This window comes from Procambarus clarkii, chromosome 90 (genome assembly GCF_040958095.1).
Source record: "Procambarus clarkii isolate CNS0578487 chromosome 90, FALCON_Pclarkii_2.0, whole genome shotgun sequence".
In the NCBI taxonomy this organism is placed as follows: Eukaryota; Metazoa; Arthropoda; class Malacostraca; order Decapoda; family Cambaridae; genus Procambarus; species Procambarus clarkii.
Window position 1 is genome coordinate 6131909 of NC_091239.1, and position 72089 is coordinate 6203997.

The 72089-nt window shown below is 40.9% G+C and overlaps 6 protein-coding genes across 6 annotated transcripts in view; 5 read left to right on the forward strand and 1 right to left on the reverse strand.

Moving 5' to 3' along the window:
• Positions 1–13555: 13555 nt before the first annotated feature.
• LOC123748505 (integumentary mucin A.1-like) lies at positions 13556–15350 on the reverse strand. The gene is made up of 3 exons (XM_069318489.1): positions 15298–15350; positions 14508–14869; positions 13556–13905 (listed from the first exon to the last, which is right to left on the reverse strand). Exons 1-3 carry the CDS (start codon positions 15348–15350, stop codon positions 13556–13558), a joined length of 765 nt encoding a protein of 254 aa, XP_069174590.1.
• A 14622-nt stretch (positions 15351–29972) lies between these two features.
• On the forward strand, positions 29973–32914 carry LOC138359351 (integumentary mucin A.1-like). Its single transcript, XM_069318490.1, has 3 exons — positions 29973–30013; positions 31675–31970; positions 32565–32914. The coding sequence occupies exons 1-3, from the start codon at positions 29973–29975 to the stop codon at positions 32912–32914; spliced, it is 687 nt and encodes a 228-aa protein (XP_069174591.1).
• A 2571-nt stretch (positions 32915–35485) lies between these two features.
• LOC138359352 (uncharacterized) lies at positions 35486–55203 on the forward strand. Its single transcript, XM_069318491.1, has 3 exons — positions 35486–36079; positions 54310–54604; positions 55169–55203. The coding sequence occupies exons 1-3, from the start codon at positions 35486–35488 to the stop codon at positions 55201–55203; spliced, it is 924 nt and encodes a 307-aa protein (XP_069174592.1).
• Positions 55204–64444: 9241 nt separating this feature from the next.
• On the forward strand, positions 64445–65098 carry LOC138359373 (aspartate and serine-rich protein-like). Its single transcript, XM_069318500.1, has one exon. The coding sequence runs from the start codon at positions 64445–64447 to the stop codon at positions 65096–65098; it is 654 nt and encodes a 217-aa protein (XP_069174601.1).
• Positions 65099–65538: 440 nt separating this feature from the next.
• On the forward strand, positions 65539–66372 carry LOC138359374 (uncharacterized). Its single transcript, XM_069318501.1, has one exon. It carries the CDS (start codon positions 65539–65541, stop codon positions 66370–66372), a length of 834 nt encoding a protein of 277 aa, XP_069174602.1.
• Positions 66373–67102: 730 nt separating this feature from the next.
• The window catches only part of LOC138359375 (aspartate and serine-rich protein-like), an 8293-nt gene continuing 3306 nt past the window's right edge, over positions 67103–72089 (forward strand). The window contains exon 1 of the mRNA XM_069318502.1: positions 67103–67234. Within this exon, the coding sequence (XP_069174603.1) occupies positions 67103–67234 (132 nt within the window). The remainder of the gene's footprint in view (positions 67235–72089) is intronic.

The window sequence follows — 72089 nt, forward strand, 5'->3', positions numbered from 1 at the left end:
AGTATCGGTGTAATGAGGTCAGGTGCGTCAGGACGCAGAGCCTGGCTGTTGAGAGACGTGGTGTTATAATGAGGTCATCAGTGGTTGGGTTGACCAGAGGTGATGGTGTGTCGGAGTGGGTAAGTATTATGGATAAGATTATAATGTAGAATTTCAAAATTTCAGATGTTGGTGGTTGCAGTGAGCGAGCCAAGTAGATATACTAATTTCTCATTAAGTTGTTACAGGAATCTCGCTAGAAGCAAGCCAGTGGCAGTATGATGCTTTAGTGACATTAGTTGTGAAATTATTTTAATGAGGTATTTATTGTGATAATGTATGTGTATGTATATACTGTATATTACCTCATCGGCACCATTACTGAGTGTTAGGCTTGAGAAGGTCCCCGGGATCATGTCACAGAGCTTCAGGTAGAGTAGAAGGGAAGCTATGAGGCTACACTCAGTTATTCTAGAAAAAAAAGGGGGGTGGAAGTGAAGCCAACGTGACGTTATAGGCGAAATTCGCCCCCTGACATCAAAGCAGGGATAAGGGCCAGCTGCAATGGTTTTGCAGCTGCGCTCAGGGGGGCCAGGGGGCTCCGAGGGAATATTTTGCAGGTACAGCGGTCGGGAAGGTGTGAATACAGGTGGACACACTCTGGGCGGATGGGCCTAGACCAGAGAGCTGTGAGGGATCTACAGCGTTCTGGGATTGGTGCCCTGGAACGAGACGTCAGCACAGACCCAAGGGAACATGACCCTGGGGTAGGAATCTCCGTTGCTCAGGAGGCCAGGATCACGTTACCTCAGAGCAACGATGGGACATTGACAACATTCACCAGGCTGGACAGCCTGGGTTTTGTCTGGGTCATGGAGGATCTATGACCTAGCAACCATGGGACACGAAGACAAGAGAAGTGATGCTGCCAATTTTGGAGGAGGCCAGTGAAACATTGTGTGATCATTGTAAGCCCTTATGTTAACAGTACAGGGCAAGATGTTAAATTATTAACGTGTTACTAAGGATGAAGAACCTTAGATATATATGTGTTGTGTATATATTAATGACTAGTGTCATTTCTGTAAGTGCCAGCATTCTGGTCCATGTAATTTTATGGTTATGTTTGTATGTAATTATATGTCAGCAGTTTAGGTATATGTGCATTGTTGGAGATGGGAAAAATTATTACAGACTATTTTACCTGTGCTATGATGTGAATATAATGTATATGTTGGAGAAGTGTTGTGAGTCATGTCGGGGAAAATTTTAATTTATTTCATTGTGTGTATGATGAACTTATTGGATGATTTTTTAGTTGTACACATATGGTGGGTGCATCCTCCAGGTCCTTGCACTAATGGAACCATTGCAATGATGCATATGGGGACATATGCGTGTTTAAGGAGGGGAGTGGTGTTGTAATCCACAAGTTAGTAGGAATTATTAGCTAGAGGATCATTACTACAACACTTAACGAATGATGATTGAAAGTACATGTAAGTAGACAGACTATGGATCACATATCTAAGAAAGGTCAATGGATTAAGACCGAAGCTGTTTAGCCAAATTAATAATTCCTGGAAAGAGGAATTATTCTTCGTCAGGCTTCTAGGATCAAGGTTACCGCTCTAGGGATAAGGTTAATCGGATTATACCTTCCTCGAGAGGCGTGGTGAAATGATTGAGGCCATAGTTGGCTAGAGGCAGTCTTGTTGTGGAAGTTGAACTGGCAAGTACTCCGAGGTCTCCGTTTGTGGCAGCAGCGAAGTGTAGCAGACAGCTATGCGAGAGCCTGTTGTGATCTTAGTGACCAAGTTAAGTCTGCAGTATGTGAGCATTGAATGTAAGACTAACCGGGTGTGGAGCGTTGTAGTAATCATTCCGTATTAGGGACTTAGGCGGGAGTTACGAGTGTGTGTGGTGATCGCGGATGTCAAGTGGTCTATGGGTATTGGAAGTGTATTGACCTAATAGAGAGTTGGATATTTCCAACACCGAATACAACACTGTTGTATTCTCATCACTTATTACTAATTATACTAATTATTGTAGTAAGTAAAATTAACAACACGTAGAATTCTCATGTACTAATAATTTCATCTGTGCAGTAGGCTAGAATTCTCACGTCACCTGACGCAAGTATTGTGTCAGATTTCCTTACAGTAAACACATTATATCCAATGTATGTGAGAATTAAATTCGATTCTCTATACCTAAGGCATTCTGTATGATAACTAATTGCAGATGAATTGACTTCCAGCTAAAAGCCGAATAGAGCGTTGGAGTCATAGCGTCTATCTCGTAATAACGTTAACGTCACCAGTGAATGCCATGGGGAGACATTAATTCCTCTCCCTTATATATTTACTATTCTTAAATTGGTAAATAATAATAATTTCCTCCTCTAAATAATAAACCCGTCCAGTCTTCAACGTTTCAAGCGTAAATGCGAGAAATATTAATGTTCGTGACAGTAATTTGTTTTATGAACGCGGATGCGGCGTGGGTAGAGGAAGGCCAACTCAGTACACGTGGAGAGCCGCTTAGAGGCAGACCTGCGCATACCGTACTCATAAGGAGACGCCATTGTCCAGCCAATAGGGCAGACGTTATCCATCCTCAGATGAAAGTCGCCACTGTGAGGCGTGAATAACCTTGCAGATAATATCTTCAGCTAGTGCTGGTGTCAAATAAGGAACCTTTTAACCTGGTTCTTGACGACACGTGACCGGCCAGCGAAGTGCGTCACTATCCAGGATAGTTCTAACCGGAGCCTGGGACGCGAAGCACGGCTTATCCTAATACTTATACAGCCGAAGCACGGCTGTATCTCAATACTTATACAGTGCCCACAGCTAAGTATATTCCTTTATGTGATGCATCGGGTAAAAGTTTAATGGTAGCTGGGTGATTGTCCGTTATGACGCACGATAACATCTAATAACAGGTGATTAAATTTTGTCACCTGTAACTCTCAATTTCTTGAATATAGATTTAGTAGTTAAATTAGTTGCTACTGTAAATATTTGTCTTGCAGCACGAGAGGGGAACTCTCCATGCCGCCTTCTCCCATGTTAATCCGTCCCTTTCGTCAGCCGACTGAGTCCAGAGAATAAGAGGAACTTCCATGGCTTGTCTAAAGGAATCATCATTAAGCTAAGATTATATTTTCTTTATGATTCTATTGCAATTTCTTATGTGCAGAATCCCTCAGGATTAATATGTGGTTTACTGTAACTCTCATTACTATACTTATAATCCATGTTCCCATCTATGGTAATGATAGCAGTTTCAATATAATTTTTATAGGATTAGATTATTATTAATTGAATTAGTGAACGAACCACACTAATTCCTGGACGTACTTACCTCCAGTAATAACCCCCCAATGTAGGTGCTTGAGGGTTTGATTCATTTAATAATACAGCCCATTAATTATTTCTATGATCATATTTTCTAGTATTTTATCCATAGTTACTGGTTTCATCTAGGAATTATCTAATGATCAGAAATTCTCAGTTTCCCTCTTTACTATAAAAGTGGGTGGTCCTTCGTAATTTAATTTACTACATTAATATTTAAATAATCAGATTCAAGCCACAAATATCCCACATTATGGTCCTTATCGAACCGGATAGGCATTAAATTTATAATTAAAATATTAACCATTAATAACTAATCCTTGTGTGATAAAAGCTAGACTAACTATTTAATTAATTGTGTCAACTAACAGTGTAACACATCAGTTAGCCTAGATCACACTAACATATTGCTACTTTCACCTCATGTATAAGGTAGCTTTAGTGGGTCATAGCCAATTACCCACAACACTTAGACCTATACCTCACACCGAGGTGAGAATCTTTAGGTCACCAGGAGCAACAGCTCATAACTTTTACAATAACACCACCCTAACACCTGCGTTAGAGTGGCCTCACCATCTAACCATTATATACTTAGGTGGTAATGACATCCACCCCACTCGTCATCCAGCCGAGGTGATCAAACACCTCAAAGCCATAATTTCTTCTTTCAAGCTCATCAGTGATTCAGTAGTATTCACATTAGTGGAACCTCGCCAACCAAGTCAAGATAATCGTTGGGGAGTAACCCCAGAATACTACCTGAGAGCTGCTAAGTACATAAATTTCAGGCTGAAAAAAACGAGTGAGATTGGATGCCACATATATCCAATTTACAGCCAGACCTTACAGACAGAACCTGACCAGAGATGGTGTACATTTGTCAGGGGAATCTAGGTTGCATGTGGTTGACAAGTTAATTAACACCATCAACCATCACAAACGGCTGTGGCTAGCAAGCCAAACTTAACTGTACATAATTGTTCACCTGTGTGTGCAAGAGCACTCTTATAAAACAAAAACAAAAAAAAAATACAGCACAACTATATTCACCTTACTGCACCACAATAATCTTTACCCATGTTATTAGGTAGAATTTAGGCTGAGATTGTGCTGAATTTGGTACAAACCCAGACTAAATAATTTTATAGTTCTTAGTTAGGAATTATTACGACTAGATCTAAACTAGTCAGTGTTGTATGTATTATATTATTTGTGCTGACCCTATACAGGGTGGGATTAATTTTTGAGATAACTCTGATTGGAGTGTCTCCATAATATTTCTCTTGTATGCATTATTTTGTGTATCTATTTTGTGTATTGCTGGATTATCTCCATTAACTCTGATGGTGATATGGATGAGCTAACCGGACGAGAACTAATGGTGAAGTTCAGACAGTGCACAAAATATCTAGCTATTTGTTGTTAGGTAGGTAGGTACATTCAACCTCAAGTGAGGTAAACTATAAAGTAGTCACCTTAAATTAGGCTACAATTAATGTTACCTGTTCACTAATGAACAAGTATCCAAGCTTCATTAGTAATACATATACTAACACTGTGAAGTTTGAACCTAAGCCCAACATGGCTACTCCTGAACAATTGAGGAGAACCTACATTGGCCTTAAAGGTCATTTGACCAGATTAATTAATAAGGCTGAGGGCTTAACTAAAGATAATCCCATTGACTCTTATCATTTAGAGGCATCAGTTAGATTGGCTGATCTGAAATTTGATCAAGTCAGATCTGCAGGTCAATCTTACCTTGATCTGCTAAATACTGTAGAAACTGATCCTGAAGAAGCAAGTCAAACTGTAGACGACATCTCCCAATATGAAGATGAGACTCACGATAAAATTACAGGCTATCTAAATTAGCCAAACAATCTGGATCCAATACCAGTAACACTGGGTCTCACTTCAATAATCACTTACCCGAGGTTCGTTTACCAACTCTAGACTTGCCTACATTTTCAGGATTAGACACAGAAAATTGGGACAATTTTTGGACTTCCTTTGAAGTTCACATCCATAAGAAACAGTCTCTAGACAAGGTTTCTAAATTTTCATACCTACTTAGTCTTCTCACAGGAGAGGCTAAAAAGGTCATCCATAACCTTACTCTTAATGAGAGTAATTATGAGGAAGCTATAAAACTCCTGAAGTTGAACTATTGCAACAAAGAGTTAAGTATAGCTACCCTTTATTATCAGCTACTAGATCTGAATGCACCAAACAGTAGACCAGAGTCACTTCAAAGCTTCAGACTAGAAGTAGAGTCTCTAGTAAAGGCCTTAGGTACCAAGGTCAATATACCTAGTTCTGAATGGTCTATCAAGCTATTGTTACAGAGGAAATTACCTCGAAATGTCTTGACAGAGCTCTGCTCACATTATAATACTGAGTTTCTTACTCTCGATCAAATTTTCGAGGGGTTGAGGATCACAGTTAATAGGTTAAAGACTCATGACAAAATTAAACCTGAGTCTAAACCAATTAGTGCTGATATTTCAGTCAAACCTAAACAGACTCCAAGTAAGTCTAATAAATATAAATCCAAACCTACTCCATCCACTAGGAAAAGAAGTGGAAATGTAGGTACCTACTCAGTATCTCCTTCAGAGATAACCAATGACTTGTCTATTAAAGAGGCTAAGTCTATTAACCAGAGAAAGTGTCTGTTCTGCAATCAGGAACACACCACTTACCAATGCTCTGCTTATCCTACGTATAATGCTAGAGTTAAAAGGTTACAGGAATTGCACAAATGCACCAAATGCATGGGTTCTCATGATCCCAAGAAATGTGCAGTACCACTACGTAGCTGCAACCGTTGTAACCAAGGTGTACACCACTACGCCTTATGTAGGAAATCTCCTACACCAACCATGACCACTGGAGAGAATTTTACTAATTCTACTGCAGTGCAATATTGTAAAGTACATCACGAAGTAAATGTACTTGCTACTGAGTCAGGCAATAATACTACTTTGCCTACAGCTCAACTTAAATTAATAAATCGAAGATCTAGAATTAACACTAGGGGTCTTTTTGACCAAGGTTCACAGAAAACCTTCATTACACAACAGTTGGTAGATGAATTAAATTTAAAACCTGCCAAAAGTGTGAAGTTAAACATTTCTGGTTTCCTGTCAAATAGTGGACCTCGTGACTACAAGGTAGTTAAATTACTAGTTAGATTAGGATCCTCTACTAGCCCAATCCATGCGGTGGTGGTGGATAAGATTCCTACGGACCTGCAGGTCACAGGATTAGCTCGCACTGCGAGACACCTTAAGCGAAACCACATGAGGCTAGCGGATCATAAAATAAATTCCGATTGTCTCACAGATATTGGAATATTAATAGGCGCGGATCATTATTACAAGTTTATAACTGGATGCACTAGACAACATGGTATGAATTTGTTGTCGTCCGCAGGGGGCAAATTGCTCACAGGACCCGTGCTTTTCAGACAAGGTCCAGCGTCCACAAACCAACAAACCAATAATGTAATTGTGGCGTGACTAGGCTTAGAGCAGTCACCCCTACGCTTCAGGGAAATAGCCGAGGACATTGAGTCTGACCCACCAATACATCGTTTGTGGGATTTAGATACGTTAGGCATCATCCCTGAGCAACCCAGTCCTGATGATACGTGGACTTACCAGCAATATCTGGATACAGTTGTCTACTCAAATAAACAATACTGGGTAAGACTCCCATGGAAGTTGGATCATCCACAACTTCCAGTTAATTATTTTATGGCAGCCTCACAATTGCAGTCTCAATTAACACGACTGCAGAAGCAGCCAGACAAACTAACCATGTATCACCAACTTATCCAACAACAACTTAACAATAAGTTCATTGAAGTTGTTGAACACGATGACTGAAAAACAGGTCATTATTTACCTCACCATGCTGTGGTGAAAGACTCATTGACAACACCTATTCGTATTGTCTTTAACTGCAGTGCTAAAGTAAAGCCGAGCAGTGTGTCTTTAAATGAATGTCTCCAAACGGGACCTAGCCTAACACAAAGGCTACATGACGTGCTGTTACGATTTCGCACAGGCATTTTTGCCTATACAGCTGACATCAGCAAAGCCTTTCTCCGAGTAGGATTGCAGGAGGAAGATCGTGACTACACAAAATTCCTCTGGTACAAGGATCCACTGGATCCTAACAGTGAATTAATCACCTATCGGTTTGCCTCCGTATTATTTGGTGCTACGTCCTCACCGTTTCTCTTGCAAGCAACATTAGACACGCATTTGAGGAAATCAGACAGCCCTTATAAGGCAACCATTAGCAACAACTTGTATGTCGACAACTTCCAGGGGACAACTAATGATCAAGCTGATCTGGTAGAAATCTACCATGAGGCTAACCGAGAACTGTTAAGAGCCAATATGCCTCTACAGTCATGGGCCTCAAATAATAAACTGCTTAACCAGTTAATCGAGAAAGAATTTCCCGATTATCAGGTACCCAGTAAATTAAAGGTTCTAGGCGTGGAATGGAACATCAGCACTGACGAGATGAATGTCAAGTCAGTGCAAACTGATAATTCAACCCTTACCATGAGAACACTGCTCTCATTTGTCAGTCAACCATTTGACCCTTTAGGCCTACTTTGTCCTATATTAATAAGGGGCAAACTCCTAATGCAGGAGTGCTGGCAGAAACATATGGGATGGGATGATCCGTTATCAAGTGAGTTACAAGCCAAATGGCAAATACTCTCAACGGATTTTAATCAGTTAGGCGTTTTGAAATTTCCTCGTAATGCTTCAGGACCAAACTTACCCACCGATTTGCACGTTTTTTGCGATGCCTCTGGCAAAGCATATGGCGCAGTAGCCTATTTAGTTAACAGTGCTCAAGCAATTTTACTCACATCAAAAGCAAGAGTCGCTCCCATCAAGAAGAGATCCTTACCTCAGATGGAGTTGACTGCATTGCTAGTGGGAGTAAGATTGGCCCATTGCCTGGCAAAGACACTCAGTAATATCCATTTTGGTGAGATTGTAGTGTGGTCAGACAACGAGGCAGTCTTACAATGGGTAAGAAACAATAACAACAAAACTCCTTACGTCGGTAATCGCGTCAGGGAGATTCATGATTTATCCGCAGGATATAAGTTTAGACATGTCCCTACTAAGGACAATCCTGCAGATTATTTATCAAGAGGATTGACATTAAAACAACTTGTCAAGTCTTCGCTGTGGTTCAATGGACCTTCATGGCTTGTTGGTGGTCAGTGGCCCAAACAAAAGCCACAAGTCATAGTGACCAATATCACCACTCCCATGAAGGAACCAGAGCCTCAGCGAATATTAGCCATTGATCCTCATCATTATTCTAACTTAAGCAAATTGTTACGAGTGACTGCGCACGTGTTTGATTTCCTTACTAAAGTAGGAATTCGACATAAATTTCCCAATCCTGTCCACTATTGGATCAAGCGTGCACAGGAAGAGACTTACGGAAGCGAATTTGAGAATCTTCCGGATAAACTCACTAAGTCTCTGGGTATCTGGTACGATGCCAACACTCATAACATACTACGATGTGGAGGACGTTTGCTGCATGCAAAGATTGACTTAGACACTAAGAATCCCATTCTTTTACCTCGTCACCACATCATAACTAAACGTCTTGTCTTACATCACCATCAATATGGTACACTGCATGGTGGAGTTTTAGATACTCTCACCGACCTTAGACAAAAGTACTGGCTTCCTCAAGGTCGTCAGACTGTTAAGACCATTATTAAATCTTGTGTAATCTGTAAGAGATACGACGCTAGAGTCTGTCCTTACCCAGGACCTCCCCCACTCCCAGAAGAGCGAGTGGTTCATCTTCGTCCTTTCGAAACCACTGGAGTTGATTATACAGGAGCCCTACTCCTCACTGGTAACCCAGATAATATACCAGTGAAGGCGTACATTTGTCTCTTTACATGTGCTACAACCAGAGGCGTGCACTTAGAGGTCACCCCAGACATGAGTGCTGAAGCTTTCATTCAAGCTTTCCGCAGATTTGCTGCCCGCCGATCATGTCCTAGATGAATGATATCAGACCACCCTGAAGTACAGTCAGTCTTACAAAGAAGACAATGTCACTGGAAATTCATAGCACCGAGAGCCCCTTGGCAAGGTGGGTTCTATGAGCGAATGGTAGGCACAGTCAAGAAGTGTCTAAGGAAAACTTTACACCGACAAAAGGTCAGTTACTCAAAACTCCAAACTATAGTTGTGGAAATCGAGGCGCGAGTCAATAACCGCCCAATCACCTACCTGTCTGATGATTTCACCCAGAGAGAACCACTGAGCCCCTCTCACTTGATCCATGGAGGTCTACTGAGCCCTCTCATCCCTTTAGCCGAAGAGGACCCAGTAGACCCGTCCCATGTGACCCGAGGAGACTTGGTGGAAAGCTACCAGCATCTTTCTAGAGTTATTAACAGGTGGAATGAGGTGTGGACTCGAGAGTACCTCACAGCTCTACGAGAGTACCACTATGGAGCTTCGAGTCCTTACAATAAAGTGCAATTAAAGCCAGGAGACCTAGTGCTAGTCGACAGTGATGGACCAAGGTCCGAGTGGCCTATAGGTAAAATTGTCACCATTCATCCAGATCGACAAGGTGTCCTAAGAGTGGTTAAAGTCTTATGCAGAGGCAACACTACTCTGAAAACTTTATAGAAGCTGGTTCCCCTTGAACTGACTGAACAAGAATATCAGCCAGATCCAGTTTCCCCAGTAATTTCAGAGGACGATGAATTTGTTCCTCCAAGCAACCGCCCCACTAGAGCTGCAGCTCAACAATGTAGGCGGAATTTGCAAGCCTATTACAACTCTGAAGAAGAGTAATTTCCTTCACTTCCCACTGAGATAACTATGATGATGCTACGATGTGATATCACGTAACAAAACATTACATGTCACTATGACCCAGGATATCGCATCACCGTAGATTCTGTTAGTTTAAATTGGGAAAGTTGAATTCTATAAATATTGTGTAGGCTACAAGCAACATGTTTCATTTGACATGTAAATAGCAAGACTCAAGTTCTTGTAAGTCCTTGATAAATCCGGGACGTTCGTTATGTGTGTACTAACATATTAACATACTAATGTACTAATCTTAATATCACTTCGGGATAGGTCAGTACAACACAGTACACTACGACCCTAGAATCCTCCCCCCGGAGTTATGTTGGATATTTCCAACACCGAATACAACACTGTTGTATTCTCATCACTTATTACTAATTATACTAATTATTGTAGTAAGTAAAATTAACAACACGTAGAATTCTCATGTACTAATAATTTCATCTGTGCAGTAGGCTAGAATTCTCACGTCACCTGACGCCAGTATTGCGTCAGATTTCCTTACAGTAAACACATTATATCCAATGTATGTGAGAATTAAATTCGATTCTCTATACCTAAGGCATTCTGTATGATAACTAATTGCAGATGAATTGACTTCCAGCTAAAAGCCGAATAGAGCGTTGGAGTCATAGCGTCTATCTCGTAATAACGTTAACGTCACCAGTGAATGCCATGGGGAGACATTAATTCCTCTCCCTTATATATTTACTATTCTTAAATTGGTAAATAATAATAATTTCCTCCTCTAAATAATAAACCCATCCAGTCTTCAACGTTTCAAGCGTAAATGCGAGAAATATTAATGTTCGTGACAATAATTTGTTTTATGAACACGGATGCGGCGTGGGTAGAGGAAGGCCAACTCAGTACACGTGGAGAGCCGCTTAGAGGCAGACCTGCGCATACCGTACTCATAAGGAGACGCCATTGTCCAGCCAATAGGACAGACGTTATCCATCCTCAGATGAAAGTCGCCACTGTGAGGCGTGAATAACCTTGCAGATAATATCTTCAGCTAGTGCTGGTGTCAAATAAGGAACCTTTTAACCTGGTTCTTGACGACACGTGACCGGCCAGCGAAGCGCGTCACTATCCAGGATAGTTCTAACCAGAGCCTGGGACGCGAAGCACGGCAATCTTAATACTTATACAGTGCCCACAGCTAAGTATATTCCTTTATGTGATGCATCGGGTAAAAGTTTAATGGTAGCTGGGTGATTGTCCGTTATGACGCACGATAACATCTAATAACAGGTGATTAAATTTTGTCACCTGTAACTCTCAATTTCTTGAATATAGATTTAGTAGTTAAATTAGTTGCTACTGTAAATATTTGTCTTGCAGCACGAGAGAGGAACTCTCCATGCCGCCTTCTCCCATGTTAATCCGTCCCTTTCGTCAGCCGACTGAGTCCAGAGAATAAGAGGAACTTCCATGGCTTGTCTAAAGGAATCATCATTAAGCTAAGATTATATTTTCTTTATGATTCTATTGCAATTTCTTATGTGCAGAATCCCTCAGGATTAATATGTGGTTTACTGTAACTCTCATTACTATACTTATAATCTATGTTCCCATCTATGGTAATGATAGCAGTTTCAATATAATTTTTATAGGATTAGATTATTATTAATTGAATTAGTGAACGAACCACACTAATTCCTGGACGTACTTACCTCCAGTAATAACCCCCCAATGTAGGTGCTTGAGGGTTTGATTCATTTAATAATACAGCCCATTAATTATTTCTATGATCATATTTTCTAGTATTTTATCCATAGTTACTGGTTTCATCTAGGAATTATCTAATGATCAGAAATTCTCAGTTTCCCTCTTTACTATAAAAGCGGGTGGTCCTTCGTAATTTAATTTACTACATTAATATTTAAATAATCAGATTCAAGCCACAAATATCCCACATAGAGTATGTTAATATATTATTATTTGTCAGAGTCTATTCTTTGTAATTAAATGACAAAACACGACGGCCTTTAAATACCTTCCATATGTTCATTCATTGTGTTCCAGTACAAACCTAGTGGTACGCCTCAAGGGTCTGGTGTGTGTAGGAGTACACGGTGGTAGTAACGGTTGCTGAGGCAAGGTGTTATGTGTTGTGTAATCGCTGTGTTCGGAATGAACCGGGGTTCAGCGTCAAGACAGATGGGTTCATACTAGATACAGTGGAAGTTCTGGTTGTGATGGTAGGGGTAGTACCGGTGACAGTGGAAGCTCCGGTAGTGATGGTAAGGGTAGTACCGGTGACCGTGGTAGCTCCGGTAGTGATGGTAAGGGTAGTACCGGTGACCGTGGTAGCTCCGGTAGTGATGGTAAGAGTAGTACCGGTGACCGTGGTAGCTTGGTTGTAGTGACCCAAGTGGAGGTAATGGGGTGCTGGTAATAGCTCAATTGGAGGTGATTCGTTTCCTCAGATGATTTCGGGGCTTTTTTTTTAGTGTCCCCGCGGCCATGTCCTAGACCAGGCCTCTACCCCCAGGAAGCAGCCCGTGACAGCTGACTAACACCCAGGACCTATTTTACTGCTAGGTAACAGGGGCATAGGGTGAAAGAAACTCTGCCCATGTTTTTTCCCCGGCGCCTGGGATCGAACCCAGGACCACAGGATCACAAGTCCCGTGTGCTGTCCGCTCGGCCGACCGGCTCCCATGGGATACTGGTAGTGATGGGTGCTGGTAGTGATGGGTGCTGGTAGTGATGGGTGCTGGTAGTGATGGGTGCTGGTAGTGATGGGTGCTGGTAGTGGCCAAGAAGGTGATGATGGGTGCTAGTAGTGTCCCAAGTGTAGGTGAAGGGTGCTGGTAGTGTCCCAAGTGTAGGTGATGGGTGTTGGAAGTGGTCCAATTGGAGGTATTGGGTGACGGTAGAGACCCAAGTGGAGGTGATGGGGTGCAGATATTGGCTCAAGTGAAGGTGATGGGTGCTGATATTGGCCCAAGATGAGGTTATGGGTTCTAATAGTGGCCTAAGCGAAGGTAATGGGTTGAGGTAAAGACTCGAGTGTAGGTGATGGGTTGCAGGGAGTGGTCCACGTGAAGGTGATGGATGCTGATAGTGGCTCGGATGGAAGTGATGGGTGCAGATAGTGGCCCAAGTGGAGGTGATGGGTGAAGGTAGCAGTAACACTGACAGTAGTAGCTCAGGTAGCGATGGTTAGAGTGGTATCAATGCCAGCGTTAGCTCTGGTAGTCAGGATTGAGGTATTACCAGTGACAGCGGTAGGGATGGAAGGGGTTGTAACATTGTAAGTGGTAGTGAAAGTAGTGATGGTAAGAGTGGTAGCTCTTAATCAGTGCCAGTGGTAGCTGTGACAGTGATGTCTGGGGCAGTACCAGTGACAGTGGAAGTTCTGGTAGTTATGTTTGTCGTTGTACCAGTGACAGTAGGAGCTCTGGTAGTGATTTTTGGGGTATTATCAGTGCCAGTGGTAGCTCTGGTAGTGATGGTAAGGGTAGTACCAATGCCAGTGGAAGCTCTGGTAGTGATGGTTGGGGTAGTATCAATGCCAGTGGTAGCTCTAGTAGTGATATCAAGGGTAGTAACAGTGACAGTGGAAGTTCTAGTGGTGAGTGTAGGGGTAGTACCAGTGTCAATGGCAGTGATGGAAGGGGGTAGTACCAGTGGCAGTGGGAGCTCTGGTAGTGATTGTAGGGGTAGTACTATTGACAGTGGTATCTCTGGTAGTGATAGTTGTGGTAATACCAGTGAGAATGGTAGTGATTGTAGGGGTAGTAACAGTGACAGTGGTAGCTCTGGTAGTCATGGTTGTGGTAGTACCAATGACAGTTGTAGTGATGGAATGGTTAGTAACAGTGACAGTGGTAGTTCTGGTAGTGATAGTAGGGGTAGTACCATTGACAGTGGTATCGCTGGTAGTGATTGTTGCGAAAGTACCAATGGCAGTGTTAGCTCTGTTAGTGATGATAGGGGTATTACCAGTGACATAGATAGCTATGGTCGGTATAGGGGAGCCGGTCGGCTGAGCGGACAGCACGCTGGACTTGTGATCCTGTGGTCCTGGGTTCGATCCCAGGGGCCGGCGAGAAACAATGGGCAGAGTTTCTTTCACCCTATGCCCCTGTTACCTAGCAGTAAAATAGGTTCCTGGGTGTTAGTCAGTTGTCATGGGATGCTTCCTGGGGGTGGAGGCTTGGTCGAGGACCGGGCCGCGGGGACACTAAAGCCCAGAAATCATCTCAAGATAACCTCATGATGGTAGTGATGGTTGGGGTCGTACCAGAGACGGTGGTAGTTCTAGAACCGGTGACAGTGGAAGCTCCGGTAGTGATGGTAGGGATAGTACCGGTGCCAGTGGTAGCTCTGGTAGGGATAGTACCGGTGCCAGTGGTAGCTCTGGTAGGGATAGTACCGGTGCCAGTGGTAGCTCTGGTAGGGATAGTACCGGTGCCAGTGGTAGGTCTGGTAGTGATTGTAGAGGGTAGTAGCACTGAGAGTGGTAGCTCTGGTAATGTTGGTTGGGGTAGTAACAATGACTCTGGTAGCTCTTGTAGTGATATAGTGGTAATACCAGTGATAGTGGAAGCTCTGGTAGTGATGGTTGGGGTAGTACCAGTGACAGTGGATCGTCTGATAGTGATTCTAGTGATAATAAAAGTGTGTGAGTTGATGTGTGAATTGATTTAGAGGCACAACTGATCTCATGTATGATGGTGATGATTTTTTTTGTGAATGATTGCTGGCTGCCAGTAGCAGCAAGCTGTAGCTGTTGCACAACAGGTGGAAAGAAGTTACCATGCGAGGACAGAGTTCCAGTCTTGGTGCCGCATCCGAAGAGCAGTCCTGTGGTGACTTGCAGATGTGTGGTTGGTAGAGGAGCTTGTAGTTGATGTATACAATGATTTTGTCCTGGTTGGCAGTGGTATTGGTGTCAGATGTTGACTTGTTAGCTCATAGTTCGTGCCTGTTATATATATATTGGATCAGGAGGTTCCCATTCCTCATCACGTAAGAGGGTTACTAAGTATCCTGGGCCGTGGGTAATTCCTGTTGTGGATATACCGCCTGACGTTTTGTTGTAGTTATATCCTCCTTGTTCTGTGGGGCTGATCTCGTATCTCATAGTTGGTAGTGTTAAATGCCGTAAAGGGATCGTCACGACTCGGTAAGTGTTCTTCATTTTGTATAACTGCGTTACTGGGAGTTTGTGGAGGCGTCTATTCAACGGTTCTATCTTTAATTGAGTGAGGAGACTGTCATTCCTAATTTTGTCGGCAAGTGTCACTCATGCTACAAATCTGAGTGCTCTATTTTGAACTCTTTGAAGTTTCAACATATTTGACAGTTAGTAAGAGCAAGCGGGGTGTATGGGTATTCTAGGATTGATCGAATAAGCATTCTGTATAGGTGTAGCTTCACGTGTTCTGGAGCTTGCCTGAATCGGTACAGCCGAGCTAGTAGTGCTTTGGCTAAGGCCTCTTTTTTACTGATATGCTCGGTGGAATTCAAAAGTACCGATATTACATTGCCCAGAATTGTAGTGGAGTTCTTAACCTGTATTAACGTGCCACCGATTTTGATGACCTCGAGTGAACTAACCCAGCTGCCCACCGAGCACAATTCAATCTAGTTAGTGTTTGTCACGATTTTTCAGTCTTGTTCCCAACTTGCTGTGGCTCCTAGTTCCTCTTTCGTCTTCCTTATGATTGACTCGTGTTTAGTTCCTTGGCCAGCAGGCATCGACGACACTACATGAATGACATTGTCCGCGAACTGAGTGATAATAGTGTCGTTATAAATAGGGCGTGGCAATCGTTACAAAGAGATTGAGGAGCAATGGGCTGATGCACGATCCCTAAAGAACTCCAGCTGTCGGGGAAAAGGCTTCAGCTTCCTTGTTGCTAAACAGTGGAATTATTGATCTTAGAATTTTTTTTTACATGTCTTAAAAGGGTCCAGTTGTGGTGTGGTATGGATTGCAGCTTGAAGAGCAGACCATTATGCAATAAACTATCAAAGGCCTTGTTGACATCTCTGGTTGATATTAATGCTGTTTCCTGATACTGTCTGCTGCATCATAAATTATATTGATGGCATTTTGTGTTGATCTGCGGTTCCTAAAACCAAACTATTTTTCAGTATCCAGGTGGTGGTACTCCATGTAGTAGTTAATACGATTTGAGAGCATTTTCTCAAAGCAATTTCCTGTCGACTCCAACAGGGAGATAGGCCTATAGTTTCCAGGGACATGTCTGCTTTTGCCTGGCATCGGAATAAGGTTCATTTTGGCAGTTTTAAATACTTGTGGGTAGTGGCCTGAGACGAGGATGGCGTTGAAGACCTTGAGCATGGACTGCAAGTTAGTTGAGAGGCAGAAGCTTCAGTTAGTTGACTGTTATTCCTGATAAACCTGGCGCTTTGTTCCTCGTTTTCTTTAATACTTCTAGCAGTTCCCGTAGGGTGATGGGTCGGGTGATCGGGTGCTCTGGGTCAAGGAGTGCGGTGTCCACTAGAGGCCTGCTAGACAGGTTCTCCACATTTTCAGCAACCCATTGGTTGACTGTACGGAGGTTGTCATTGTTGATTTGGCTGTTGTTTTCTGTAAAGATTTCCGCCCAAACTAATCCCCTAAGATTAGCCTGCAGGTGTGCATCTTCCACTTTGGTGGTTATTACCTCGTTGTTGTCATCAGTATATGTATAGCTGAGATGCGAAAGCGGTGTCTTTGACGATCCTAGGAGTTGTCTGATCTTTCCCCAGACTCTGGCAGGTTCTCTCTTGTACTGGTTCACTTGGTTGACTAGAATACCCCAAATATGACGTTTGTGTAGGAGTGTGAGGCCTAAGACTTCACGTCTGAGGGACTGAATAATTTGGAAGGATGGCTGGCCTGTGCGTAGGCGCCTCACATATTCTTGCTGGTAATGCCTCATTTTATCCTTGATCTCTCTGGTCGGTTTGTATTGCTGAATTGTTCTGGTGTTAGTTAGGTCACAATTCATCATAGTTGCTTCAGTAATGAGAGAATGTATGAAGGCAATTACTGTGTAAATGTCCTGGACCGGTTGATTGTCAAGATCAGCTTTTTGATCCGTGCCAAGGAACTCCATTTATTGGCGAAATCGAAGCGTGTTTAGTTTGGGTCTGGTGCGTCCCAGAATTCTAAAGGGAGATGCTTGGAGGTGGAGAATAACAGGTATGTGATCTGAACCCACATCATTAGCTGGGAGAATTCAACTGTGAAAGATATTGCATTCAACATTCGTCAGTATAATATCAGGTTTTCCTTGCTGGTTACCTACAAATAATGACGACTTTATATAGACTGTTACAGTGTCACCTTTCTTCTACCAAAATAAAAACATCAGAACACGTTTTATGCTTACTGGGAAATAGTTAATTCTAATGAAAACACATTGATTTTTATAATTTTTAATGGAAACAACATTTCCATATGCATTTTAATATTATAACTAACATGAATCTCGCCTTTTCGTTTGATGTAAAAATCATCGAATTTGGTAATATATTGACGTTTTTTCACGTTTTTCCATGATGTGTGATTTTAGGCAAAAACAATCGAATTTATTAATATTTCCATACTATTTCATGTTTTCTCACAATATGGGATTTGACAACTTACCTCGCAATTTTTGCAATGTATTGAATATTTTAACTAGTGTTCTTGCATTTGATTAATTAAAAAAATCATCGAATTTAGAAATATATTTACTTTTTTCATATTTCTTTGCTCTATGTGTTTTAACCAACTATAGACAATTTGGGCAATATTTTGGTGTTTTCCCACATTTATATGAATTTTCAGATAATGTTAATAATTAAATAAACATATAATAAATATGATGCTAACCTAAAATTGATGTCAAATTTATCCTCAATATTTTATTTTCAATCAATCATTTGCACCTTCTTGAAATAGTGGGAGATATAGATTAAGAGAGATATGATGTTTTTATTGCATATTTGAATATTTCAGTATTATTTGTATTGGAAAAGACATTTTCATGTACATTTTAATGATCTAAATAACACGAAATCTCGCCCTATGATTTGAAGTAAAAATCAGCAAATTTTTTATTATATTGCCGTTTTTTCACGTTTTCCATGTTTGTGATTTCAAGTAAAAATAATTAAATTTACTAATTTTTCGATTCAATTTTACGTTTTCTCACGATATGTGATTTGACCTACAAGTCTCAGAATTTCGCAATATTTTGCATTTTTTACCTAATTTTGTTGGATTTTTTTTTGCTTTCAAATTTATCAAATTTAGCAATATTTTTCTGACATTTTCATCATTCCTTGCTTTATGTGATATAATCCAAATATCGACGATCTAGACCTTATTTTGTCGGTTTCCCACGTTTTTAAGAATTTTTTGTTAATGTTATTAATTAAATATATATATATATATATATATATATATATATATATATATATATATATATATATATATATATATATACATATATATATATATATATATGCCCAACTCTCCTAAACACGAGAGTGAAGTATACAACTTCAGAACACTTTCCCACCAGGAGACTCGAACCCTAGCCAGCACAGAAGCCTTCCAGCAACTGGCATAACAGGTACGCCTTAACCCACTCCACCACCTGCTCAGACCCTTAAAAGAGATGGTAATTTCGGAGTATTTATACACTCCAAAGATATACCACCTCCCAAGAGCACTAGAGCAAGTGAGGGGTCATTTTTACGTTTTTTTTCATCCAGAAACCCTATGTGCAGAAGGGAGGGGGTCTGCCCCCCCCCTCTACGTGGCCCGCCTGCCCCCCCCCCCCCCTACGTGGCCCGCCTGCCCCCCCTCTACGTGGCCCGACTGCCCCCCCCCTCTACGTGGCCCGCCTGCCCCCCTCTATGTGGCCCGCCTGCCCCCCTCCCTCTACATGGCCCGCCTGCCCCCCCCTTTACGTGGCCCGCCTGTCCCCCCCCCCTCTACGTGGCCCGCCACATCTATCCCCCTCCCTTCTATATATATTTCACCACATATTTCACCACATATTCTATATATTTCACCACATCTATCTTTGGAGTGTATAAATACTCCGAAATTACCATCTCTTTTAAGGGTCTGAGCAGGTGGTGGAGTGGGTTAAGGCGTACCTGTTATGCCAGTTGCTGGAAGGCTTCTGTGCTGGCTAGGGTTCGAGTCTCCTGGTGGGAAAGTGTTCTAAAGTTGTATACTTCACTCTCGTGTTTCGGAGAGTTGTGCCTTAAGCATAGACACAGTGTTCTCCCATATTAACAGGGACTGGATGAAAAAAACGTAAAAATGACCCCTCACTTGCTCTAGTGCTCTTGGGAGGTGGTATATCTTTGGAGTGTATAAATACTCCGAAATTACCATCTCTTTTAAGGGTCTGAGCAGGTGGTGGAGTGGGTTAAGGCGTACCTGTTATGCCAGTTGCTGGAAGGCTTCTGTGCTGGCTAGGGTTTGAGTCTCCTGGTGGGAAAGTGTTCTAAAGTTGTGTATATATATATATATATATATATATATATATATATATATATATATATATATATATATATATATATATATATATATATATATATTATTAAATATGACCGAAAAAGTAAGATTAATAATTCTAACATGAATTTTCTCAATCTTTCGTACATTTCGTTTCACTGTTGGAGGTAAATCAAAAATCAATTCTCCAAAATTCATTTTTATTTCTAGTCTGACGCGACACGAGCGCGTTTCGTAAAACTTATTACATTTTCAAAGACTTTAGTTCACAAATACACAACTGAATAGAACTTACGCATCTCCGATTTTATATCTACATTTGAGTGAGGTGGAAGGGGTGATGTGGCATTAACACAAGACAGAACAAGATGTGGTATTAATAGGGTATTAATTTCATCAACACAAGACAGAACAAGAGTATTAATAGGGTATTAATTTCATAGGGTATTAAGACGTTTTATAATGTGGTCAAGTAACTATATATTCTCGTGTTTTCCATCATGAGCCAACAGTCTAAGATGGACTTGGATATTACGAATTGCAGCCGTGGGCTGTGGCTGGTCAAGGTACCTAAATATTTGGGGGACAAGTGGGCAGACTGTGCTGGCCATGACGTTGGAAAGCTTAAGATTACCAAGGTGCCTGGTAAACCTCCGACAATAACCTTTAAATCTAGTGAACACACCTTGAAGGACGGGAAAATTCCTCGGGAGCACAAGGTAATTTCTCATAGTTTAAAATAAATGACACTCGGAGTTCTTTCTGAACCAGATTGTTGATGAAATTAATACCCTATTAATACTCTTGTTCTGTCTTGTGTTGATGAAATTAATACCCTATTAATACCACATCTTGTTCTGTCTTGTGTTAATGCCACATCACCCCTTCCACCTCACTCAAATGTAGATATAAAATCGGAGATGCGTAAGTTCTATTCAGTTGTGTATTTGTGAACTAAAGTCTTTGAAAATGTAATAAGTTTTACGAAACGCGCTCGTGTCGCGTCAGACTAGAAATAAAAATGAATTTTGGAGAATTGATTTTTGATTTACCTCCAACAGTGAAACGAAATGTACGAAAGATTCAGAAAATTCGTGTTAGAATTATTAATCTTACTTTTTCGGTCATATTTAATAATATATGTCTACAGGAAAGACTGCTACCAAAATATACTAATATATATATATATATATATATATATATATATATATATATATATATATATATATATATATATATATATATATATATATATATATATATATATATGAGCTCCGCCATCTCCGCCATCTGAGGCGCTGGAGGAGCTGTTCAACTTGTGACAAGCAGCTTTGTACCCTGCATGTAATCAATATTATAACTTTTTTTGTGTAATGACATTTTCAAATAAAGTTAGATAAATATACACACTTACCAAAAGAATAGGGGTTGGCAGGAGAAGAAAATATCAAAGTGTTCAGTGAGGATCCACCAGGTCTTCTCTGAGTACTCTCTATTTTCTTCTCCGAGGCTATGGGTCCCTACACTTGCACCAGAGGTGGTACACCTATATATATATATATATATATATATATATATATATATATATATATATATATATATATATAAGAAATACGATCCAAAGAAATTGAAGGCACATATCACCTTAAATACTTTTTAAATCAAGCATTTGCTCCTCAAATTTAACCCCAATATTCCATACTCAATATTTAATATCAGAAAAGTTACCATAGGAATAACTGGCATGTGGCAACCAAGCGTTCTTAGCGGCGTCGCATTTTGATCCTTTGAGGTCGGCTCTTCCTGTTATTGTAAAGCAGAATTTACCAAGCGTTGGATTTTTCACCCACCAATAAGGAACCTGAGCTGGGTTTAGACTGTCATGAGACAGGCTAGTTTTACTCAACTGTTAAACGGAGTCGTTGCGACAGCAGTCCTGCTCAGCACGAGAGGAACAGCAGGTCCGGACCAATAGTTCCGTTCTTGGTCGATCGGCAAGTGGAGCGAGGCTACGTCCATAAGATTATGCCTGAAAGCCTCTAAGGTAGAATCCCTGCTGGAGAAGCAACGATATCGTGTATAGCTGGCATTGAAATAGTAAGAAACCGGATTCTAAAGGAAAGACACCTGTGCCGTTCCGGATTTCACTATCTCTCTCGGGAGGAGGGAGGCGACGCGAGGGGCTGTGCGTGGAATGAACCCATGTAAGGGGAACCCAAGGAAGTCGTGCCAAGCAGTGCGTATGCCTCCATCCACATATGGAAATATCTAATGCTAACGTGATGCACCGAATCATTCGTAGATGATTTACGTACCAGTCAGGGTGTTGTAGGTGGCAGAGCAGCATCCTCACTGTGATCCGCTTAGAATTCTCCCTTGTAGGCTGGAGGTTTCGTCATGCCCCCTGATGGAGACAACCCTCTGATGAGAGCCTTGAGTGATGCAGCGACGGCATTTGCAAATTTAATCCTCAATATTATATTTCCAATCAATCATTTGCACCTCGTTAAAATAGCGAGAGATATTTATTAAGAAATAAATCTAGTTTTTATGCAAATTTTGACGTTTCACTTAGATTAGAGCTGGATTATGTCTATATCTTCTTGCGATAATATAAATGAAAAATCATGAACATTAGAGTGAATTCTTTAGAAAACACATTTATTTTTATCATTTGTAATGGAAAAAACATCGCCAAGTGCATTTTATGGATGTAAATAATACGAAATCTCACTTTATGCTTTGAAGTAATATCATCGAATTTGGTAATATATTGAAGTTTTTCACGTTTTGCTTGGTGTGTGATTTCGGGTAAAAACAATCAAATTTCTAATATTTTGACAATTTTCATGTTTTCTACCGATATGTGATTTGACCTACAAATCTCAAAATTTCGCAATTCATTGCGTTCTTTAGAGGGTTTTCTTGCATTATAATTTGTACTAAAAATCATCGAATTTAGCAATATACAATATACATTATACTATACAATCGATTTACTCAATATTTTGACGTTTTCCCCACGTTTAAAAGAATTTTCAATTTAATGTTAATAATTTATTAAATATACGATATATATGATTCAAACCCGTAATTAATGGCAAATTTATCCCTAATACTTCATTTTCAATCAACCATTTGCACCTCGTTCAAATAGTGAGTGATATATTGATTTATAAGGAAATTGAGTATTTATTGCATATTTCAACGCTTCAGATGGGTTAGAGCTGTTTTACGTGTACATCTTTTTTCGGTAATATAAACAGAGAATCAATAACATTATAGTGAATTCTAATGAAAACTCATTGATGTATATTATTTGTACTGGAAACATCTTTTTCATGTGCCGTTTAAACGTTTGAATAACACAAAATCTTACTTTATGATATGAAGTAAAAATCATTGAACTCGGTAATATATGGAAGTTTTTTTACGTTTTTTTGGTGTGTGATTTCTGGTAAAAATAATCGAATTACTAATATTTTGATACTTTTCATGTGTTCTACCGATACGTGATTTGATCTACTAATCTCAGAATTTCGCAGTTCATTGCGTAACTTAACAAGCGTTCTTGAATTTTGATTTGTTCTAAAAATTATCGAATTAAGCAATATTTTGAAGTTTTTCGTCCTACTTTCTTTTATGTGATTTAAACGAAATATAGACGATTAAGGCATTATTTTGCCATTTTTTACCCTTTTTAAGAATTTTGATAATACTGTTATAATTCATGATTATATAAGGTATATATGTGATGCAAACCCTAAATTGATAGCAATTTTATCTTAAATACGTTATTTTCAATCAACTATTTGCACGTCCTTGAAATAATGAAAGAGATATAGATAATGAGAAAAATCGTGTTATTATGGTAAATTTATGTTATTATGGTAAATTAAAAATAATTTTATTATGGTATAAGCCGGATTAGAGCTGTTTTATGTCAGCATTTTCTTACTGTAATATAAACGGAAAATTAAGAACATTACAGTGAATTCTAATGAAAACACATTGATTTAGATAATTTGTATTGGAATCAAAATTTTTATATGCACTTTAATGATCTAAATAAAACAAAATCTCTCCTAATGATCTGAAGCAAAAATAATTGAATTTGGTAATATATGGATATTTTTTGGCACGCTTTTCATGGAGTGTGATTTTAAGAAAAAAATGTTGAATTTACTTATATTTTTATACTATTTCATGTCTTCTCACAATATATGACTTGACCTTCATATCTAAGGACTTTGCAATACATTGCATTTTTCAGCGAGTCTTCTTGCATTCTAATTTGTTCTATGAATCATTGAATTTAGCAATATTTTGACGTTTTCATCCTTCTTTACTTTATTCGATTTCAACTAGATATAGACGAATTAGGCAATATTTTGCTGTTTTTCACCGTTTCTTAACAAAATACAATTTAAAATTACTACCTCATTACATATATATATATATATATATATATATATATGTCGTACCTAGTAGCCAGAACTCACTTCTCAGCCTACTATGCAGGGCCCGATTTGCCTAATAAGCCAAGTTTTCATGAATTAATTGTTTTTCGACTACCTAACCTACCTAACCTAACCTAACCTAACTTTTTCGGCTACCTAACCCAACCTAACCTATAAAGATAGGTTAGGTTAGGTTAGGTAGGGTTGGTTAGGTTCGGTCATATATCTACGTATATATATATATATATATATATATATATATATATATATATATATTATTAAATATGACCGAAAAAGTAAGATTAATAATTCTAACACGAATTGTCTCTATCTTTCTTACGTATCTTTTCACTATTGATGGTAATTCAAAGATCAATTCTCCAAAATTCATTTTTATTTCTAGTCTGACGCGACACTTGAGCGCGTTTCGTAAAACTTATTACATTTTCAAAGACTTTAGTTTACAAATACACAACTGAAATTGAATACAGCTTTGCACATCTTCGAGTTTATATCTACATTTGGGTGAGGTGGATGAGGTGAAAACGAACTTTGAACAATGGGTATTAAATGGGTATTTAATTCTAACACAAGACAGAACACGAAACAATGGGTATTGAATGGAAGTAATTGTAGAAAGCCTATTGGTCCATATTTCTTGATGCTTCTATATTGGAGCGGAGTCTTGAAGTGGGTAGAATATAGTTGTGCATTAATTGGCTGTTGATTGCTGGTGTTGACTTCTTGATGTGTAGTGCCTCGCAGACGTCAAGCCGCCTGCTATCGCTGTATCTATCGATGATTTCTGTGTTGTTTGCTAAGATTTCTCTGGTGATGGTTTGTTTGTGGGAAGAGAATATATGTTCCTCAATGGAGCCCTGTTGCTTATGCATCGTTAAACGCCTGGAAAGACATGTTGTTGTCTTGCCTATATACTGGGTTTTTTGAGGCTTACAGTCCCCAAGAGGGCATTTGAAGGCATAGATGACGTTGGTCTCTTTTAAAGCGTTCTGCTTTGTGTCTGGAGAGTTTCTCATGAGTAGGCTGGCCGTTTTTCTGGTTTTATAGTAAATTGTCAGTTGTATCTCCTGATTTTTGTCTGTAGGGATAACGTTTCTACTGACAATATCTTTCAGGACCCTTTCCTCCGTTTTATGGGCTGTGGAAAAGAAGTTCCTGTAAAATACTCTAATAGGGGGGTATAGGTGTTGTGTTAGTTGTTTCTTCAGAGGTTGCATGGCGTTTCACTTTCCTTCTTATGATGTCTTCCACGAAACCATTGGAGAAGCCGTTGTTGACTAGGACCTGCCTTACCCTACAGAGTTCTTCGTCGACTTGCTTCCATTCTGAGCTGTGGCTGAGGGCACGGTTGACATAAGCGTTAACAACACTCCTCTTGTACCTGTCCGGGCAGTCACTGTTGGCATTCAGGCACATTCCTATGTTTGTTTCCTTAGTGTAGCCTGCAGTGTGGAAAACTCCGCTCCTTTCCATGACTCTTACATCTAGAAAGGGCAACTTCCCATCCTTCTCCATCTCGTAAGTGAAACGCAACACAGAATTCTGCTCAAATGCCTCCTTCAGCTCCTGCAGATGTCTAACATCAGGTACCTGTGTAAAAATGTCGTCAACATACCTGCAGTATATGGCCGGTTTCAAGTTCATGTCGACTAAGACTTTTTGCTCGATGATACCCATGTAGAAGTTTGCAAACAGGACACCTAGGGGAGAACCCATGGCGACCCCATCTACTTGCTTATACATGTGTCCATCCGGGCTCAAGAAGGGTGCATCTTTAGTACAAGCTTGGAGTAGTTTCCTTAGACTGTTTTCTGGTATGTCAAGAGGAGTACATGCCGGATCACAGTACACTCTGTCGGCTATCATCCCGATTGTTTCATCCACAGTCTGTTTGCAAACTTCTACATGGGTACCATCGAGCAAAAAGTCTTAGTCGGAGAAATGAAGGATACTCCCAGAGAAACAAAGGATATTCTCAGACATGAAGGATACTCCAATATCCATGAAGGATAATCTCAGAGACATGAAAGATACTCTTCGAGACATGAAGGATACTCTCAGAGACATAAAGCATACTCTCAAAGATATGAAGGATACTCTCAAAACATTAAGCATACTCTCAGAGACATGAAAGATACTCTTAGACGTGAATGATACTCTCATATCCATTATGGATAATCCTCAGAGATATTAAGGATTCTCTCAGACATCAAGGATACTCTCAGGGACATGAAGGGTACTCTCAAAGACATGAAGGATACTATCTGAGACGTGATGCAAATGCCGTCGCTGCATCACTCAAGGCTCTCATCAGAGGGTTGTCTCCATCAGGGGGCATGACGAAACCTCCAGCCTACAAGGGAGAATTCTAAGCGGATCACAGTGATGATGCTGCTCTGCCACCTACAGCACCTTGACTGGTACGTAAATCATCTACGAATGATTCGGTGCATCACGTTAGCATTAGATATTTCCATATTTGGATGGAGGCATACGCACTGCTTGGCACGACTTCCTTGGGTTCCCCTTACATGGGTTCATTCCACGCACAGCCCCTCGCGTCGCCTCCCTCCTCCCGAGAGAGATAGTGAAATCCGGAACGGCACAGGTGTCTTTCCTTTAGAATCCGGTTTCTTACTATTTCAATGCCAGCTATACACGATATCGTTGCTTCTCCAGCAGGGATTCTACCTTAGAGGCTTTCAGGCATAATCTTATGGACGTAGCCTCGCTCCACTTGCCGATCGACTAAGAACGGAACTATTGGTCCGGACCTGCTGTTCCTCTCGTGCTGAGCAGGACTGCTGTCGCAACGACTCCGTTTAACAGTTGAGTAAAACTAGCCTGTCTCATGACAGTCTAAACCCAGCTCAGGTTCCTTATTGGTGGGTGAAAAATCCAACGCTTGGTAAATTCTGCTTTACAATAACAGGAAGAGCCGACCTCAAAGGATCAAAATGCGACGCCGCTAAGAACGCTTGGTTGCCACATGCCAGTTATTCCTATGGTAACTTTTCTGATATTAAATATTGAGTATGGAATATTGGGGTTAAATTTGAGGAGCAAATGCTTGATTTAAAAAGTATTTAAGGTGATATGTGCCTTCAATTTCTTTGGATCGTATTTCTTATATATATATATATATATATATATATATATATATATATATATATATATATATATATATATATATATATATATATATATATATATATATATATATATATATATAGGTGTACCACCTCTGGTGCAAGTGTAGGGACCCATAGCCTCGGAGAAGAAAATAAAGAGTACTCAGAGAAGACCTGGTGGATCCTCACTGAGCACTTTGATATTTTCTTCTCCTGCCACCCCTATTCTTTTGGTAAGTGTGTATATTTATCTAACTTTATTTGAAATCATTACACATCATTACACAAAAAAAGTTATAATATTGATTACATGCAGGGTACAAAGCTGCTTGTCACAAGTTGAACAGCTCCTTCAGCGCCTCAGATGGCGGAGATGGCGGAGCTCATATATATATATATATATATATATATATATATATATATATATATATATATATATATATATATATATATATATATATATATGTATATATATATATATATATATATATATATATATATATATATATATATATATATATATATATATATATATATATATATTTAATTAATAACATTAAAAAAAAATTCTTAAAAACGTGGGAACCGACAAAATAATGTCTAGATCGTCGATATTTGGATTATATCACATAAAGCAAGGAATGATGAAAATGTCAGAAAAATATTGCTAAATTTGATAAATTTGAAAGCAAAAAAAAATGCAACAAAACGAGGTAAAAAATGCAAAATATTGCGATGTTCTGAGACTTGTAGGTCAAATCACATATCGTGAGAAAACGTAAAATTAAATCGAAAAATTAGTAAATTTAATTATTTTTACTTGAAATCACAAACATGAAAAACGTGAAAAAACGGCAATATAATAAAAAATTTGCTGATTTTTACTTCAAATCATAGGGCGAGATTTCGTGTTATTTTGATCATTAAAATGTACATGAAAATGTCTTTTCCAATACAAATAATACTGAAATATTCAAATATGCAATAAAAACATCATATCTCTCTTAATCTATATCTCCCACTATTTTAAGGAGGTGCAAATGATTGATTGAAAATAAAATATTGAGGATAAATTTGACATCAATTTTAGGTTAGCATCATATTTATTATATGTTTATTTAATTATTAACATTATCTGAAAATTCATATAAATGTGGGAAAACACCAAAATATTGCCCAAATTGTCTATATTTGGTTAAAACACATAGAGCAAAGAAATATGAAAAAAGTAAATATATTTCTAAATTCGATGATTTTTTTAATTAATCAAATGCAAGAACACTAGTTAAAATATTCAATACATTGCAAAAATTGCGAGGTAAGTTGTCAAATCCCATATTGTGAGAAAACATGAAATAGTATGGAAATATTAATAAATTCGATTGTTTTTGCCTAAAATCACACATCATGGAAAAACGTGAAAAAACGTCAATATATTACCAAATTCGATGATTTTTACATCAAACGAAAAGGCGAGATTCATGTTAGTTATAATATTAAAATGCATATGGAAACGTTGTTTTCATTAAAAATTATAAAAATCAATGTGTTTTCATTAGAATTAACTATTTCCCAGTAAGCATAAAACGTGTTCTGATGTTTTTATTTTGGTAGCAGAAAGGTAACCCTGTAACAGTCTATATAAAGTCGTCATTATTTGTAGGTAACCAGCAAGGAAAACCTGATATTATACTGACGAATGTTGAATGCAATATCTTTCACAGTTGAATTCTCCCAGGTAATGATGTGGGTTCAGATCACATACCTGTTATTCTCCACCTCCAAGCATCTCCCTTTAGAATTCTGGGACGCACCAGACCCAAACTAAACACGCTTCGATTTCGCCAATAAATGGAGTTCCTTGGCACGGATCAAAAAGCTGATCTTGACAATCAACCGGTCCAGGACATTTACACAGTAATTGCCTTCATACATTCTCTCATTACTGAAGCAACTATGATGAATTGTGACCTAACTAACACCAGAACAATTCAGCAATACAAACCGACCAGAGAGATCAAGGATAAAATGAGGCATTACCAGCAAGAATGTGTGAGGCGCCTAAGCACAGGCCAGCCATCCTTCCAAATTATTCAGTCCCTCAGACGTGAAGTCTTAGGCCTCACACTCCTACACAAACGTCATATTTGGGGTATTCTAGTCAACCAAGTGAACCAGTACAAGAGAGAACCTGCCAGAGTCTGGGGAAAGATCAGACAACTCCTAGGATCGTCAAAGACACCGCTTTCGCATCTCAGCTATACATATACTGATGACAACAACGAGGTAATAACCACCAGAGTGGAAGATGTACACCTGCAGGCTAATCTTAGGGGATTAGTTTGGGCGGAAATCTTTACAGAAAACAACAGCCAAATCAACAATGACAACCTCCGTACAGTCAACCAATGGGTTGCTGAAAATGTGGAGAACCTGTCTAGCAGGCCTCTAGTGGACACCGCACTCCTTGACCCAGAGCACCCGATCACCCGACCCATCACCCTACGGGAACTGCTAGAAGTATTAAAGAAAACGAGGAACAAAGCGCCAGGTTTCTCAGGAATAACAGTCAACTAACTGAAGCTTCTGCCTCTTAACTAACTTGCAGTCCATGCTCAATGTCTTCAACGCCATCCCCGTCTCAGGCCACTACCCACAAGTATTTAAAACTGCCAAAATGATCCTTATTCCGATGCCAGGCAAAAGCAGACATGTCCCTGGAAACTATAGGCCTATCTCCCTGTTGGAGTCGACAGGAAATTGCTTTGAGAAAATGCTCTCAAATCGTATTAACTACTACATGGAGTACCACCACCTGGATACTGAAAAATAGTTTGGTTTTAGGAACCGCAGAACAACACAAAATGCCATCAATATAATTTATGATGCAGCAGACAGTATCAGGAAACAGCATTAATATCAACCAGAGATGTCAACAAGGCCTTTGATAGTTTATTGCATAATGGTCTGCTCTTCAAGCTGCAATCCATATCACACCACAACTGGACCCTTTTAAGACATGTAAAAAAAAATTCTAAGATCAATAATTCCACTGTTTAGCAACAAGGAAGCTGAAGCCTTTTCCCCGACAGCTGGAGTTCTTTAGGGATCGTGCATCAGCCCATTGCTCCTCAATCTCTTTGTAACGATTGCCACGCCCTATTTATAACGACACTATTATCACTCAGTTCGCGGACAATGTCATTCATGTAGTGTCGTCGATGCCTGCTGGCCAAGGAACTAAACACGAGTCAATCATAAGGAAGACGAAAGAGGAACTAGGAGCGACAGCAAGTTGGGAACAAGACTGAAAAATCGTGACAAACACTAACTAGATTGAATTGTGCTCGGTGGGCAGCTGGGTTAGTTCACTCGAGGTCATCAAAATCGGTGGCACGTTAATACAGGTTAAGAACTCCACTACAATTCTGGGCAATGTAATATCGATACTTTTGAATTCCACCAAGCATATCAGTAAAAAAGAGGCCTTAGCCAAAGCACTACTAGCTCGGCTGTACCGATTCAGGCAAGCTCCAGAACACGTGAAGCTACACCTATACAGAATGCTTATTCGATCAATCCTAGAATACCCATACACCCCGCTTGCTCTTACTAACTGTCAAATATGTTGAAACTTCAAAGAGTTCAAAATAGAGCACTCAGATTTGTAGCATGAGTGACACTTGCCGACAAAATTAGGAATGACTGTCTCCACACTCAATTAAAGATAGAACCGTTGAATAGACGCCTCCACAAACTCCCAGTAACGCAGTTATACAAAATGAAGAACACTTACCGAGTCGTGACGATCCCTTTACGGCATTTAACACTACCAACTATGAGATACGAGATCAGCCCCACAGAACAAGGAGGATATAACTACAACAAAACGTCAGGCGGTATATCCACAACAGGAATTACCCACGGCCCAGGATACTTAGTAACCCTCTTACGTGATGAGGAATGGGAACCTCCTGATCCAATATATATATAACAGGCACGAACTATGAGCTAACAAGTCAACATCTGACACCAATACCACTGCCAACCAGGACAAAATCATTGTATACATCAACTACAAGCTCCTCTACCAACCACACATCTGCAACTCACCACAGCACAGCTCTTCGTATGCGGCACCAAGACTGGAACTCTGTCCTCGCATGGAAACTTCTCTCCACCTGTTGTGCAACAGCTACAGCTTGCTGCTACTGGCAGCCAGCAATCATTCACAAAAAAAAATCCTCACCATCATATATGAGTGCAGTTGTGCCTCTCCATCAATTCACACATCAACTCACACACTTTTATTATCACTAGAATCACTATCAGACGATCCACTGTCAATGATACTACCCCAACCATCACTACCAGAGCTACCACTGTCACTGGTATTACCACTATATCACTACAAGAGCTACCAGAGTCACTGTTACTACCCCAACCAACATTACCAGAGCTACCACTCTCAGTGCTACTACCCTCTACAATCACTACCAGAGCTACCACTGGCACCGGTACTATCCCTACCAGAGCTACCACTGGCACCGGTACTATCCCTACCATCACTACCGGAGCTTCCACTGTCACCGGTTCTAGAACTACCACTGTCTCTGGTACGACCCCAACCATCACTACCATCATGAGGTTATCTTGAGATGATTTCGGGGCTTTAGTGTCCCCGCGGCCCGGTCCTCGACCAAGCCTCCACCCCCAGGAAGCATCCCATGACAGCTGACTAACACCCAGGTACCTATTTTACTGCTAGGTAACAGGGGCATAGGGTGAAAGAAACTCTGCCCATTGTTTTTCGCCGGCCCCTGGGATCGAACCCAGGATCACAATTCCAGCGTGCTGTCCGCTCGGCCGACCGGCTCCCCTATACCGACCATAGCTATCAATGTCACTGGTAATACCCCTATCATCACTAACAGAGCTAACACTGCCATTGGTACTTTCGCAACAATCACTACCAGCGATACCACTGTCAATGGTACTACCCCTACTATCACTACCAGAACTACCACTGTCACTGTTACTAACCATTCCATCACTACAACTGTCATTGGTACTACCACAACCATGACTACCAGAGCTACCACTGTCACTGTTACTACCCCTACAATCACTACCATTCTCACTGGTATTACCACAACTATCACTACCAGAGATACCACTGTCAATAGTACTACCCCTACAATCACTACCAGAGCTCCCACTGCCACTGGTACTACCCCATTCCATCACTACCATTGACACTGGTACTACCCCTACACTCACCACTAGAACTTCCACTGTCACTGTTACTACCCCTGATATCACTACTAGAGCTACCACTGGCATTGGTACTACCCCAACCATCACTACCAGAGCTTCCACTGGCATTGGTACTACCCTTACCATCACTACCAGAGCTACCACTGGCACTGATAATACCCCAAAAATCACTACCAGAGCTCCTACTGTCACTGGTACAACGACAAACATAACTACCAGAACTTCCACTGTCACTGGTACTGCCCCAGACATCACTGTCACAGCTACCACTGGCACTGATTAAGAGCTACCACTCTTACCATCACTACTTTCACTACCACTTACAATGTTACAACCCCTTCCATCCCTACCGCTGTCACTGGTAATACCTCAATCCTGACTACCAGAGCTAACGCTGGCATTGATACCACTCTAACCATCGCTACCTGAGCTACTACTGTCAGTGTTACTGCTACCTGCACCCATTACCTCCACTTGGGCCACTATCTGCACCCATCACTTCCATCCGAGCCACTATCAGCATCCATCACCTTCACGTGGACCACTCCCTGCAACCCATCACCTACACTCGAGTCTTTACCTCAACCCATTACCTTCGCTTAGGCCACTATTAGAACCCATAACCTCATCTTGGGCCAATATCAACACCCATCACCTTCACTTGAGCCAATATCTGCACCCCATCGCCTCCACTTGGGTCTCTACCGTCACCCAATACCTCCAATTGGACCACTTCCAACTCCCATCACCAACACTTGGGACATTACCAGCACCCATTACCTACACTTGGGACACTACAAGCACCCATCATCACCTTCTTGGCCACTACCAGCACCCATCACTACCAGCACCTATCACTACCAGCATCCCATGGGAGCCGGTCGGCCGAGCGGACAGCACGCGGGACTTGTGATCCTGTGGTCCTGGGTTCGATCCCAGGCGCCGGGGAAAAATAATGGGCAGAGTTTCTTTCACCCTATGCCCCTGTTACCTAGCAGTAAAATAGGTCCTGGGTGTTAGTCAGCTGTCACGGGCTGCTTCCTGGGGGTAGAGGCCTGGACTAGGACATGGCCGCGGGGACACTAAAAAAAAGCCCCGAAATCATCTGAAGATAACGAATCACCTCCAATTGAGCTATTACCAGCACCCCATTACCTCCACTTGGGTCACTACAACCAAGCTACCACGGTCACCGGTACTACCCTTACCATCACTACCGGAGCTACCACGGTCACCGGTACTACCCTTACTATCACTTCCGGAGCTACCACGGTCTCCGGTACTACCCTTACCATCACTACCGGAGCTACCACGGTCACCGGTACTACCCTTACCATCACTACCGGAGCTACCACGGTCACCGGTACTACCCTTACCATCACTACCGGAGCTTCCACTGTCACCGGTACTACCCCTACCATCACAACCAGAACTTCCACTGTATCTAGTATGAACCCATCATCACTATCATAGCTATCAGTGTCACTGGTAATACCTCCATCATCACTAACACACCGCCCACTCTCACTGGTACTGTCACAACAATCTCTACCAGAGCTACCACTGTTAATGGTACTACCCTTGCTATCACTACCAAAGCTACCACTGTTACTGTTATTAACCCTTCCATCACTACAACTGTTAATGGTACTACCACAACCATGACTACCAGAGCTACCACTGGCACTGATAATACCCATACCATTAATACCAGAGGTACCATTGTCACTGGTACTACGACTAACATAACTACCAGAGCTTCCACTGTCACTGGTACTGCCCCAGTTACCACTGGCACTGATACTACTCCTACCATCGTTACTATCACTACCACTTTCAATGTTTCTACCCCTATCATCCCTACCGCTGTCACTGGTAATACCCCAATCATGACTACCAGAGCTAACGCTGTCATTGATACCACCCTAACCATCGCTACCACAGCTACTACTGTCAGTGTTACTGCTACCTGCACCTATTACCTCCAACTGACCCACTAACTGTACCCATCACCTCCATCTGAGCCACTATCAGCATCCATCACCTTCACGTGGACCACTACCTGCACCCATCACCTACACTCGAGCCTTTACCTCAACCCATTACCTTCTCTTAGGCCACTATTAGAACCCATCACCTCATCTTGGGCCAATATCAGCACCCATCACCTTCACTTGAGCCAATATCTGCACCTATCACCTCCAATTGAGCATCAACCCAATACCTCCAATTCAACATCTACCAGCACACATCACCTTCACTTAGGTAACTACCAGCTCCCATCACCTTCACTTGGGTCACTACCAGCACCTACCACCTCCAATTGGGTCACTTCCAACACCCATCACCATCACTTGAGTCACTACTAGCATCCATAACCACCTCTTTGGCCACTGCCAGCACCCATCACCTCCACGTAGGCCACTACCAGTTATAAAATAAATAGGTTTACATTATAAATCGTTTAACGTAATACATTATCAGTGGCAACTATTATATTTTACAGCGACTTAACAAATCTGTTAAGTGAATAAGTGTCTGGTAATTACATGACAATCCTCTCTTATTAACAATTCTGAAAAATCTTAGTTTGTTAAACTTTGTAAAAGGGTAAAAGTGTCTGGAAACTGAAAATATTAATCGTCATGCAAGTTGTAGTTTTTAACAGCATGCTTAAACAGTATTACTTAGCCGCGAAAACTTCCTGGATTTTTGTCCGCAGTCATTTGGAATATGAGAGATGAAGTAATGTCATTATCAGTTTATTAAAATTGATTTAAATATTTCTATTCAACAAAGTAGAAAATGAACTATCACTGGCACGATACCACCTATCACTAACATAGCTATCACTATGATTATCCCAACAATCACTACCAGAGCTACCACTGTCACTGGTACTACCCCTACCAGAGCCACCACTGACACTAGTACTACCTCAACCATCAATACCTCTGTTACTATTACAACCCCAACCATCACTACCAGAGCTATACAGTCACTAGTACTACTCCCTATTATCACTACTAGAGCTACAACTGGCACTGATACAACCCCAAACATCACTACCATAGCTATCAATGTCAATGGTAATTCCCCTATCATCGCTAACAGAGCTACCACTGTCATTGGTACTTTCGCAACAATAACTACCAGCGCTACCATTGTCAATTGCCATACTATCACTACTAGAGCTACCACTGTTACTGTTATTAACCCTTCCATCACTACAACTGTTATTAGTACTACCACAACCATGACTACCAGAGCTACCACTGTCACTGTTACTACCACAACTATCACTACCACAGCTACCACTGTCAATAGTACTACCCCTACAATCACTACCATAGCTCCCACTTTCACTGGTACTACCCCTTCCATCACTACCACTACCACTGTCACTATTACAACCCCTGATATCACTACTAGAGCTACCATGGCATTGGTACTACCCCAACCATCACTACCAGAGCTTCCGCTGGCATTGTTACTACCCTTTCCATCACTACCAAAGCTACCTCTGGCAATGATAATACCCCAGCCATTACTACTAGAGCTACCATTGTCACCGGTACGACCCCTGGCATCACTACCAGAGCTACCACTGGCACTGGTAATACGACTAACATAACTACAAGAGCTATCACTGTCACTTGGTACTGCCCCAGCCATCACTGCCACAGCTACCACTGGCACTGATGCTACTCAAACCATCACTACTATCACTACCACTATCAATATTACTACCCCTACCATACCTACCGCTGTCACTGGAAATACCCCAATCATGACTGCCAGAGCTATCGCTGGCATTGATACCACCCTAACCATCGCTACCAGAGCTACTACTGTCAGTGTTACAGTAGTAGCAGTTACCTGCACCTATCTGCTCCAACTGACCCACTAACTGTACCCATCACCTGCATCTGAGCCTCTATCTCAAGCCTTTATTTATTTTAGGCCACTATCAGAACCCATCACCTACACTTGGGCCACTACCAACACCCATCACTTACACTTGGGATACTACCAGCACCTACACTTGAGCCACTACCAACACCCATCACTTACACTTGGGACACTACCAACACCCATCACTTACACTTGGGACACTACCAGCACCCATCACCTACCCTTGAGCCACTACCAACACCCATCACTTACACTTGGGACACTACCAGCACCCATCACCTACACTTGGGCCACTACCAACACCCATCACCTACACTTGGGACACTACCAGCACCCATCACCTACACTTGGGCCACTACCAACACCCATCACTTACACTTGGGACACTACTAGCACCCATCACCTCCAATTGGGCTATTACCAGCACCCATTATCATCAATTGGGTCATAACTAGTTGTAAAATAAATATTTTTATATTAAAAATAGTTTTATGTAATACATTATTAGTGGCAATTATTATATATCACATCGACTTAACAAATCTGTTAAGTGAATAAGTGTCAGGTAATTACATGACAATCCTCTCTTATTAGTAATACAGATAAAAATCTTAGTTTGTTTAACTTTATAAAATGATAAAAGTGTCTGGAAATGGAAAATATTAATCGTCAGTCAAATTGTAGTTTTTAATAGTTTGCCAACACAGTATTACTTGGCGGCGAAGAAAATCTGGATTTGTCTCCACAGTCATTTCGAATATAAAACATTAGGTAATAATATAATTTCGTATCATATAAATAGGTAAAAATGTTTTTATTATACAATTTAGAAAATGAACTATCACTGGTACGACCCCAACTAACACTACCAGAGCTACCACTGTCACTGGTACTACCCCCCCGTCCCCCGCAACAATCACTACCACTGTCACTTTTACTTCCCTCAACCATCACTACCGGAGCTTCCACTGTCACCGGTACTACCCCTACCATCACAACCAGAACTACACTGTCTCTGGTATAACCCCAGCTATCATTAGCATAGCTATCAATGTTACTGGTCATACCCCCTATCATTACTAACAGAGCTACCACTGGCACTGATACTTTCGCAACAATCACTACCAGCGCTACTACTGTCAATGGTACTACCCCTACAATCACTGTTACTAACCCTTCCATAAGTAAAACTGTCATTGGTACTACCACAACCATGACTACCAGAGCTCCCACTGTCACTGTTGCCACCCCTACAATCACTACGACTCTCACTGGTACTACCACAATTATCACTACCACAGCTACCACTGTCAATAGTACTACCCCTACAATCACTACCAGAGCGCCCGTCGTCACTGAATTTCCCCCAAATTCACTACTAAAACTTCCATTGTCACTGTTACTACCCCTGATATCACTACTAGAGCTACCACTGGCACTGGTACAACCCCAACTATTACTGCCACAGCTACCACTGGCACTGATACTACCCCAACAATCACTACCACTTTCAATGTTACTACCCCTTCCATCCCTACCGCTGTCACTGGTAATACCCCAATCCTGACTTCCAGAGCTAACGCTGGCATTGATACCACCCTAACCATCGCTACCACAACTACTTCTGTCAGTGTTACTGCTACCTGCACCCATCTGCTCCAACTGACCCACTAACTGTACCCATCAGGAGAGCTGGTCGGCCGAGCAGACAGCACGCTGGACTTGTGATCCTGTGGTCCCGGGTTCGATCCCGGGCGCCGGAGAGAAACAATGGGCAGAGTTTCTTTTACCCAATGCCCCTGTTACCTAGTAGTAAAATAGGTACCTTGGTGTTAGTCAGCTGTCACGGGCTGCTTCCTGGGGGTGGAGGCCTGGTCGAGGACCGGGCCGCGGGGACACTAAAGCCCCGAAATCATTTCAAGATAACCTCAAGACATCACCTCCATCTGAGACACTATCAGCACCCATCACCTTCACGTGGTCCACTACCTGCAGCCATCATCTACACTTGAGCTTCTACCTTAACCCATTACTTTTTCTTAGGCCACTATCAGAACCAATCACCTCAACTTAGGCCAATACCACTACCCATCACCTCCACTTGGGCCACTATCTGTACCCATCACCTCCACTTGGGCCACTATCTGTACCCATCACCTACACTTGGGCCACTATCTGTACCCATCACCTCCACTTGGGCCACTATCTGTACACATCACCTTCACTTGGGCCACTACCAGCACCCATCACCTACACTTGGGACACTACCAGCACCCATCACTGCCACTTTGGTCAATACAACTACACATCACCTCCACTTGGGCTATTACCAGTACCCATTTCCTCCACTTGGGTCACTACTAGCACCCATCACCACCTCTTTGGCCACTACCAGAACCCATGACTTCCACTTGGACCACTACCAGCACCCATCACCATCAATTGGGCCACTACCAGTTATAAATTGGGCCACTACCAGTTATATTAAAAGTAGTTTTACGTAATACATTATCAGTGGCAATTATTATATTTCACAGCGACTTAACAAATCTGTTAAGTGAATAAGTGTCTGGTAATTACATGACAATCCTCTCTTATTAACAATTCAGAAAAAAATCTTAGTTTGTTAAACTATGTAAAAGGGTAAAAGTGTCTGGAAACTGAAAATATTAATCGTCATGCAATTTGTAGTTTTTAATAGTAAGCGAACACAGTATTACTTAGTGGCGAAGACGTTCTGGATTTTTGCCCGCAGTCATTTGGAATATGAGAAGTGAAGTATTGCTATTAATTGTTCATTAACATAAGTTTAAATATTTCTGTTCTACATTCTGGAAAATGAACTATCACTGGCACAACCCCAAATATCATTAACAGAGCAACCACTATTACTACCCCATTAATCACTACCACTGTCTCTGGTACTACCACCAACCTTCATTACCAGAGCTACCACTGGCACTGATACAACCCAAACATCACTACCAGAGCTTCCACTGTCACCGGTACTACCCCTACCATCACTACCGGAACTTTCACTGTCACCGGTACTACCCCTACCATCACTACCGGAACTTCCACTGTCACCGGTACTACCTCTAAATCACAACCAGAACAACCAATGTCTCTGGGACGACCCCAACCATCATTACCATAATTATCAATGTCACTGGTAATACCCCTATCATCACTAACAGAGCTACCACTGCCACTGGTACTTTCGCAACAATCACTACCATCGCAAACACTGTCAATTTTACTACCTTTACTATCACTACCAGAGCTACCACTGTTACTGTTATTAACTTACTTTCTCTCCTGTCATTACAGGTATTATCTTACCTTCTCAACTGTCATCACTGGTATTATCTTACCTACTCTACTGTCATCACTGGTATTATCTTACCTACTCTACTGTCATCATTGGTATTATCTTACGTTCTCTCGTTCATTACTGGTATTATCTTACCTTCTCTCCTGAAATCACTGCTATTATCTTACCTATTCTCCTGTCATTAGTGGTATTATCTTACCTACTCTTATGTCATCATTGGTTTTATCTTACCCACCCTCATGTCATCACTGGTATTATCTTACCTTCTCTTCTGTCATCACTGGTATTATCTTACCTTCTTTTCTGTCATCACTGGTATTATCTTACCTACTCAACTGTCATCACTGGTATTATCTTACTTTCTCTCCTGCCATCGCTGTTACTAACTTACCTTCTCTCCTGTCATAACTGGTATCATCCAACCTTCTCGCCTGTCATCACTGGTATTATATTACCAACTTTCCTGATTTCACTAGTATTATATTACCTTCTCTACTGTCATCACTGGTATTATTTTACCTACTTTTGGGCATCACTGGTATTATCTTACGTTCTTTCATGTCATCACTGGTATTATCTTACCTACTCTACTCTCATCACTGGTATTATGGTAGCTACTCTACTGTCATCACTAGTAATATCTTACCTTCTATCCTGTCATCACTGTTTTTTTTTTTTTTTTTTTTTGAGATATATATACAAGAGTTGTTACATTCTTGTACAGCCACTAGTACGCCTAGCGTTTCGGGCAAGTCCTTAATCCTATGGTCCCTGGAATACGATCCCCTGCCGCGAAGAATCGTTTTTTCATCCAAGTACACATTTTACTGTTGCGTTAAACAGAGGCTACAGTTAAGGATTTGCGCCCAGTAAATCCTCCCCGGCCAGGATACGAACGCATGACATAGCGCTCGCGGAACGCCAGGCGAGTGTCTTACCACTACACCACGGAGACTGCTACCACTACACCACGGAGACTGTTATTATCTTAATTACTCTACTGTCTTCACCAGTATTATCTTACCTAGTCTACTGTCTTCACTGGTATTATTTTACCTACCCTGTTCTCATCAATAGTATTATCTTACCTAATCTACTGTTATCACTAGTATTATCTTACCTTCTTTCCAGTCATCACTGGTATTATCTTACCTACTTTTGGGCATCACTGGTATTATCTTACGTACTTTCATGTCATCACTGGTATTATCTTACGTTCTTCATGTCATCACCGGCATTATCTTACGTTCGTTCATGTCATCACTGGTATCTTTCCTACTCTTCTTTCATCACTAGTATTATATTACCTTCTCTCCTGTCGTCACTGGTATTATCTTACTCTACTGTCATCACTAGTATTATCTTACCTAATCTACTGTCATCACTAATATTATCTTACCTAATCTACTGTCATCACTGGGATTATCTTACCATCTTTCCTGTCATCACTGGTAGAATCTTACCTACTCTCCTATCATCGCAGATATTATCTTACCAACTTTCCTGTCATCACTGGTATTATCTTATCTTTTCTCCTGTCATCACTGGTTTTATCTTACCTATTCTACTGTTATCACTGGCATTATCTTACCAACCCTCCTGTCATCACTGGTATTATCTTACCTTCTTTTCTGTCATCACTGGTATTATCTTACCTACTCAACTGTCATCACTGGTATTATCTTACTTTCTCTCATGCCATCGCTGTTACAAACTTACCTTCTCTCCTGTCATAACTGGTATCATCCTACCTTCTCGCCTGTCATCACTGGTATTATATTACCAACTTTCCTGATTTCACTAGATTATATTACCTTCTCTACTGTCATCACTGGTATTATTTTACCTACTTTTGGGCATCACTGGTATTATCTTACGTTCTTTCATGTCATCACTGGTATTATCTTACCTACTCTACTCTCATCACTGGTATTATGGTAGCTACTCTACTGTCATCACTAGTAATATCTTACCTTCTATCCTGTCATCACTGTTATTATCTTAATTACTCTACTGTCTTCACCAGTATTATCTTACCTAGTCTACTGTCTTCACTGGTATTATTTTACCTACCCTGTTCTCATCAATAGTATTATCTTACCTAATCTACTGTCATCACTAGTATTATCTTACCTTCTTTCCAGTCATCACTGGTATTATCTTACTTACACTACTGTTATCACTAGTATTATGTTACCTAATCTACTTTCATCACTAGTATTATCTTACCATCTTTCCTGTCATCACTGGTATTATCTTACCTACTTTTGGGCATCACTGGTATTATCTTACGTACTTTCATGTCATCACTGGTATTATCTTACGTTCTTCATGTCATCACCGGCATTATCTTACGTTCGTTCATGTCATCACTGGTATATTTCCTACTCTTCTTTCATCACTGGTATTGTCTTACCTACTCTACTCTCATCACTGGTATTATCGTAGCTACTCTACTATCATCACTAGTATTATCTTACCTTCTCTCATGTCATCACTGGTATTATCTTACTTACTCTACTGTTATCACTAGTATTATCTTACCTAATCTACTGTCATCACAGTTATTATCTTACCTACTTTTCTGCCATCACTGGTACTATTTTACGTACTTTACTCTCATCACTAGTATTATCTTTCCTTTTCTGCTGTCATCACTAGTATTATCTTACCTAGTCTACTGTCATCACTAGTATTATCTTACCTAATCTACTGTCATCACTAGTATTATCTAATCTAATCTACTGTCATCACTAGTATTATCTTTCCTTCTCTCCTGTAATCACTGGTATTATCTTACTTACTCTACTGTCATCACTAGTATTATTTTACCTAATCTACTGTAATCACTGTTTTTATCTTAACATCTTTCCTGTCATCACTGGTATTATCTTACCTACTCTCCTATCATCACTGGTATTACCATATCTTCTCTCCTGTCATCACTGGTATTATCTTACCCACCCTCATGTCATTACTGGTATTATCTTACCTATTCTACTGTCATCACTGGTATTATCTTACTTATTCGCCTGCCATCGCTGGTATTAACTTACCTTCTCTCCTGTCATCACTGGTATTATCTTACCTTCTTGCCTGTCATCACTGGTATTATCTTACCTACTTTACTATCATCACTGGTATTATCTTACCTACTTTCCTAATGTCACTGGTATTATATTACCTTCTCTCCTGTCATCACTGGTAGTAACTAACTTTCTTTCATGTCATCACTGGTATTATCTTTCTTTTCTGTCATCACTTGTATTATCTTACCTTCTCTTCTGTCATCACTGGTATTATCTTACCTATTCTACTGTCATCACTGGTATTATCTTCCTTATTCTCCTGTCATCACTGGTATTACCATACCTACAGTACTATCAACGCTGGTGTTATCTTACCTACTTTCCTGATATCACAGGTATTATATTACCTTCTCTCCTGTCATCACTGGTATTATCTTACCTACTTTTGGGCATGACTGGTATTATCTTAAGTTCTTTCATGTCATCACTGTTGTTATCTTACCTACTCTTCTGTCATCACTGGTATTATCATAGCTACTCTACTGTCAACACTAGGATTATCTTACCTTCTCTCCTGTCATCACTGGTATGGTCTTACCTACATTCCTGTCAACACTGGTATTATCGTAGCTACTCTCCAGTCATCACAGGTTTTATCTTACCTACTCTCCTGTCATCACTGTAATAATTTTACCTACTCTACTCTCATCACTGGTATTATCGTTGCTACTCTACTGTGATCACTAGTATTATCTTACCTTCTCTTCTGTCATCACTGTTATTATCTTAATTACTCTACTGTCATCACTAGTATTATCTTACCTAATCTACTGTCTTCACTAGTATTGTGGGATATCTGGGGCTTGACTCAATTATTTAATTATTTAATTATTTAATTTAATAACGAAGGACCACCCACTTTTGAGTAAAGAGGGAAATTAATAAAAAGTGATCATTAGAAAACACAAGAAGAACCAGTGTCTATGGATAGGTATTAGAAAGAATAATCACTTAAATAAATAATGGACTGTATGATTAATTAACTAAAGTCAGAGCCTCAAACACCTACATTGGGGGGGTATTGCTAGAACTTCATATACGTCTAGGAACTAGTGTGGTTCGTCACCAGTTCATTGTTGAGTAAATAATATTATGACCTAAAATATTATAGAATCAATAGGTAAATTCAAATAGTGAATATTAATGATTATTAAAATTAAAGAGCAATCATCCAAGTAAACACATTAATTTCCAATAATCAAATGGTAAAATATTCGATATGATAATATTTTGGATTTGTATATTAAAATGGAATAATTAAATGTATACAAAAAGTCTTAGCTTTAAGACGATTTCTATGACATCGTTCGTGCTTCGTCCTCGTGATCTCAGGATCTCCACATAGAAGCCATTAGAGGTGAATAACACGAATGTAGTTAACGACTCGTTGACTCCTCACATACGAGCTGTAATTTAAAGGATATTACGTAGCATTGAACTAGGCTACTTAAATCTCAATATTTATGAAAATAGAGAAGAAATATTAATGCGGTACTAACGTTGGATTTGTTGTCGTCCCACTATATAACGACAGACTACCCACGAAATATACAATCTCTAATGATGCATCAAGAAAGAAAATATACTTAGCATGAGCGCAGTAATTGCTGAAGTCTGCCGATATCGCGTCTCAGTCTCAAACTTCCAGGTGTTGTACACGTGATTGAGAGTTTGGCTTGATTCTCGACGCGTTATTGATTGACCGAGTACTATGGAGCACGTGGAAGAATAATTATTCGTTATTAGTTAGGTATCAGTGTAATTCTTGCTGATAATCCCCCAACGCCACGTGTCTCAGACTCTGACGCCGCGACTTTCCTCTGTCCAAGTACGCACGCTGGCTGCTCGCTCCGCAACACAATGGCGTCTCCTTCCTCCTCCAACCCGCGTCCCGCATTCACCACCGAAATTATTTATTACGAATAATACTATGTCGCGCAATCGTGGTTGAAATACTTCAATAAGGACTGGGTTGTGATTCTAGGGATTTAAATATTATTGCTTTCTCGTCTTATGGTGGTAAACGAGAAATGGAGAAGATTTTAGTTTTCTCCATGGCATTCACGCGTGACAGAAAAACTATTACTTGTTAACAATTGTAACTAAAAACTCTCGATTTAGAATTATTTGGGAGTTATGTTATCCGTAAATAATTATCACACGGAATACTGATGATTTTAGAGAACCACATTCAATTCTCAAGCGCATTGGTAATAAATGTGTTTAACTAGACAATATCTGACGCAATATTTGTGCTTTATTTTGTAAGAATTCTAGCATTAATACGCAGATACAATAGTTAGTTTATGTTAACACTACTGTTAGTAAATTTAGTGACTACTGTAGTTAGTATATAATAATAATGATTTATTATAATACAATAGTAGTGTATTAGTGTTGGAAATTTCCAACAAGTATTATCTTACCTTCTCTCCTGTCATCACTGGTATTTCCTTACCTTCTTAACTGTCATCACTGGTATTATCTTACCTACATCCGTGTCAACACTGGTATTATCGTAGCTACTCTCCAGTCATCACTGTTATTATTTTACCTACTCTACTCTCATCAATAGTATTATCGTAGCTACTCTACTGTCATCACTAGTATTATCTTACCTTCTCTCCTGTCATCACTGGTATTATCTTACTCTACTGTCATCACTAGTATTATATTACCTTCTCTCCTGTCGTCACTGGTATTATCTTACTCTACTGTCATGACTAGTATTATCTTACCTAATCTACTGTCATCACTAATATTATCTTACCTAATCTACTGTCATCTCTGGGATTATCTTACCATCTTTCCTGTCATCACTGGTAGAATCTTACCTACTCTCCTATCATCACAGATATTATCTTACCAACTCTCCTGTCATCACTGGTATTATCTTATCTTTTCTCCTGTCATCACTGGTTTTATCTTACCTATTCTACTGTTATCACTGGCATTATCTTACCTACCCTCCTGTCATCACTAGTATTATCTTACCTTCTCTCCTGTCATCACTGGTATTATCCTACCCAACCACCTGTCATCACTGGTATTATCTTACTTTCTCTACTGTCATAACTGGTATTATCTTACGTCCTCTACTGTCATCACTGGTATTATTTTACCTACGCTACTGTCATCATTGGTATTATCTTACGTTCTCTCGTTCGTCACTGGTATTATCTTACCTTCTCTCCTGAAATCACTGGTATTATCTTACCAGCCCCCCTGTCATCACTGGTATTATCTTACCTACTCTCCTGCCATCACTGGTATTATCTTATCCGCCCCCCTGTCATCACTGGTAATATCTTACTTTCTCTCCTGCCATCGCTGGTACTAACTTTCCTTCTCTCCTGTCACAACTGGTATTATCTTACCATCTCGCCTGCCATCACTGATATTATCTTACCTACTGTACAATCATCACTGGTATTACCTTACCTACTTTCCTGATATCACTGGTTATATATAACCTTCTCTCCTGTCATCACTGGTATTATCTTACCTACTTTTGGGCATCACTGGTATTATCTTACGTACTTTCAATTCATCACTGGTATTATCTTTCGTTCTTTCATGTCATCACCGGTATTATCTTACGTACGTTCATGTCATCACTGGTGTTATCTTTCCTACCAATCTGTCATCACTGGTATTATCTTACCTTCTCTACTCTCATCACTGGTATTATCATAGCTACTCTACTATCATCACTAGTATTATCTTACCTTCTCTCCTGTCATCACTGGTATTATCTTTCTTACTCTACTGTCATCACTAGTATTATCTTCCCTAATCTACTGTCATCACTAGTATTATCTTACCTTCTCTCTTGTCATCACTGGTATTATCTTACTTACTCTACTGTCATCACTAGTATTATCTTTCTTTCTCTCCTGTCATCACTGGTATTATCTTACTTACTCTACTGTCATCACAAGTATTATTTTACCTATTCTACTGTTATCACTAGTATTATCTTACAATCTTTCCTGTCATCACTGGTATTATCTTACCTACTATCCTGTCATCACAGGTATTATCTTACCAACTCTCCTGTCATCACTGGTATTATCTTATCTTCTCTCCTGTCATCACTGGTATTACCTTACCTACACTCCTGTCATCACTGGTATTATCTTACCTTCTCTCCTGTCATCACTGGTATTATACTACCCACCCTCCTACCATCGCTGGTATTATCTTACCTTCTCTTTTGTCGTCACTGGTATTATCTTACGTTCTCTCGTTCCATCACTGGTATTATCTTACATTCTCTCCTGAAATCACTGCTATTATCTTACCTATTCTTCTGCCATCACTGGTATAATCTTACCTACTTTCATGTCATCACTGGTATTATCTTTCCCACCCTCATGTCATTACTGGTATTATCTTACCTTTTCTTCTGTCATCACTGGTATTATCTTACCTACTCTACTGTCATCACCGGTATTATCTTACTTATTCTCTTGTCATCACTGGTATTAACTTACCTTCTCTCCTGTCATCACTGGTATTATCTTACGTTCTTTCATTTCATCACTGGTATTATCTTACTTTTCTGTCTTCACTGGTATTATCTAACCTACTCTTCTGACTTCACTGGTATTATCTTACCTTCTCTCCTGTCATCACTGGTATTATCCTACCGTCTGTCCTGTCATCATTGATATTATCTTATCTTCTGTCCTGTCATCACAGGTATTATCTTACATTCTCTCATGTCAGCACTGGTATTACCTTCCCATCTTTACTGTCATCACTGGTATTATCTTAACTGCTATACTGTCATCAATGGTATTTTCTTATCAACTCTCCTGTCATCACTGGTTTTATCATACCTACTCTACTTCATCACTGGTGTTATCTTACCTACTCTACTTTCATCACTGGTATTATCTTTCCTGTCATTACTGATATTATCTTACCTTTTCTCCTGTCATCACTGGTATTATCTTACCTACTCTACTGTCATCACTGGTATTATCTTAACATCTTTCATGTCATCATTGTTATTATCTTACCTACACTTCTGTCAACACTGGTATTATCTTACCAACTCTCCTATCGTCACTGGTATTATCTTAACTACTCTCCTGTCATCACTGGCATTATCTTTCCAACTCTCCTGTCGCCACTGGTATTATCTTACCAACTTTCCTGTCATCACTGGTATTTTCTTTCTTTCTCTCCTGTCATAACTTGTTTTTTCTTACCTACTCTCCTGTCATCACTGGTATTATCTTACCTTCTCTCCTGTCATCACTAGTATTTTCTTACCTTCTCTCCTGTCACCACTTGTATTCTTACCTACTCTACTGTCATCACTGGTATTATCTTACCTTCTCTCCTGTCATCACTGGTATTATCTTACCTTCTCGCCTCTCATCACTGGTATTATCTTACCTACTTTCCTGATATCACTGGTATTATCTTACCTTCTCTCCAGCCATCACTGTTATTATCTTACCTACTGTACTGTCATCACTATTATTATCTTACCTACTGTACTGTCATCACTGGTATTATCTTACCTACTGTACTGTCATCACTAGTATTATCTTCGCTAATCTACTGTCATCACTGGTATTATCTTTCTTTCTCTCCTGTCATCACTGGTATTATCTTACTTACTCTACTATCATCACTAGTATTATCTTACCTACCCTCCTGTCATCACTTGTATTATCTTACCTATTCTCCTGTCATCACTCGTATTATCCTACCCACCCTCCTGTCATCGCTGGTATTATCTTACTTTCTCTTTTGTCGTCACTGGTATTATCTTACCTTCTCTCATTCCATCACTGGTATTATCTTACATTCTCTCCTGATATCACTGCTATTATCTTACATATTCTCCTGCCATCACTGGTATTATCTTACCCACCCTCATGTCATTACTGGTATTATCTTACCTTCTCTTCTGTCATCACTGGTATTATCTTACCTACTTTACGATCATCACTGGTATTATCCTAACTACTTTTCTGATATCACTGGTATTATATTACCTTCTCTCCTGTCATCACTGTTATTATCTTACGTTCTTTCATGTCATCACTGGTATTATCTTACTTTCTTTCTTCACTGGTATTATCTTACCTACTCTTCTTTCTTCACTGGTATTATCTTACCTTCTCTCCTGTCATCACTGGTTTTATCTTCTCGCCTCTCATCACTGGTATTATATTGCCTACTTTCCTGTCATCACTGGTATTATCTTACCTACTTTAGGGCATCGCTGGTATTATCTTACGTTCTTCCATGTCATCACTGGCATTTTCTTACCTACTCCTCTGTCATCAATGATATCATCTTTCATACTTTACTGTCATCACTGATATTATCTTACGTTCTCTAATGTCATCACTGGTATTATTTTACCTACTTAACTGGCATAACTGGTATTATCATACCTTCTCTCCTTTCTTCACTGGTATTACCTTGTCTACTGTCACTCTCGTATTATGTTACCTTCTCTCCTATCATCACCGGTATTATCCTACCGTGTCCCTTGTCATCACTGATATTATCTTATCTTCTCTCCTGTCATCAGTGGTATTATATTACCTTCTCTCCTGTCATAAGTACTGGTTTAGCACTTTTCCCTGATAATCACTTTATCGTATATTCTCAGCGTCCCTGATGACGTCACGTCCCAGTTCTGTGTTGACTAAATTTCCCTCTATGTTGGATATTAACAAATGCTTAAAGACAGTGTTAATACATTGTACATAAAATATTTTTATAATTACTACAGGAAATTTCGTTTGTTATCTTGTAAGGAAACGTATTAGGTGCCTCATCTCTGGCCAGTATGACACGTCCAGGATCGTTCTACACCGTTGAAAACCAACATGAAAATATGTACAACTACGTAGTAGATGCTCCCAAGGACAGTAGTCCCGGAACACTGACTGAGAACAGAGGAACAAGGAGACCTCTCTACACTGTAGGGGATACAGTGGAGATGATGTACGTCGACGTCGTAGATGCTCCCAAGGTCAGTAGTCCCGGAACGCTGACTTGGAACAGAGGAACAAAGAGACCTCTGTACACTGTAGGGGATACAGTGGAGATGATGTACGTCGACGTCTTAGGTATGTCTTAGGTAAAGATCCTGGACGTGCCAACCAGAGCGGAAGTTAATAGTCTCCTGAGACTGCTGGATGACTACTAGGAATGACACGTCCAGGATCGTTGTACTCAGTCTGAGACGAAGTGTAAAATATGTACATCTACGTCATAGATGCTCTCAAGGACAGTAGTCCCAGAACACTGACTGAGAACAGAGAAATGAAGAAACTTCTCTACACTGTATGGGATACAGTGATGAAGTACATCGACGTCTTAGGTGAAAATCACTGGAGCAGTCCCAAAAGACGGGATTTGTCCAGAGGGGAAAATAAAGAGATCTTCAGTTTTGAGATAATATTGTCAATACACGTCGATGACTACTAGGAATGACACGTTCAGGATCGTTGTACTCAGTCTAAGACGAAGTGGAAAATATGTACATCTACGTCATAGATGCTCTCAAGGACAGTAGTCCCAGAACACTGACTGAGAACAGAGAAATGAAGAAACTTCTCTACACTGTATGGGATACAGTGATGAAGTACATCGACGTCTTAGGTGAAAATCACTGGAGCAGTCCCAAAAGACGGGATTTGTCCAGAGGGGGAAAATAAAGAGATCTTCAGTTTTGAGATAATATTGTCAATACACGTCGATGACTACTAGGAATGACACGTTCAGGATCGTTGTACTCAGTCTAAGACGAAGTGGAAAATATGTACATCTACGTCATAGATGCTCTACAGGACAGTAGTCCCAGAACACTGACTGAGAACAGAGAAATGAAGAAACCTCTCTACACTGTATGGGATACAGTGATGAAGTACATCGACGTCTTAGGTGAAAATCACTGGAGCAGTCCCAAAAGACGGGATTTGTCCAGAGGGGAAAATAAAGAGATCTTCAGTTTTGAGATAATATTGTCAATACACGTCGACGTCATAGGTTAACGTGAAGCCAGCAGTCCCGGAACACTCACTGAGACCAGAGAGGAAGACAGACCGCTCTCCGACAACAGCTGCTTAACAGAAGGAAAAATAAAATCCGGCATAAGGCGACACTTCCCAAGCTCCCAGTGAACGACAAATGGTCTTAAGTCATCTATTGTGAAGTTTCTGGATTAATATTTTTTTATTTTTCTTCTCGTGGTTAACAATTTTTAAATAAAATATAATGTAAAAGGAAAAAAGGCTCTGAAAAAGGTAAAGTAAAAGTCATATGGGGGTGGCGGGTCCAGGAGCAGGTTGTGTGTGTGTGTGTGTGTGTACTCACCTAGTTGTGTTTGCGGGGGTTGAGCTCTGGCTCTTTGGTCCCGCCTCTCAACCGTCAATCAACAGGTGTACAGATTCCTGAGCCTATCGGGCTCTATCATAACTACACTTGAAACTGTGTATGGAGTCAACCTCCACCACATCACTTCCTAATGCATTCCATTTGTCATTGCACACTTTTGTCAATGCAATGTATTTGTCAATGCATTCCACACACACACACATTTGTGTGTGTCTGTGTGTGTGTCTGTGTGTACTCACCTATTTGTGCTTGCGGGGGTTGAGCTTTGGCTCTTTGGTCCCGCCTCTCAACCGTCAATCAACTGATGTACAGATTCCTGAACCTACTCGGTTCTATCATATCTACACGTGAAACTGTGTATGGATTCAGCCTCCACCACATCACTTCCTAGCGCATTCCATCTGTTAACTACTCTGACAATGAAAAAGGTCTTTCTAATGTCTCTGTGGCTCCGGTACTCAGCTTCCACCTGTGTCCCCTTGTGCGTGTATCACACGTGTTAAATAATCCATCCTTGTCTACCCTGTCAACTCCCCTGAGAACTTTGTATGTGGTGATCATGTCTCTCCGAGCTCTTCTGTCTTCCAGCGACGTGAGGTGCAGTTCACGCAGCCTGTCCTCATAACTCATGCCTCTTAGTTCTGGAACTTGCCTATTGGCATACATCTGAAATTTTCCAGCTTCGTCTTCTACTTGACTAGGTACGGGCTCCATGCTGTGGTTGCATACTCCAGGTTTGGTCTTACATATATGGTATACAAGGTTCTGAAGGAATCCTTACACAGGTTTCTGAAAGCAGTTCTGATGTTAGCCCGCCTCGCATAGGCCGCTGATGATATTCTTTTGATGTGGGCTTCAGGAGACAGGTTTTTAGTGATATCAACTCCTATATCTTACTCTGTCCGTTTCGTGAAAGACTTCATCTCCCATTCGGTATCCAGTGTCTGGCCTTCTAGTTCCTCCTCCTCCTCCTAGTTTCATTACCTTACATTTACTTGGGTTGAACTTTAGTAGCCACTTGTTGGACCATTCCTTCAGCTTGTCTAGGTCATCTTGAAGCCTAATACTATTTTCATCTGTCTTGATCCTTCTCATAATATTTGCATCATCAGAAAACATTGAGAGGAATAAGACAATTCCTTCTTGGAGATCATTTACGTATATCAGAAACAGTATAGGTCCAAGGACTAAGCCCTGTGGGACTCCTCTGGTGACTCCCCGCCACTCCGAGACCTCACCCCTCACAGTGACGCGCTGTGTCCTGTTGTTTAGGTACTTCCTTATCCAGTGGAGTACCTTCCCTTTCACTCCTGCCTGCATCTTCAGTTTGTGCACTTGTCTCTTTTGTGGTAATGTGTCAAAGGCTTTCTGGCCGTCCAGAAATATGCAGTCTACCCAGCCCTCACTCTCTTGCCTAATTTTTGTTGCCTGGTCATAGAACTAAATTAAACCTGTTAGGCATGATTTGCATCTCTGAACCCATGCATATCTTGTGTTACAAAGTCCTTTTACTCCAGATGATCTACTAGGTTTTTTCTCACAATCTTCTCCATCATCTTGCATGGAAAACAAGTTAGGGACTTGTTGTTCAATGCCTCCTGCCTGTCACCCTTCTTGTATATTGGGACTACATTTTTTTTGGTTTAATTGCTTGTAACATATAGTATGTACATGTATTGATGTATACTGGATCAGTTCTACCGATGTGCACCATTTGATATGGCTTCCTAAACCCCAGTGGATGATATGGCTTCCTAAACCCCACTGGATGATATGGCTTCCTAAACCCCAGTGGATGATATGGCTTCCTAAACCCCACTGGATGATATGGCTTCCTAAACCCCACCGGATGATATGGCTTCCTAAACCCCAGTGGATGATATGGCTTCCTAAACACCACTGGATGATATGGCTTCCTAATCCCCAGTGGATGATATGGCTTCCTAAACCCCACTGGATGATATGGCTTCCTAAACCCCAGTGGATGATATGGCTTCCTAAACCCCAGTGGATGATATGGCTTCCTAAACCCCAGTGGATGATATGGCTTCCTAAACCCCACTGGATGATATGGCTTCCTAAACCCCACTGGATGATATGGCTTCCTAAACCCCAGTGGATGATATGGCTTCCTAAACACCACTGGATGATATGGCTTCCTGAACCCACTAATGATATTTTGTGACACCACCATTCTGTAATATTTGTTTATAAGCATGCTTGAGCTAGTTTACGACTGCACTAGGATAGAACCTAAGGACAGCTAGTTCAGAGAGGTGGTGCAGTACAGTGCATGTTGATAATGATTCCCAAGAAATAGAGTAAAGATTGTTTAAGGTGAAATAGTATGAGTTGTAGAGAACTTAGTTTTTGTTCTTTTGCTTATTTCCGGTGCCCTATGTTATAGGCCCCAGTAAACTGGTTGTTTTTATTTATTTTGTGTATCTTTCCCCTAGACTTAATTGAAGGCTTGGTGGTAATATATAGTTTTTGACCACATTATTATTATTACGAGCGATGCTGTGGAGCATGTGGGCATGACAGAGAGAAAAATTGGGTTCCTGTCTGTGATGATTGTTGATAAGTAAAATGATTACCTGCTATTCAGAATCATTATCATGCCAATCCTTTGCTCAAGATCATTCCTGTTGAAATCCTAGGGTTAGGATTATTTTTGTTACTGTATAACTCCATTGCAGTTTTCTATTTGAACACGATCGTGAGTGACATCCTTTTGTTTTTATGTGACACGGAAGTGACAAGATAACAAGATGGTGCAAGAAGTTAAAGATTTTGCAGAATCCATTAGTGTAGAAAATTGAGATCTTGACTAAGTCGTTTCTTATTTGTATGGGTAAGGTCCTAGAGATAGATGTTGGACATAGAATGACTAAAAATAAATTGTTGAGAACCATATTTTTACATTTGATAGAAGATGGTATGTTAGATGACGAGGTGTTATAGGCATACACTGATGAGACTGAGAATGCAGCTAGTATCAGAAGGCAGGAACTAGAACTTCAGTTTAGACAAACTGAGCTCGAGAAATTTAATTGTGAAGAAAACACTAAGCTGAGGGAAACTGAGTTAGAAGTAGCTAGACTCAGTGGAGAAGCTGAGTTAGAGGCAGCTAGACTCAGGGGAGAAGAAGAAGAAACCAAGAAGTTGTTAATTAAACAGCAGATGGCTGAGGCCCAGATTTGGCTAGAAGAGAAGAAGCTCGAAGCCGCAGCATCTGCTGGAAGTAAGGGCTCTTCAGGTATTGGTATTTTTTTTTTCTAGAGGGTTTGAACTACCCAAGTTTAATGAGAAGGACCCCGAATTATTTTTCCTGCACTCTGCAAAGTTAGCTACTAGTCTGAAATGGCCAGAGGTCTCTTGGTTGGCCATAATGCAGGGAAAGTTGAAAGGGAAAGCCCAGGACATTTTCGCTTCATTACCATTTGAAGACAGTTTTCACTACCCCACAGTAAAGAAAAGGATATTGCAAGCGTACGAAGTCAATGCAGAGGCACTACGACAAACATTAGATGTTTAAAGCGCACACCTGATCAATCAGTCACAGATTTTGCTCGTGTAAAGAGTCTATCTTTGACAAGTGGCTAAATAGTATGAACATGCAAGATTTTGTCTCTCTTAAACAGCTTATGCTGATAGAAGAGTTATTGTCTTGTCTGCCTGATAAATTGACTATGGTGTTAGCTGCAGGCAAGCGTTTGTATAAGGATGATCATGAATTAGCTATACTGGCGGAGGAACATGAGACTATTAATAGGATACCATACTGTAATTATAGTATGGCACATAAAGCATTCACTTTTAGGCAGTAGTAGTAGTAAGCATCCTTCAATCCCGTAAGGTTATGAAATTGTGCCCTGGGTGTCTAGTTGTTGTAGTCTAGTTGGATGCAGCGCCTGCTGTGGCTGTGAAGGCCAACCCGAAAATGACAGTCCCGACTGCAGCAAGCGCAGATAAACGCCAAACGGGCGCGTCTGACAGTGGTCGAGACCTCCTCTGAAGTCTATTAGCCTCCGCCTGCCTCTTAAGTTCATCCTCGAATTGCTGGAGTCCCTTCTGTACTTTGCATCTCCTGGCCGATCTGTCCGCAGCTGCTGCATCACAAGTGTTGATGTCGATGTTCATCTGCTTGAGGTCGCGTTCAGGCATCTTTGAAACGCAGCTGAGGTCTTCCGGTGGGTCTCCTTCCTGATGCCAGTTCTCCATACAAGAGGTCCATCGGTATGCGGCTATCGACCATGCGTGTGATATGTCCCTGCCATCGCATGCGTCTCTGCTTCAGGAGAGTGAACATTGAAGGGACTCCTGTTCTCTCGAGTACTGTGTTGTTGGTGACATGGTCTTTCACGTGATGTCAAGGATGCGTCTCAGGTTCCGTATGTGAAAGGTCTCTCCTGGCGAGAGCGCAGGGTCCAGGATTCCGAGCCGTAGAGAAGTGTACTCACCACACATGCCATGTAGACTTGTGCCTTGGTGTGCACTGTCAGTTTGACATTTTCCCAAACGCTCTGTGTGAGCTTGGCCAGTATTGTTGCGGCCTTCCCGATACGTCTGTTGAGTTCAGTGTCCAGGAAAAGGGTGTCTGAGATTGTGGAGCCCAGGTACACAAACTCGTGAACTGCCTCCAGCACATAGTCTGCTATATTTATACAGGGTAGCTCATTGACATCTTGTCTCATCACCTGTGTCTTCTTCAGGGTGATTGTCAGGCCGAATGCGGAACAAGGCTGCGGTAAAGCGGTTGAGTAGCTGCTGCAGGCCTTCTGCTGTGTGTGTGGTGATTGCTGCGTAGTCGGCGAAGAGGAACTTCTTGAGGATTCGCATCTGTACTTTTCTCTGTGCTCGATGTCTGGATCGTTAATAGAGCTTTCCGTTAGATTTTGTACGAAGATAGATGCCTTCTGTGGTTGTTCCAAAGGCATGCTTGATGAGGATCACGAAGAAGATGCGGAATAGGGTTGGAGCAGGAACACACCCCTGTTTAACACCACTGTTGATGTTGAATGGTTTAGAAGTTGACACGTCGTACACGACTATCCCCTTCTTCCTTCTTGTCCTTGTGAAACGATTGTATCATGCTGAGTAGGGTGGGTGGGCAGCCAATTTTGGCCAAAATCTTGAAGAGTCCGTCCCCACTAACGAGGTCGAAGGCCTTTGTAATGTCAATGAGGGCGATGTACAAGGCTTTTCTCTGCTCCCTGCACTTTTCTTGAAGCTGTCTCCGGGAGAACACCATGTCAGTGGTCGGCCTCTCTGCTCGGAAACCACACTGTGACTCGGGTACACTCTTTCGGCAAGAATCTGAACCCTGGCCAAGACGACCCTGGCGAAGAGTTTGCCAACGACGCTGAGAAGGGAGATGCCGCGATTGTTGTTGACATCGCTTTTGTCACCTTTATTTTTGTAGAGAGTGATGATGTTTGCATCTTTCATGTCTTGTGACACCGAGCCCTCCCTCCAGCACTGGCAGAGAAGTTCATGCAACTCAGTTTTAAGTGATCCACGAGTGCACTTGAGAACTTCAGGCAGAATCCAGTCGTTTCCTGGGGCTTTCCCTGAGGAAAGTGAATCCACTGCTTTCTCAACTTCTTCCACAGTTGGTTCAAAATCAAGTTCTTCCATGATGGGCAGGCATTTGATTGCATCCAAAGCCTCTACGCTGACCAAGTTCTCTCTGGAATAGAGTTCGGAGTAATGTTCCACCCAGTGATTCATCTGTTGATCACAGTCTTTAATGATCTCTCCAGTGGCTGACTTCACAGGAGCCGTCCTGTTTTGTGTGGGGCCTGTTGCCTGTTTGATCCCTTCGTACATGCCTCTTATGTTGCCAACAGTGGCCGCAGTCTGGATGCTGAAACAGAGTCGAAGCCAGTAATCGTTAGCACAACGCCTCGCAGTTTGTTGAACACTACTACGGGCAGTAGGGACCCCTGTAGGTTCCTTTCTGAGGGCAGGGTCTTGTAGGATGAGAGAGTTCGTCTCTTTTCCTCTACGAGGGGTAACAGTTCCTCTGCACTGGCCTCGAACAAATGTGCTGACTTATTTTGCCTCTTACCGAAGGTGGGCATGGCAGTGTTGAAAATAGTGCCCCTGAGATGTGACCACCTCTCACTTGCGCTATCGCAGGGTAATACAAGAAGGGCATTTGCCAGTGCCGCAGTGAATTCCTCCACCTTGTGAAGGTCACGGGTCTTGTTTACGATAATGCGTGGTCTTCCCTCCTACTTTACTCTGTGAATTTTCCGGGGCTGGAATTTTACTCTGCAAACGACAAGAGAGTGGTCGGTGTCACAATCTGCGCTCTGGAAGATGCGGGTCAGTTTGACGTTTCTCAGATTGCTATGTCCCGTAAGCACCAGGTCGAGTTGATGCCAATGCTTAGACCTGGGATGTCTCCAGGAAACCGTATGCTGGGGTTGGTGTCGAAGAAGAAATTGGTGATGCAGAGATCATGACGGCAGCAGAACTTCAGGAGGCGCTGCCCACTCTCATTCATCTTCCCAAATCCAAACTGGCCCAGGCAGGAAGGCCAAGAGCTGTGATCAGAACCAACTCTTGCATTAAAATCTCTCAGGAGGAAGACTGTCTCTTCTTGAGGTATGTCTCTGAGAGTTAGGCCGAGGTCATCATAGAACTCGTCGTTCGCTTCGGTGGAGGAGGTCAGTGTTGGTGCATTGGCATTGATGAAGCTGACCATTCCTGCTGTTGTATGAAGCTGAAGTTTGATGATCCTTGCAGACCCCTCCGTGGGTGGTACTATGGACCCTAACAACCTGTTCCTGATGGCAAAGCCAACATCATGCTCCCTTACCTCTTCTGGTGGTTTGCCCTGCCAGAAGAAGGTAAAGTCCTTCTCCCGTATGCTGCCGGTCGTGGGCAAACGTGTCTCCTGCAGGGCGGCTATGTCCATCTGGAGCCTGCGCAGTTCATTGTTGATCACAGCTGTCTTGCGGGCGTCGTTCACTTCCAGTAGATCTTCCGAGAGACCCTGGTGTCATGGTCCTTACATTCCATGTGCCCAATGTGAGAGCTGGGTGGCTCTCAAACTGCCCAGCTTGAGGCGGGCAGTAGCTGTCCTATGAAATCGGATAATTTCTCCCACCAACGGAAGCAACCCCTGGCGCCTCACTCTACACCAACTGAGTGGTAAGCTTATCACCGGTAACTGTCGCTTCCCGTGTTCAGCCATCGCCAAGGCGATGCTGGAGTGTCCTCTCCAGCGGCACAGGTCTGGGCAGTAATTATGGAGGACCAGCTGTTGCCCATGCAGCAGATCCAGCCTCTCCACGCCACCGATGTGATCCAAGGGAAAGGCAGGCGTCGATACACTTGGCACCAGTGTCGTCTCAGGAGTTGCCAGAATGTAGTTGTAAACAGCTGCAAACTGCCTTAGGGACTACGACTCAGGATTTTTCCTCAGGGTTGACTCCCGAAATCTTTCCCATGAGTGGGGTTTAGCCGCAAGATAGCAGAGGTTTGAATTTGGGGTTTTCCTTCCCCTAGATGAGCTGCCTTTCCAGGCTAACGCTTAGAGTCCCATCTGCCCGAAGCAACTCGTTTTAAGGTGCCAGAGACCCGCCTTCGCCCCTTCCTCTGTTGGTAGAAGCAGTTCCTACAGGCCTAAAGGCTAAGCCACACATGCAGGCCAGGAGCTGGACTTGATTGTCAGTGGCTATTTGAGATGCATGCCTTCAGGAGCACTTTACAGGCTGTGGGATCTTATCTGCTCAATCCTTCCACCCGGCTATAACAACTATTGGAACCTGGCAGTTTTAGGAAGTATAGTTCTGATAAGCCACCCAGTTGTCATCATAATGCCAGATGTGCTCTTACAGCCAGGGTAGGCCAGGTATCTTGTAAATCGAAGGATGCTGTTAACCCTAGTTGAGCCACATCAGGTTCGGAAGGTTCGCCAGATGTTAAACAATGTGGTTATTGCCACAAAAGAGGACATGTTGCCCGGTATTGTTTCCAATTGCATCCAGAATTAAGACCTATACCTAATGCCTTGAATGTGAGTAAAAGAAGGCAAGGGAATCATAATTCTGAAATTTTGTGTAAGGGCAAGCCACAGTGGTTCGCTGGTTTCGCTCCTTTTATGATTAAGGCCAAAATGATTGGAGTTGTGGATAAGTGGGTTCCTATAGTCATGTTTAGGGACACTGGGGAGGAACAATCTTCGATTACTTCTCGTATGTTGTTCCAGGTCAAGAAAATTGACCTGGAAGATGTAATGCTTTTACAGGATATAGCAGGAGCAATTCAACGTGTTCCACTTATGCAAGCATTCGTTAAGTCCTCCTCAAATCTTCCTATACGCATGATCTATGTATTGTAGGTGTGTGTAATACTTTGTCAATACCTGGAGTCGCCATCATCCTAGGGAATGACATTGGTGGTAACTTGAGAAACAGTCATCTCCCCATAATGGTTGCAGATCCAGGTCGAGTTGTCTCAGAAGTGAGTGAGATTACTCCCATAGTAATCTCGTTCCCGTATGTGCCGTCACCAGATATCAAGATCCTAAACCCAAACCTTACGATGTTGATGTTGATGATGGAAACGATGCTAATGCTGGAAACGATATTTCCAAACTTACAACCGGAGGGATGGCTGGAAAACCTCCAAAGACAGAACCGGAAATCACCTTAGCAGATACTTTTTTAGCCCACTTGGTTGAGGTTAGTGCAGTTGAGTAAGTGTTGCCATGTAATAAAGGTGTCCCCCCTGTTACTACCTCTTCTTCTTTTTCTAATGTTGAATCCCACACTCTGGCCCAACTTCAAAAGAGTGAAACTAGTTTGCATGTATGTTTTTCTGAAGTTGTTCCAGAGGAGGATGCTTTGGCTGATGATGTTGGATACTTCCTCTGCTGATGAGACGATGGAGATCGAAGATATCTTCCTCATCAGAGGACAGTGAGAGTGTTACTTAGCTTGTAGTCCCCAAAGCATACCAAGAACAAGTCCTTGCAGCTGCTCATGACGATCCTTTAACTGGTCACCAAGGGGTCAATCGAATGTTGTTCCAGGTAACAAAGTACTTTTATTGGCCCGAACTTAAAAGGGCTATTGTCAGATACTGTAGACAGTGTAACCTGTCAAGTGGTGGGGAAACTCAACCAACTGTACCTAGAGCTCCCCTTCATTCAATTGTCTTTCCTCATGAACCTTTTTCTCACATCTTAGTTGATTGTGTAGGCCCTTTAAGTCGGACCAAGTCAGGTCATGTATATATGTTAACCATTAATGTGCAACTACAAGATTCCCGGAAGCATACCCAGTACGTAATATCCGGAATAAGACAGTCATTCATCACATTTTTAAATTTTTCACTTTGTTTGGACAAAGATTGTCTTTGTTTGTATATTCTGTCGAACAATGGGAGTAACTTTTGTTCAGCTGGGTTCCAACAATTTTGTCGATGGTACAATATAAAGCATCAGCGTTCCAGAACGTACCTACTGCTGATAACCAAGTTTCCGTTCCAATATTCAAAAATAACAACTAATGACAGTTTGTTGACCAATAAGGAGACGGAAAATGGTTTTCTGAAACTTCTTCAAACTTTTAAGTTTTATTTATTTAATCTACATCGTTAATGAGCCATCTTTTCATAATTGATTAACAACTTAACATTAACACAAATAAATAAAAACAATTAATTTTATTATTTATGCAATTTTAGGTTTTCAAATATGCTTTAAAAATACAGTATTATATTTCAATAATTGTTCATTTAGTTTTAGTATGGTCCATTAATAGCATATGACCTTCCTTTTTTACAATAGCGAATAAATATATGTGGATTCAAAATGTTGACCAATTTCGTTCAAATTTTACATACTTTGTAACACGTATACATTCTCCAAGATGTAGAAGCTATAACAAAATAAAAGTATAAGCAAAGGAAAAATAAATAACACAAACGAAACCAACCCCACAAAAAAAAATTGTTGGACATTGATAGAAATAACAGATATTGGCATTGGGCAATAAATTGATATGATATATAACAAAATACAGCATAATAACATACTAATTATTATTTGTGTTATTATGAATTACCAAGAAGAAGGAAGAGTGATAATTATTATTTGATTATATTATTATTATAATAATTATTATAATAATAATTGATGTATTTAATAATTATCACTCTTGCTTTAGCATTGTCTTGAAGGAAGCCAGCCTCGGGTGAAAGAGGGCTGTGACGACCTCTGTCTGGAACCCGTAAGTGCGTGACTGGGACGTCGACCTCCTGGGGCTTGTGCGGCCCAGGCTCTGCTTCCCGAGGCTGGGGTCGTTCTTGCCCTTGATGGGGTTGTTGTTCTCCGGCCCCGACTACGGCGGTCTCCGGGTTTGGAGATCCTGTGCGTTCTTTCACCAACTTTGAAGTCAACTTCGGAGCTCGCAGTTTCTGCGACGGCACTGGAATCAATCGTATTGGTGTTTGCCTTTCCATTGGAGACTTTCTGCACCGTAGAGAGGGGGGGACCTGCTGTTTCGGTAATTGCTTCTCCTCCGTATCAACCTACATTGGCTTTGCGGCCTGGAAGGGCCACTCGAGACCGACAACCAGAGCACAACTCCATAGTTTCCTGAGACTGATGGATGTCTACTACTATTATGAATTACTCAGTAATGCTAGAAAGGCACCAGCTGCATATCCACTTTGTGGATCCTCCTTACTACTATTCTTCTTGTGCATTGGACAGGTGCTTTCATCTCTTTATCATTGCATTATCCTTCAATTCTAGTTAATAGGAGCTGTTCTTATCATCAGCACTTTTTTTATTCATATAAATTCCATTTCTTAGGATATTGGGGTGAAAGTTTCACGATGCTGATGCCAAATAATTAGAGAATTGCGTAACGTTTTAAATAATTTATCATGTCACACAGAAATCACAATTGCATGATGCATCAATTGCGTGATGATACCTCGTCCTCCCTACCGTTCCCCTCTCCCCCCCCCCCCGTCCCCTTGTCCTCCTCACCATTCACCATTCCCCTGTCCCCTTGTCCTCCCCACCATTCCATATTCCCCTAGTCCCCTCGTCTCCATCATCCCACACTCCCCCGTCCCCTCGTCCTCCTCACAATTACTCCCTCCCCTGTCACCTCGTCCGCCCCACCATTCCCCACTCCAGTCCTCTCTTCCACCTTTCCCCACTACCTTGTCTGATGCATTCCCAAATGATCTGATGTTTCAATCAAATAATTGCAAACATCAAATGTTCCCATCAAATGTTGCAAACATCAAATGTTCCTTATATTTCAGTGATGTTCCCATCACTGAAATATAAGAAAAATAGTTACAAAAAAAATAAAAACAATGAAAACTGAAAAAATAAACAATACTCGCAAAGCTAACAGTATAGTAAACAACACAGCTCTTTCCAATGCAATGTCACTCAAAATAATTAAATCAAATCAAAAATAAATGGAAATCAATGAAAATTCAATATGTCAATGTAATCGAAATCATTGAAATGGAATCATAACATATATAGTATAGTGTGTGTTGCTCCTATGTGAGACAGATGGTGCTGTTTCTTAAAAAAAAGATACCTGTTTTTAACTGTCACAGGTGTGGCATTTATAATTAAATGATGGTAAACAACATAGCTCAATTCCATCGCAATGTCACACAAAATAATTAATTCAAAATTAAAATAAATCGAAATCTATGAAAATTCTATTTATCAATGCAATTGGAAACATTGAAATGGAATTGTAACATATATAGTAAAGTGTTTGTTTCCATTACGTGCAACAGATGGCACTGTTTTTTTTTTTTAAATCATGATTTTACCTGTCACAGGTGTGGCATCTACATAGTAGGTACATAAAAATATGTGTGTGTTCGAATGCAATGTTGTGTCAAAATTTCAAAGCAATCGGTGAAGAACTTTTGGAGATTACAGCGTGAATTGCTTTTATGTCAAACAGATGGCATTGTTTATTAAAACATGCATGTTTTTCCTGTCACAGGTGAGGCATGTATGTAGTAGGTATATAAAACGACTCACCTTTTCAAATTCAACGTTGTATCAAAATTTCAAAGCAATCTGTAGAGAGGTTTTGAAGATTTCCCTCACATGAAAACACAGTTTTTCCGAAAAGCATGTTTTTTCCCGTCACAGATGTGACATCAATATAATATGTATATAAAAACTAACTCGGATGGAACGTTGTGCGAAAATTTCAAAGTAATCGGTAAAGAACTCTTGGAGATTAGCGATTTTGAACAAACGAACATTTCCATTTTTATTTATATAGACTAGCAGTACCCGGCCACGTGTTGCTGTGGCTCAGCAACAGCATGTGCATTACTAAGCCACAGCAACTTCAGTGAAGGAAAATGAAGAAGAATTTTTCCTTCACTGAAGAGCTACTTCAGTGAAGAAAAATGCGTCTAAATGGCATACTTAATGTTATCTTGTGTATATTGAGCCTCTTAGTTAGAGACGAGGTGTGTAAATATATGGATGAATATGTAAAAGTTAAAAAAAATAAGAGAGACTGCTTTTTTCTGTTTACATAGTCATAGAATGAATTAAAAAAGGTTGAAGACCACTGATTTAGACCAAAGCTGAAGTGGTAATAAGTGCAACAAAACATTATAACAGTTTAGTGCAGATTGTTGCATTATTGTCTTGCTATCCACGAACTAACAGTCTGTGTTGACAGACACCAGCAGCAATATTTAAGAGTGCTACATTTTCATATAATTAGCATATATACTTGACTAACTGTAAAGCCTGACAATTTATATCAGCAGATGCTGAGAGTGGGTGACGGTGTGGTCAGCAGAGCTGGGTGGATATTTAATGCAATCTGAGAGACATTATGGGTGCTCACAGACCTATGAAGGATACTCTCAGAGCCATGAAGGATACTCTCAGAGACTTGAAGGATATTCTCATCGACATGAAAGATACTCCCAGTGATATGAAGGATACTCTCAAAGACATGATGGATACTTTCAAAGACATGAAGGATACTTACAGAGACATGAAGGATACTGTCAGAGATATGAAGGATAATCTCAGACACATGACGATTCACTCAGAGACATGAAGGATACTCTCAGAGGCATCAAGGATACTCTAAGACCCATGAATGATTTTCTCATAGACATGGGGGATACTCTCAGAGGCATGATGGATACTCTCAAAGACATGAACGATACTCTCAGAGACATGAAAGATACTCTGAGAGACATCACGGATACTCTCAGACACATTAAGAATTCTCTCAGCATCATCAAGGATTCTCTCAGAGATATGAAGGATACTCTAAGACCCATGAATGATTCTCTCAGAGACTTTACAGATACTCTCAAAGACATGAAGGATACTCTCAAAGTCATCACTGATACTCTTAGCGACAGTAAGGATACCCTAAAAGACGTCAAGGATACTCTCACAGACATCAAGGATACTCTCAGAGATATCAAGGATACTCTCAGAGACATGAAGTATACTCGTAAAGACTTGGCGGATGCTCTTAGAGACATGAAGGATACCCTCAGAAACCTGAAGGAAACTGTCAGGGACATGAAGGATACTCTCAGAGAAATGAGGGATACTCTAAGAGACATGAAGGACACTCAGAAACATGAAGGATACTCTCATAGACATGAAGGATACTCTCAGAGACACGAAAAATACTCTCAGAGACACGAAAAATACTCTCAGAGACATGAAGGATACTCTCAGTCCCTATGAAGTATACTCGCATAAACATGAAGGATACTCTCAGATGCATGAAGTATACTCTCAAAGATTTGAAGAATACTCTTAGCGTCATCAGGGATACTCTCAGAGACGTGACAGATACTCTCAGATCACATGAAGGATACTCTCAGAGATATGACAGATACTCTCAAACACATGAAAGATAATCTCAAAGACATGAAGGATACTCTCAGAGACATGAAGGATCCTCTCAGAGTTATTAAGGATTCTCACAGACCTATGAAGAATACTCTCAGACCCCATGAAAAATACTCTCAGACCCAATGAAGGATACTCATATAGACATCAAGGATACTCTCAGAGACATGGAGGATTCTCTCAGAGACATGAAGGATTCTCTCAGTGACATGAAGGGTACTCTTAGAGATATGAAGGATACTCTCAGACCCGTGTAAGAAACTCTCAGACCCATGAAGGATACTCGCAGACCCTTTGAGGATACACTCAGAGACATGAAGGATACTCTCAGAGAAATGAATGATACTTTCATAACCATGAATTACACTCTCAAAGACATGAAGGATACTCTCAGGCACATGAATGATACTCTCAGCGACATGAAGGATACTCTCAGAGATATACTGGACACTCTCAGAGATATGAAAGGTACTCTCAGACCGATTATTGATACTCTCAGAGATATGAAGCATACTCTCAGAGACATAAAGGATACTCTCAGAGACATGAAGCATACGTTCAGAACCATGAAGGATACTCCTAGAGACTTGAAGGATACTCTCAGATATATTAAGGATACTCTCAGACCCAATGAAGGATACTCTCAGAGACATGAAGGACACTCACAGACCCATGAAGCATACTCTCTGAGACATGAAGGAGACTCTCAGAGGCATAAGGGAATGGATACTCTTAAAGACATGAAGGATACTTTCATAGACATGATGCATACTCTCAGAGACATGAAGGATACTCTCAGAAACTTGAAGGATACTCTCAGACCCATGAAGGATACTCTCAGAGACATGAAGGATACTCTCAGAGACAGGAAGGGTACTCTCAGAGACATGAAGGATACCCTTAGACCTATTAAAGATACTCGCAGGGACATGAAGGATACTCACATAGATATGAAGGATACTCTCAGAGACATGACGGGTACACTCAGAAACGTCAAGGATACTCTCAACGTCATCAAGGATACTCTCAGAGATATCAAGGATACTCTCAGACACGTGAAGGATACACTCAGCCCCCATGTAGGATACTCTCAAAGACTTCAATGATACGCTCAGAGACATGAAGAATACTCTCAGAGTCATCAATGATACTCTCAACGACAGAAAGGATACTCTCAACGACAGCAAGGATACTCTCAGAGACATCAAGGATACACTGAGTCCCATGAAGGATTCTCTCAGACCCCCATGAATGATACTCTCAGAGACATCAAAGATAATCTCAGAGACATATAGGATACTCTTAAAGACATGAAGGATACTCTGAGAGACATGAAGGATATTCTCATAGATATGAAAGATACTCTCAGAGACATGAAAGATACTCTCAAAGACGTGACGGATACTCTCATAGACATGAAGGATACTTACAGAGACATGAAGGATACTGTCAGAGATATGAAGGATAATCTCAGACACATGACGATATTCTCAGACACATCAATGATACTCTCAGAGGCATCCAGGATACTCTTAGACCCATGATGGATACTCTCAGAGACATGAAGGATACTCTCAGCATCATCAAGGATTCTCTCAGAGATATGAAGGATACTCTCAGACCCATGAAGGCTTCTTTTAGAGACTTGGCAGATACTCTCAAAGACACGAAGAATACTCTCAAAGTCATCACTGATTCTCTCAGCGACAGTAAGGATACTCTCAAAGACGTCATGGATACTCTCAGAGTTATCAATGATACTCTCAGAGACATCAAGGATACTCTCAGAGACATCAAGGAAACTCTGAGACCCATGAAGGAGTCTCTCAGACCCCCATGAAGGATACTCTCAGAGGCATGGAGGATACTCTCAGAGACATGAAGGATACCCTCAAACCCATGAAGGATACTCTCAGAGACATGAAGTATACTCTCAGAGACATAAAGGATACTCTAAGAGACATGACGGTTACTCTCATAGATATATTAAGGATACTCTCAGACACATGAAGGATACTCGGGGCCTGGGGCCTCGTAGCCTGGTGGATAGCGCGCAGGACTCGTAATTCTGTGGCGCGGGTTCGATTCCCGCACGAGGTAGAAACAAATGGGCAAAGTTTCTTTCACCCTGAATGCCCCTGTTACCTAGCAGTAAATAGGTACCTGGGAGTTAGTCAGCTGTCATGGGCTGCTTCCTGGGGGTGGAGGCCTGGTCGAGGACCGGGCCGCGGGGACACTAAAGCCCCGAAATCATCTCAAGATAACCTCAAGATAACCTACTCTCAGAGACATGAAGTATACTCTCAGAGACATAAAGCAAACTCTAAGAGACATGACGGATACTCTCATAGATATGAAGGATACTCTCAGACACATGAAGGATACTCTCAGACCCATGAAGTGTTAATACTCAAATTGTATGACGGTTGAAACATAACCAATCACAGGTGAGTAGGCCTCTGACGTCATGCCAGACAGAGCGGCACCAACCGTGCTTCCAGCAGGCCTCAGTATTCTCAAAGACCCAGAGCAGGTTGGACCTCGACTGGCCAGTTATTCACCTTGATGCCTTATTCAATAAAACTGCTGAAGTTTCTACTGTGTATATCTACAACCAAAGAAAGCAACGAATACTGGTAGTAGCGTGTGATTCATAATAAATTTTCTGAGCTACGAAATCGCAAGTGCCCACGTCACATCATGTGTGTCCAGCGCCTCCTGCCTCCTGCCACCCAAGCATTGACATTCAATGGTATTTTACCAGTCCTGGGTCCTACCATCAACCACTACTCCAGGTCAACGTCTCAGAAGTAAGCGTCAATATTTTCCTGTGAGAACGCTAATTCATCAGTGAGGAGAAAGGAAGATGTGAGTAAAATTGATTGTGCACTATTAACTAAGTAGGCTACTGCGCCATATGCTTTGCCAGAGGCATCGCAGAAAACGTGCAAATCGGTGGGTAAGTTCGATCCCGAAGCATTACGAGGAAATTTCAAAACACCTAACTGATTAAAATCCGTTGAGAGTATCTGCCATTTAGCTTGTAACTCACTTGGTAACGGATCATCCCATCCCATATGTTTCTGCCAGCACTCCTGCATTAGGAGTTTGCCCCTTATTAATATAGGACTAAGTAGGCCTAAAGGGTCAAATGGTTGACTGACAAACGAGAGCAGTGTTCTCATGGTAAGGGTTGAGTTATCAGTTTGTACTGACTTGACATTCATCTCGTCAGTACTGGTGTTCCATTCCACACCTAGAACCTTTAATTGATTGGGTACCTGATAACCTGGAAATTCTTTCTCGATTACCTGGTTGAGTAATTCATTATTTGAGGCCCATGACTGTAGTGGCATATTGGTTCCTAATAGTTCACGGTTAGCCTCATGGTAGATTTCAACCAGATCAGTTTGATCATTAGTGGTTCCCTGGAAATTGTCGACATACAAGTTGTCGCTAATGTCTGCCTTATAGGGGCTGTTCGATTTCCTCAAATGTGTGTCTAATGTTCCTTGCAAAAGAAACGGTGAGGACGTAGCTCCAAATAATACTGAGGCAAAACGATATGTGATGACTTCACTGTTAGGATCCAGTGGATCCTTAATCCAGAGGAATTTTGTGTAGTTACGATCTTCCTCCTGCAAACCTACTCGGAGGAAAGTTTTGCTGATATCAGCAGTAAAGGCGAAAACACCAGTGCGAAATCGTAACAGCACATCATGTAGCCTTTGTGTTAGGCTAGGTCCCGTTTGGAGACATTCATTTAAAGACACACTGCTTGGCTTTACTTTAGCACTACAGTTAAAGACAATACGAATAGGTGTTGTCAATGAGTCTTTCACCACAGCGTGATGAGGTAAATAATGACCTACCTTTCGGTCATCGTTATCAACAACCTCAATAAATTTACTGTTAAGTTGTTGTTGGATAAGTTGATGATACATGTTCAGTTTGTCTGGCTGCTTCTGTAGTCATGTTAATTGAGACTGCAATTGTGAGGCTGCCATAAAATAATTTACTGGAAGTTGTGGATGATCCAACTTCCATGGGAGTCTTACCCAGTATTGTTTATTTGCATAGACAACTGTATCCAGGTATTGCTGGTAAGTCCACGTATCATCAGGACTTGGTTGTTCAGGGATAATACCTAAAGTGTCTAAATCCCACAAACGATGTATTGGTGGGTCAGACTCAATATCTTCAGATATTTCTCTGAAACGTAGGGGTGACTGTTCCAAGCCTAGTCACGCCACTATTATGTTATTAGATTGTTGGTTTGTGGACGCTGGATTTTGTCTGAAAAGCACCTGTCCCGTAAGCAATTTGCCTCCTGCAGACGACAACAAATTCATTCTGTGTTGTCTAGTGCATCCAGTTATAAATTTGTAATTATAATCCGCGCCTATAAGTATTCCAACATCGGTGAGGCAGTCAGAATTTATTTTATAATCTGCTAGCCTCATGCGGTTTCGTCTAAGATGTCTCACAGTGCGAGCTAACCCTGTGACCTGCAGGTCTGTAGGAAGTTTATCTACTACTACCGCTTGTATTGGACTAGTAGAAGATCCGACTCTCACTAATACCTTAACTACCTTGTAGTCACGAGGTCCACTATTTGACAAGAAACCAGAAATATTTAACCTCACACTTTTGGCAGGTTTTAAATTTAACTCATCTACCAACTGTTGTGTAATGAAGGTTTTCTGTGAACCTTGGTCAAAAAGACCTCTAGTGTTAATTCTAGATCTTCGGTTTATTAGTCTAAGTTGAGCTGTAGGCAGAGTAGTATTATTGCCTGATTCAGTAGCAAGTACATTTACTTCTTGATGCACTTTGCAATATTGCACTGCGGTAGAATTCGTGGAATTCTTCCCAGTGGTCATGGTTGGTGTAGAAGATTTTCTACATAAGGCGTAGTGGTGTACACCTTGGTTACATCGGTTGCAGGAACGTAGCTGCACTACACATTTTTTGGGATCATGAGAGCCCATGCACCTGGTGCACTTGCGTATTTCTTGCAACCTTTTAATCCTAGCATTATAAGTAGGATAAACAGAGCATTGGTAGGCGGTATGCCCTTGATTGCAGAGCAGACACCTTCTCTGGTTAATAGACTTGGTCTCTTTAGTAGACAAGTCATTGGTTATCTCAGAAGGAGACACCGAATATGTACCTACATTTCCACTTCTTTTCCCAGTGGATGGAGTAGTTCTAGATGTAAATTTATTAGACTTATTTAAAGTCTGTTTAGGTTTGACAGAAGTGTCAACTTGAGCTGAGTTACGATGGGAGTTAGTAGAGGAGTTTGAAACTTTCTCCCCGTCTTGGTTGGCTCTTTGTCTTTCGACTAAGGTATGTAGACCTTCTGTGATTTCTTTCAAAGTTAAAAAGGTCTTATTGTACATAGTACACAACTTATCTAAAGTTTCTCTTGGCAATTTTCGCTTAACAACTACTTTGGTCATCCATTCGGCTGACTGAACTTGGACTTTAAGGCTTAAGGCCTTGAGTAAAGACTCTAACTCTAGTCTGAAGGTTTGGAGAGAATCTGTGGAATTATTGGCAGAAGGTAAATCTAGCAATTTTTGAACTAAGACTGTAACAGTTCTCTCCGTGTTATCGTAGTTGGTTTTGAGCAATTGAACAGCCAATGTGTAACCATCACTGGTCAGTGTTATATTAGAGATTACCTTCAAGGCTTCATTTCTTAACAAGCCTTGTAAATAAGTGAATTTGGTGGTTTGAGGAATGTTAGCTTTAGAGTCTACTGCATCTACGAATTTACTCCAGAAATCATCCCAACTTTCATTCTCATCACCAGAGAATGTGGGTATATTGATTTGAGGTAATTTAACCTCAGGATCTGTACGTACAGCAGAAGCTACTGTCAGCTTGTTTTTAGCAATTTGCTTCTTAAAGGGTAGAAGCTTAACTCGTATATCTTCTTCATACTGAGCTAACTCATCTATAACCTCCTCAAGTTCACTACTTTCTACAGAAGTTGAGTGAAGTTCTGTCAAATACAAATTCATGTGTTGCTTAATATGAGCAAATTTGCTTTCAGCAACTTGTAATAAATCTTCTAATTCAAAGTAATCAACAGTTGACTGTTGTGACAGATTTTGGCATTTATTAATCTGTCGGGTCAAATGACCTTTCAGACCGATAAGGGTCCTTTTCATTTTGGTAGCCGTGTCCATTTTGTTGGGTAAAGGCTGATTGGTCAGTAAATATTTATTACTGAGATAACTAGGATATTGACTCATTCAGTGGAGTTCAATATCAATGAGAATAGCCTAATATACTTGAATAGACTATAGTTTTACCTACCTAACACGAAATAGCTAGATATTTTGTGCACTGTCTGAACTTCACCATTAATTCTCGTCCGGTTAGCTCATCTATATCACCATCAGAGGTAATGGGGATCATCCAGCAATACACAAAATAGATACACAAAATAATGAATACAAGAGAAATATTATGGAGACACTCCAATCAGAGTTGTCTCAAAGTTTAATCCCACCCTGTTTAGGGTCAGCACAAATAGTATAATACATACACTACTGACTAGCTTGAGTCTAGTGGTGATAATTCCTAACTAAGAACTATAAATTTATTTAGTCTGGGCTTGTACCAAATTCAGCACAATCTCAGCCTAAATTCTACCTAATAATATTGGTAAAGATTATTGTGGTGCAGTAAGGTGAATATAATTGTGCTGTATTTTTGGGTTTTTTGTTTTTATAAGAGTGCACTTGTACACACAGGTGAAAACATATAAAGGTTATGCGCTGATGCTCCTGGTGACCTAAAGATTCAT

Coding starts and splice junctions, on each gene's coding strand:
- LOC123748505 (XM_069318489.1), bottom strand. CDS start 15,350: ATGAGATACGAGATCAGCCCCACAGAACAAGGAGGATATAACTACAAC. Junction 14,870..15,297: donor GGATATAACTACAACAAAAC/GTCAGGCGGTAT, acceptor TATTATCACTAG/AATCACTATCAGACGATCCA. Junction 13,906..14,507: donor TAGAACTACCACCGTCTCTG/GTACGACCCCAA, acceptor AATCACTACCAG/AGCTCCCACTGCCACTGGTA.
- LOC138359351 (XM_069318490.1), top strand. CDS start 29,973: ATGTCTTCAACGCCATCCCCGTCTCAGGCCACTACCCACAA. Junction 30,014..31,674: donor TCTCAGGCCACTACCCACAA/GTATTTAAAACT, acceptor TATTATCACTAG/AATCACTATCAGACGATCCA. Junction 31,971..32,564: donor TAGAACTACCACTGTCTCTG/GTACGACCCCAA, acceptor AATCACTACCAG/AGCTCCCACTGCCACTGGTA.
- LOC138359352 (XM_069318491.1), top strand. CDS start 35,486: ATGATTATCCCAACAATCACTACCAGAGCTACCACTGTCACTGGTACT. Junction 36,080..54,309: donor CTAGAGCTACCATGGCATTG/GTACTACCCCAA, acceptor GAGGTGTTATAG/GCATACACTGATGAGACTGA. Junction 54,605..55,168: donor TGGAAGTAAGGGCTCTTCAG/GTATTGGTATTT, acceptor ATTCACTTTTAG/GCAGTAGTAGTAGTAAGCAT.
- LOC138359373 (XM_069318500.1), top strand. CDS start 64,445: ATGAAGGATACTCTCAGAGGCATCAAGGATACTCTAAGACCCATGAAT.
- LOC138359374 (XM_069318501.1), top strand. CDS start 65,539: ATGAAGGATACTCGCAGACCCTTTGAGGATACACTCAGAGACATGAAG.